At 38.4% G+C, this 72089-nt stretch overlaps 1 pseudogene; it reads left to right on the top strand.

Annotated features, from left to right (window-relative positions):
- The first annotated feature begins 49961 nt into the window (after nucleotides 1-49961).
- LOC119523903 lies at nucleotides 49962-50093 on the top strand (annotated as a pseudogene).
- Nucleotides 50094-72089: the final 21996 nt, after the last annotated feature.

Genomic DNA, 72089 nt, shown 5'->3' with positions numbered 1-72089 from the left:
TAGATATCCTTGCAATCTCCTTGGGCTTTCTGTCCCAGGTATAATATTCTGTTATGCTCTAAGGAAATAATAAATGTAATATAAATTGGTATTATGTTACATACAGAACAGTTAACTTACTTTACTTCAATTTTCAAATACTTTTCTATTTTCTCTATGCAATTTTATGATCATAAAAAATCTCTCATGGGCTAATTTCTAGGATGCATATCCATAAACCATCAGATCATTCAACACATAATAGAGAATGCTTTCAATTAGTGAAGGGCTAATTTTAACAAGTTCTGGATTAAACAGAAGCTTTTGAATTCCTCCCCTATACCCAGATATCAATGTGGGGCAATTTCTCACACACTTGTACCACCAGTCCTCTTTCAATTAAGAGTGGAATGGGGGGAAGAAGAGAAAACTCAATTCAGACTAAGTTTGATGTGATAATATTCCAGATAGGTTTTCTTCCAAAGAAGGATATTTATATAGTTAGGTAAATGTTCCAAAATGGAATTTGGAGACTACATGAAATTCATTATTGAAACTGTGCTCCCCATAAACATAAGGAAAGGTTGACTATAAAGTGTTTAAAAATAAGCTAAGAGGTGGGGCAAGATGGTGGAGTGGTGAGGTGTGGGTTTTAGTTACTCCTCTAGGGCAGTCTGTAGATAGCCGGGAACTGTGTGGAACAGGCACCTCAGAGAAATCTGAATTTGGACACGCAACATACAACAGTCTCCAGCACTTGGAGTAGCTGAGATCAGCGAAATCTGTAAGTTCTCATGGCCAGGGAGCCCATGCCCCTCCCTGCCAGGCACAGGGAACTGTTTTGCAGCTGGTTTCCTGAGGGAAGAGGGGCAATCAGGGCTTGGAACCATGAGGGAGGCTCAACCCAGCCCCATTTACAGAACTAATTAACAAACTCAGACTGCTGAAAAAAAATTCCAACCACAGATAAACTGAGACCAGACACTGGAGAATCTGGGAGCAGTCAGCCCAGCAACAGGAGATAGGGCTAGCAAAAGCAGCAAACAAACAAACAAACAAACAAACAAAAACCCAAAAACAGAAACTTTTAGAGTTGGGGGTGAACATAATACCGAGAAGGGCTGAGTTCAAACAGAAGCAGGCCCATATGCAAATCCAGGCAGCCAGTGCCCTTCTCTGGAAAGCTGATTTTTCTAGTTACTTGTTTGGACCTCAGTTGCTCCAACTCCTTGCCTTTTTGCATTTCAATAGCCCATCAGAGCTGCAGGGACAGAACTAAAGCTCTTTTCTTTCAATAGTCTATATTGGGCCCTTCTTTTACTTTTTTCTTTTTTTTCTTTATCTTTTTATCTTTTAAAAAAAAAACTAATCTAAGTAGCCCATTAAAGAAAGCCTCAAAGAATTGCAATTTGGGCTAAGGCAAGAGCAGAGCTAAGATAGCTCTGAGAGTCAAAGCAATAAGCCTACTGGGGTAGAAAATTCACTGAAGACCATAATTTCCCCAGGAGAAGGAGGGCATGGCCCAGCTCCAGTGGCAGCCCTCCTTCTGGGAACTCAGAGCCCAGGGGCTGGAATTCAGAAACCAACATCAGGCAACCATGCCCCGAACAGGATCAGGGTCACCAAGAGAACTAAAGCCTCCATACCTCCTTACACTGGTGGGGGAGCTGTGGGCTTGCAAGCACCACCTGCTGGACAGGATAGGAAAAGCACAGAATCTAAAGGCCTCAGAGTGGGTCTCATACTCAAGGAAACTCCATATTCTCCTCCTGAGATCTGGGCCTCTCTGGACTGGGAAAAACAGGGGTTGACCATATCTGAGGAGATACTCACACAAAAAGGCTACATAGAGGCAGGACAAGAAACAGAAAAACAAGAGGTGAAAAAAACTCCAATCAACTAAGTAGAACCTAAGTTATAGGCCTAGAATAAGCTGAAATGAATACCAAAGGTTAGAGAACAAAGCAAACCAACAAGAAAACCCTAGGTAAAAGAGTGAAAACAGGCTCCAGAATAAACTAATCAAGAAGGTCAGATGCCTAGATAGCTTAAGATAATGAGCCATACTAGGAAACAGGAAAATCTGGACCAGCCAAAGGAACAAAGTAATATTTCAACTGATATAAAGGAGTTGAGGCAACTAAGGCTAAATCAATTGAATGAACTGAGGGAAGAGATACCAAAAGAGATGAAGGATATAAGGAAGACAATGGATGACCCTAAAGAAGAATTCGTAAACTTGAAAAAAACAAATGACAGAATTTACAGGAATGAAGGGCATAATGGAGGAGATGAAAAAGACAATGGAGGGATAAAAAAGCAGATTTGAACAGGCAGAAGAAAGAATGACTGATTGGAAAACAAGACATTTGAATTCATACACACATATGAATAGATGGTGAAAAGAATGGAAAAATATAAGCAGGGTCTTAGGGAGATGAGTGACAACAGGAAGTTTATGAATATACATGTTATGGGTGTCCCAGAGGGAGAAGAGAGTGGAAAAGGGGCAGAAAGAATAATAGAAGAAATAGTCACTGAAAATTTCCCAACTCTTATGAAAGAGAAAATTAAAGATTCAAGAAGTAAAGCATACCCCAAACAGAATAGATCCCAATAGACCTACTCCAAGACACTTACTGATCAGATTGTCCAATGTCAAAGACAAAGAGAGAATTATGAAAGAAGCAAGAGAAAAACAATCCATTACATACAAGGGAAGCTCAATAAGACAATGTACAGATTTCTCCGCAGAAACCATGGAGGCAAGAAAACAGTGGTATGACATATTTTAGATACTGAAAGAAAAGAACTGCCAACCAAGAATTCTATATCTGGAAAAACTGTCCTTCAAAAATGAGGGAGAGAAGATGGCAGACTGGTGAGCTGTATGTTTTAGTTACTCCTCCAGGAAAGTAGGTAAAAAGCCAGGAACTGCGTGGACTGGACACCACAGAGCAATCTGTCTTTGGGCATACTTCATACAACACTCATGAAAACGTGGAACTGCTGAGATCAGCGAAATCTGTAAGTTTTTGCGGCCAGGGGACCCGCGCCCCTCCCTGCCAGGCTCAGTCCCGGGGGAGGAGGGGCTGTCAGCTCCAGGAAGGAGAAGGGAGAATTGCAGTGGCTGCTCTCATCGGAAACTCATTCTACTGATTCAAACTCCAACCATAGATAGACTGAGGCCAGACACCAGAGACTCTGAGAGCAGCCAGCCCAGCAGAGAGGAGACGGGCATAGAAGGAAAACAACACGAGAAGCTCCAAAGTAAAAGCAGAGGATTTTTGGAGTTCTGGTGAACACAGAAAGGGGAAGGGCGGAGATCAGGCCTTGAGGCGCATATGCAAATCCCGAAGCAAGGCTGATCTCTCTGCCCAGGGCACCTTTCCTTAATGGCCCTGGTTGCTTTGTCTATTAGCATTTCAATAACCCATTAGATCTCTGAGGAGGGCCGTTTTTTTTTTTTTTTTTTTTTTTTTTTTTTTTTTTTTTTTTAAATCCTTTTTGCTTTTTCTAAAACAATTACTCTAAGAAGCTCAATACAGAAAGCTTCAAAGAATTGAAATTTGGGCACGTCAAGTCAAGAGCAGAACTAAGAGAGCTCTGAGACAAAAGGCAATAATCCAGTGGCTGAGAAAATTCACTAAACAACACAACTTCCCAAGAAAAGGGGGGTGTCCGCTCACAGCCACCATCCTGGTGGACAGGAAACACTCCTGCCCATCGCCAGCCCCATAGCCCAGAGCTGCCCCAGACAACCCAGTGTGACGGAAGTGCTTCAAATAACAGGCACACACCACAAAACTGGGCGTGGACATTAGCCTTCCCTGCAACCTCAGCTGAATGTCCCAGAGCTGGGAAGGGGGAGCAGTGTGAATTAACAGAGCCCCATTCAGCCATCATTTGAGCAGACTGGGAGCCTCCCAACATAGCCCAGCAGCCCAGAACTGCCCTGGGGGGACGGCACTCACCTGTGACATAGCACAGTCATCCCTCAACAGAGGACCCGGGGTGCACAGCCTGGAAGAGGGGCCCACTTGCAAGTCTCAGGAGCCATACGCCAATACCAAAGACTTGTGGGTCAGTGGCAGAGACAAACTGTGGCAGGACTGAACTGAAGGATTAGACTATTGCAGTAGCTTTAAAACTCTAGGATCATCAGGGAGATTTGATTGTTAGGGCCACCCCCCCTCCCCGACTGCCCAGAAACACGCCCCACATACAGGGCAGGCAACACCAACTACACACGCAAGCTTGGGACACCAATTGGGCCCCACAAGACTCACTCCCCCACTCACCAAAAAGGCTAAGCAGGGGAGATCTGGCTTGTGGAGAACAGGTGGCTCGTGGACGCCACCTGCTGGTTAGTTAGAGAAAGTGTACTCCACGAAGCTGTAGATCTGATAAATTAGAGATAAGGACTTCAACTGGTCTACAAACCCTAAAAGAACCCTATCAAGGACAGCAAATGCCACGAGGCCAAAAACAACAGAAAATTATAAAGCATATGAAAAAACCAGACGATATGGATAACCCAAGCCCAAGCACCCAAATCAAAAGACCAGAAGAGACACACCTAGAGCAGCTACTCAAAGATCTAAAGATGAACAATGAGACCCTAGTACGGGATATGAAGGAAATCAAGAAGACCCTAGAAGAGCATAAAGAAGACATTGCAAGACTAAATAAAAAAATGGATGATCTTATGGAAATTAAAGAAACTGTTGACCAAATTAAAAAGATTCTGGACACTCATAGTACAAGACTAGAGGAAGTTGAACAACGAATCAGTGACCTGGAAGATGACAGAATGGAAAATGAAAGCATAAAAGAAAGAATGGGGAAAAAAATTGAAAAACTCGAAATGGACCTCAGGGATATGATAGATAATATGAAGCGTCCGAATATAAGACTCATTGGTGTCCCAGAAGGGGAAGAAAAGGGTAAAGGTCTAGGAAGAGTATTCAAAGAAATTGTTGGGGAAAACTTCCCAAATCTTCTAAACAACATAAATACACAAATCATAAATGCTCAGCGAACTCCAAATAGAATAAATCGAAAAAAACCCACTCCGAGACATATACTGATCACACTGTCAAACATAGAAGAGAAGGAGCAAGTTCTGAAAGCAGCAAGAGAAAAGCAATTCACCACATACAAAGGAAACAGCATAAGACTAAGTAGTGACTACTCAGCAGCCACCATGGAGGCGAGAAGGCAATGGCACGATATATTTAAAATTCTGAGAGAGAGGAATTTCCAGCCAAGAATACTTTATCCAGCAAAGCTCTCCTTCAAATTTGAGGGAGAGCTTAAATTTTTCACAGACAAAGAAATGCTGAGAGAATTTGCTAACAAGAGACCTGCCCTACTGGAGATACTAAAGGGAGCCCTACAGACAGAGAAACAAAGACAGGACAGAGAGACTTGGAGAAAGGTTCAGTACTAAAGAGATTCGGTATGGGTACAATAAAGGATATTAATAGAGAGAGGGAAAAATATGGCAAACATAATCCAAAGGATAAGATGGCCGATTCAAGAAATGCCTTCACGGTTTTAACGTTGAATGTAAATGGATTAAACTCCCCAATTAAAAGATATAGATTCGCAGAATGGATCAAAAAAAATGAACCATCAATATGTTGCATACAAGAGACTCATCTTAGACACAGGGACACAAAGAAATTGAAAGTGAAAGGATGGAAAAAAATATTTCATGCAAGCTACAGCCAAAAGAAAGCAGGTGTAGCAATATTAATCTCAGATAAAATAGACTTCAAATGCAGGGATGTTTTGAGAGACAAAGAAGGCCACTACATACTAATAAAAGGGGCAATTCAGCAAGAAGAAATAACAATCGTAAATGTCTATGCACCCAATCAAGGTGCCACAAAATACATGAGAGAAACATTGGCAAAACTAAAGGAAGCAATTGATGTTTCCACAATAATTGTGGGAGACTTCAACACATCACTCTCTCCTATAGATAGATCAACCAGACAGAAGACCAATAAGGAAATTGAAAACCTAAACAATCTGATAAATGAATTAGATTTAACAGACATCTACAGGACATTACATCCCAAATCACCAGGATACACATACTTTTCTAGTGCTCACGGAACTTTCTCCAGAATAGATCATATGCTGGGACATAAAACAAGCCTCAATAAATTTAAAAAGATTGAAATTATTCAAAGCACATTCTCTGACCACAATGGAATACAATTAGAAGTCAATAACCATCAGAGACTTAGAAAATTCACAAATACCTGGAGGTTAAACAACACACTCCTAAACAATCAGTGGGTTAAAGAAGAAATAGCAAGAGAAATTGCTAAATATATAGAGACGAATGAAAATGAGAACACAACATACCAAAACCTATGGGATGCAGCAAAAGCAGTGCTAAGGGGGAAATTTATAGCACTAAACGCATATATTAAAAAGGAAGAAAGAGCCAAAATCAAAGAACTAATGGATCAACTGAAGAAGCTAGAAAATGAACAGCAAACCAATCCTAAACCAAGTAGAAGAAAAGAAATAACAAGGATTAAAGCAGAAATAAATGACATAGAGAACAAAAAAACAATAGAAAGGATAAATATCACCAAAAGTTGGTTCTTTGAGAAGATCAACAAGATTGACAAGCCCCTAGCTAGACTGACAAAATCAAAAAGAGAGAAGACCCATATAAACAAAATAATGAATGAAAAAGGTGACATAACTGCAGATCCTGAAGAAATTAAAAAATTATAAGAGGATATTATGAACAACTGTATGGCAACAAACTGGATAATGTAGAAGAAATGGACAATTTCCTGGAAACATATGAACAACCTAGACTGACCAGAGAAGAAATAGAAGACCTCAACCAACCCATCACAAGCAAAGAGATCCAATCAGTCATCAAAAATCTTCCCACAAATAAATGCCCAGGGCCAGATGGCTTCACAGGGGAATTCTACCAAACTTTCCAGAAAGAACTGACACCAATCTTACTCAAACTCTTTCAAAACATTGAAAAAAATGGAACACTACCTAACTCATTTTATGAAGCTAACATCAATCTAATACCAAAACCAGGCAAAGATGCTACAAAAAAGGAAAACTACCGGCCAATCTCCCTAATGAATATAGATGCAAAAATCCTCAACAAAATACTTGCAAATCGAATCCAAAGACACATTAAAAAAATCATACACCATGACCAAGTGGGGTTCATTCCAGGCATGCAAGGATGGTTCAACATCAGAAAAACAATCAATGTATTACAACACATTAAAAACTCGAAAGGGAAAAATCAATTGATCATCTCAATAGATGCTGAAAAAGCATTTGACAAAATCCAACATCCCTTTGTGATAAAAACACTTCAAAAGGTAGGAATTGAAGGAAACTTCCTCAACATGATAAAGAGCATATATGAAAAACCCACAGCCAGCATAGTACTCAATGGTGAGAGACTGAAAGCCTTCCCTCTAAGATCAGGAACAAGACAAGGATGCCCGCTGTCACCACTGTTATTCAACATTGTGCTGGAAGTGCTAGCCAGGGCAATCCGGCAAGACAAAGAAATAAAAGGCATCCAAATTGGAAAAGAAGAAGTAAAACTGTCATTGTTTGCAGATGATATGATCTTATATCTAGAAAACCCTGAGAAATCAACGATACACCTACTAGAGCTAATAAACAAATTTAGCAAAGTAGCGGGATACAAGATTAATGCACATAAGTCAGTAATGTTTCTATATGCTAGAAATGAACAAACTGAAGAGACACTCAAGAAAAAGATACCATTTTCAATAGCAACTAAAAAAATCAAGTACCTAGGAATCAACTTAACCAAAGATGTAAAAGACCTATACAAAGAAAACTACATAACTCTACTAAAAGAAATAGAAGGGGACCTTAAAAGATGGAAAAATATTCCATGTTCATGGATAGGAAGGCTAAATGTCATTAAGATGTCAATTCTACCCAAACTCATCTACAGATTCAATGCAATCCCAATCAAAATTCCAACAACCTACTTTGCAGACTTGGAAAAGCTAGTTATCAAATTTATTTGGAAAGGGAAGATGCCTCGAATTGCTAAAGACACTCTAAAAAAGAAAAACGAAGTGGGAGGACTTACACTCCCTGACTTTGAAGCTTATTATAAAGCCACAGTTGCCAAGACAGCATGGTACTGGCACAAAGATAGACATATAGATCAATGGAATCGAATTGAGAATTCAGAGATAGACCCTCAGATCTATGGCCGACTGATCTTTGATAAGGCCCCCAAAGTCACCGAACTGAGCCATAATGGTCTTTTCAACAAATGGGGCTGGGAGAGTTGGATATCCATATCCAAAAGAATGAAAGAGGACCCCTACCTCACCCCCTACACAAAAATTAACTCAAAATGGACCAAAGATCTCAATATAAAAGAAAGTACCATAAAACTCCTAGAAGATAATGTAGGAAAACATCTTCAAGACCTTGTATTAGGAGGCCACTTCCTAGACTTTACACCCAAAGCACAAGCAACAAAAGAGAAAATAGATAAATGGGAACTCCTCAAGCTTAGAAGTTTCTGCACCTCAAAGGAATTTCTCAAAAAGGTAAAGAGGCAGCCAACTCAATGGGAAAAAATTTTTGGAAACCATGTATCTGACAAAAGACTGATATCTTGCATATACAAAGAAATCCTACAACTCAATGACAATAGTACAGACAGCCCAATTATAAAATGGGCAAAAGATATGAAAAGACAGTTCTCTGAAGAGGAAATACAAATGGCCAAGAAACACATGAAAAAATGTTCAGCTTCACTAGCTATTAGAGAGATGCAAATTAAGACCACAATGAGATACCATCTAACACCGGTTAGAATGGCTGCCATGAAACAAACAGGAAACTACAAATGCTGGAGGGGATGTGGAGAAATTGGAACTCTTATTCATTGTTGGTGGGACTGTATAATGGTTCAGCCACTCTGGAAGTCAGTCTGGCAGTTCCTTAGAAAACTAGATATAGAGCTACCATTCGATCCAGCGATTGCACTCCTCGGTATATACCCGGAAGATCGGAAAGCAGTGACACGAACAGATATCTGCACGCCAATGTTCATAGCAGCATTATTCACAATTGCCAAGAGATGGAAACAACCCAAATGTCCTTCAACAGATGAGTGGATAAATAAAATGTGGTATATACACACGATGGAATACTACGCGGCAGTAAGAAGGAACGATCTGGTGAAACATATGACAACATGGATGAACCTTGAGGACATAATGCTGAGCGAAATAAGCCAGGCACAAAAAGAGAAATATTATATGCTACCACTAATGTGAACTTTGAAAAATGTAAAACAAATGGTTTATAATGTAGAATGTAGGGGAACTAGCAGTAGAGAGCAATTAAGGAAGGGGGAACAATAATCCAGGAAGAACAGATAAGCTATTTAACGTTCTGGGGATGCCCAGAAATGACTATGGTCTGTTAATTTCTGATGGTTGTAGTAGGAACAAGTTCACTGAAATGTTGCTATATTATGTAACTTTCTTGGGGTAAAGTAGGAACATGTTGGAAGTTAAGCAGTTATCTTAGGTTAGTTGTCTTTTTCTTACTCCCTTGCTATGGTCTCTTTGAAATGCTCTTTTATTGTATGTTTGTTTTCTTTTTAACTTTTTTTTTCATACAGGTGATTTGAAAAAAGAAGGGAAAGTTAAAAAAAAAAAAAAAGAAAAGAAAAAAGACAAACAAGGGAAAAAAAAAAAAAAAAAAAAGATGTAGTGCCCCCTTGAGGAGCCTGTGGAGAATGCAGGGGTATTCGCCTACCCCACCTCCATGGTTGCTAACATGACCACAGACATAGGGGACTGGTGGTTTGATGGGTTGAGCCCTCTACCATAAGTTTTACCCTTGGGAAGACGGTTGCTGCAAAGGAGAGGCTAGGCCTCCCTGTATTTGTGCCTAAGAGTCTCCTCCTGAATGCCTCTTTGTTGCTCAGATGTGGCCCTCTCTCTCTGGCTAAGCCAACTTGAAAGGTGAAATCACTGCCCTCCCCCCTACGTGGGATCAGACACCCAGGGAAGTGAATCTCCCTGGCAACGTGGAATATGACTCCCAGGGAGGAATGTAGACCTGGCACCGTGGGACGGAGAACATCTTCTTGACCAAAAGGGGGATGTGAAAGGAAATGAAATAAGCTTCAGTGGCAGAGAGATTCCAAAAGGAGCCGAGAGGTCACTCTGGTGGGCACTCTTATGCACACTTTAGACAACCCTTTTTAGGTTCTAAAGAATTGGGGTAGCTGGTGGTGGATACCTGAAACTATCAAACTACAACCCAGAACCCATGAATCTCGAAGACAGTTGTATAAAAATGTAGCTTATGAGGGGTGACAATGGGATTGGGAAAGCCATAAGGACCAAACACCACTTTGTCTAGTTTATGGATGGATGTGTAGAAAAGTAGGGGAAGGAAACAAACAGACAAAGGTACCCAGTGTTCTTTTTTACTTCAATTGCTCTTTTTCACTCTAATTATTATTCTTGTTATTTTTGTGTGTGTGCTAATGAAGGTGTCAGGGATTGATTTAGGTGATGAATGTACAACTATGTAATGGTACTGTAAACAATCGAAAGTACAATTTGTTTTGTATGACTGCGTGGTATGTGAATATATCTCAATAAAATGATGATAAAAAAAAAAAAAAAAAAAAAAAAAAAAAAAAACATACAGTATAATCACGGGTCAGTCATCCCATCCCCAGCCTCTGCTGTCTGGGAAACCGACACCCAGAGAGGTGAAGGAGAAAACCCCTATTGTTCAGCAACTCTGACAACTTATGCAGCACATCTGCCTGCATGAGTCTAGAATTCACAGTTCTTATTAAGAACAGAAGAATTAAGGAGACCTTTATTCTCCCATCATAATAAAACAAAATGTTATCAATTCCTCCAAGGCAAATTCAAATTATGAGTCATTTACCTTTTCTTAATTGAAAGTAAACAGATCTTCACCCTTTGTGGGTTAGGTAAAGGTGGTGTGTTCACACTTGGGCCTTATTTGATAAATCACCTGCAAATCTTATCTTCAAGGCCTTCTGAGTGGAGTAAGAACCTTAACTTGTTTGAGTTTTTCATTCTTGATACCTTAATATTATTTTGGGTAAACTGAAGGAGTGAATTGGCCTTAAATACAGTCTTTCAAAACCCCATAAAGGACTGATTTGGGGACACTCATGAAACACAGCTGAGACAGCAGCAGCAGGAGCACATGCTAACAGACCAGAGCCTCTCTCCCGGCAGGTTATAAAAGATGGCAGAGGATTTCCTACCTTTTTTTTTTTACAAGCCCACAAGGTCAATAGCTGCTGTATTAACTGTTTTTTTTTTTTAATAATTTAAGTATAGGGAAATGTCCTTAATATGGGCAAATAACAAAGACAACCTGCCTGTATTAGGAACAGAATTGATTTAAAGGAAAAGTTGAAATAAAATGAGTTTAAAAAACAAAACCCCAAATATGTGGAGTGTCTTCGTTTGCCTGGCTGCCCTGACAAATAGCATATAATGGGTTGGCTTAAACAATGGGAATTTATTGGCTCATGGTTTCAGAGGCCACAAGTCCAAATCAAGGCACTGGCTAGAAGGCTTGCTCCCTCCTGGTGTTGGTAACACTCCGGCTGGCAGGCAATCCTTAGGGTTCTTTGGCTTTCCTGTCAGCGGTGATGCCCCCCCTCCTTTCTCTTTTGGAGTCTCTTGATGTCTGGCTTCTAGCTCCTCACCATGGGTCTCTCTCACTATGTCTGAATTTCTTCTGCTTTTAAAGGACTCCAGTAATCCAGATTAAGGCCCAACCTCATTCAGTTGGCCTACACCTTAACTAACAACTCAACATCTTTAAGAAATCCTATTTACAATGGGTTCACACATGTCTAAATTGGGGTACATAATTCAACCTACCCCATGCATATATTAAAATAAGGCAGGTGGCAATATCTTGTAATTAATATGCCCAGCTCCCTCATGCACAAGAGTTAATACTCAAAAAAGGTTCATTAACGATATCTGATATCAACTGTTTGAACTGTTGTTCTTCAAAATGTTTAAAAGCCATTGTGCCCTCAAATCATTATAAAAAACTTCTTTATTCTTATATATTAAAAAAACACAAACTAAAAAAAAAAAAAAAAAAAAAAAAAAAAAAAAAAAAAAAAAAAAAAAAAAAAAATGAGGGAGAGATTAAAATATTTTTGGACAAACAAACACTGAGAGAGTTTGTGAATAAGAGACCAGCACAACAAGAAATACTAAAAGGAGTGCTACAGGCTGATAAGAAAAGACAGGAGAAAAAGGTTTGAAGAAGAGTGTAGAAATGAAGAATACCAGGAAGGGTAAAAGGAGAGAGAGGGAGAAAATGAGACATGACATATAAAATCCAAAAGACAAAATGGTAGAAGAAAGTACTGACCTTACAGTAATAACACTAAATGTTAATGGATTAAACTCCCCAATAAAAAGACGCAGACTGGCAGAATGGATTAAAAAACAGGACCCATCTATATGCTGTCTACAAGAAACTCACTTTAGACACAAGGACAAAAATAGGCTGAAAGTGAAAGGTTGGAAAAATATATTTCATGCAAACAGCAACCAGAAAAAAGCAGGAGTAGCTACACTAATATCAGACAAATTAGACTTCAAAAGTAAAACAATTAAGAGAGACAAAGAAGGACACTATATATGAGTAAAAGGGTCAATTCATCCAAAAACATAACAATCATAAATATTTATGCACCAAGCCAGAGTGCCCCAAAATTTATGAGGCAAACACTGAAAACACTGAAAGGAGAAGTAGATACCTTTACAATAATCATTGGAGACTTCAATATACCATGCTCATCAATGGATAGAACATCTAGACAGAGGATCAATAAGGAAATGATGTTGAATTGTGTGATAAATGTACTAGACTTGACAGATATTTATAGAACACTATACCTCACAATGGCAGGATACACATTTGTCTCAAGTGCTCATGGAACATTCTCTAGGATAGACCACATGTTGGGCCACAAAGCAAGTCTCAACAAATTTAATAATAATGATATTATAAAAAACACTTTCTCAGATCAAAATGGAATGAAGTTAGAAATAAATAACAGGCAGAAGATTGTAATATTCACAAATATATGGAGGCTAAACAACACACACTTAGAAAACCAGTGGGTAAAGGAATAAGTTACAAGAGAAATTAGTAAATACCTCAAGGAAAATGACAATGAAAACACAACATATCAAAACTTATGAGATGCAGCAAAGGCAATGCTGAGAGAGAAATTTATTGCCCTAAATGCCTATATTAAAAAAGAAGAGAGAGCAAAAATTGAGGAATAAACTGTTCACCTGAAGGAACTAGAGAAAGAACAGCAACTAACCCCAAAGCAAACAGAAAGAAAGAAATAACAAAGACAAGAGTGGAAATAAATGAAATTGAGAACAGGAAAACAAGAGAGAGAATCAACAAAATCAAAAGTTGGTTCTTTGGGAAAATCAACAAAATGGATAGACCCAGAGCTAGGCTAACAAAAAAAAAAAAAAAAAAAAGAGAGAGAGAGAGAGAGAGAGCAGATGCGAATAAAGGCAATTATAAATGGGAAAGTAATCATAACTACTGACCCTGCAGAAATGAAGGAGGTAATGAGAAGACACTATAAGCAACTATATGCCAATAAATTGGTCAACTTACATGAAATGGACAACTTCCTAGAAAAGCATAAACAACCAACACTGACCTGAGAAGAAATAGAGGACCTCAACAAACCAATCACAAGCAAAGAGATTGAGTCACTCATCAAAAAGCTCTCAAAAAAAGAAAAGCCCAGGATGAGATGGCTTCACATATGAATTCTACCAAACTTTCAAGAAAGAATTAATACCAATCCTGCTCAAACTCCTCAAAAAAATTGAAGATGAGGGAAAGATACCTATTTCATTCTATGAAGCCAACATCACCCTAATACCAAAATCAGAGAAAGATACCACAAAAAAAAGAAAATTATACATGAATATCTTTAATGAACATAAATGCAAAAATCCTCAATGAAATACTTGGAAATAGAATCGAGCAGCACATTAAAAGAATTATACACCATGACCAAGTGGGGTTTATTACAGATATGCAAGGCTGGTTCAACATAAGAAAATCAATTAATGTAATACACCACATCAATAAATCAAAGCCAAAGAACGACATGATGATCTCGATTGATGCAAAAAAGGCATCTGACAAAATTACACATCCTTTCTTATGAAAACACTTCAAAGGATAGGAATAGAAGGGAATTTTCTCAATACGATAAAGGCAATATATGAAAAACCCACAGCTAACATAGGACTCAATGGGTAGAGACTGAAAGCTTTCCCTCTAAGATCTGGAACAAGACAGGGATGCCCACTGTTACCCTTGTTATTCAACACTGTGCTGGAAGTTCTAGCTAGGGCAATCAGGCAAGAAAAAGAAATAAAAGGCATCCAAATTGGAGAGAAAGAAGTAAAACTTTCACTGTTTGCAGATGACATGATTCTATATGTAGAAAATCCAGAAAAATCTACAACAAAGCTATTAGAACTAATCAATTAATATACCAAAGTGGCAGGCTACAAGATCAACAAGCAAAAATCTGTAGTGTTCTTATACACAAGTAATGTGCAACAAGAGGAAGAAATAGAAAAAAAATCCATTTACAATAGCAACCAAAAGAATCAAGTTTTTAGGAATAAACTTAACAAAGGCCACAAAAGACCTATACAAAGAAAATTACAAGGAACTGCTAAATGAAATTGGACAGGACTTAAAAAAAAAGGAAGAACATAGTGTGTTCATGGATTGGAAGACTAAATATAATTAAGATGTCAACTCTACTAAACTGATTTATAGATTCAATGCAATACCAATTAAAATCCCAACAACTTACTTTGCAGAAATAGAAAAAACAATAACAAAATTTATTTGGAAGGTTAAGGTGCTCCAAATAGCCAAAAATATCTTGAGAAAGAGGAACGAAGTGGGGGGTCTCACATTACCTGACCTTGAAGCATATTACAAAGCTACAGTGCTCAAAACAGCATGGTACTGGCATAAGGACAGAGATACCGACCAATGGAATCAAGTTGAGTGTTCAGAAATAGACTCTCATGTCTACAGACAATTAATATTTTATAAGGCAGTCAAGCCAAATCAACTGGGACAGAGCAGCCTCTTCAATAAATGGTATTTGGAGAACTGGATATCCATTTCCAAAAGAATGAAAGAGGACTCCTACCTCACACCTTATACAAAATTAACTCTAATTGGATCAAAGACCTAAACATAAGTGCTAGAACACTTAAAAGACAATGTAGGGCACTATGTTAAAGATCTTGTGATAGGAGATGGTTTCCTAGACCTTACACCCAAAGCACGAGCAACCAAAGAACAAATAGACAAATGGGATCTCCTCAAAATCAAACACTTTTGTACATCAAAGACTTTTGTTACAAAAGTAAAAAGGCAGCCTACACAATGGGAGACAATATTTGGAAACCACATATCAGATAAGGGTTTAATATCCCAAATATATAAAGCAATCCTACAACTCAACAACAGAAAGACAAACAACCCAATTAAAAAATGGGCAAAAGACATGGACAGATGCTTTTCCGAAGAGGAAATACAAATGGCTCAAAAACATATGAAAAAATGCTCAACTTCACTGGCTATTAGAGAAATGCAAATCAAAACCACAATGAGATACCATCTCACGCCTAACAAGATAGCCATTATCCAAAAAACAGAAAATGAAAAGTGCTGGAGAGGATGTGGAGAAAGATGCACACTTATTCATTCCTGGTGGGAATGTAGAATGGTGCAACCACTCTGGAAGACAGTGTGGAGGTTCCTCAGGAAGCTAAGTATAGATTTGCCATATGACCCAGCTGTTCCATTGCTAGGTATATACTCAAAGGAACTGAAAGCTAAGACACAAACAGACATTTGTAAACCAATGTTTATTGCAGCATTATTCATGATTGCCAAGAGATGGAAGCAGCCCAAATGTCCATCCACAGACGAGTGGATAAACAAACTGTGGTATATACACATGATGGAATATTATGCAGCTGTAAGACAGAACAAAGCCATGGAGCATATAATAACGTGGATGAAACTTGAGGACACTATGTTGAGTGAAGTTAACCAGAAACAAAAGGCCAAATACTGTATGGTCTCATTAACATGAAATAACACTAATGAGAAAACTCAGAGAGTTAAAAGCTGATAGCACAGGCTACCAGGAGATAGAAAGGGGATAGAGATCAGGCATTTGTTGCTGAAGGACTACAGAAATGTTCAGCAGGATTTATTGTAGAGATCCAGAAATAGATAGCATAATACTGTGTGATGGTAGCACAATATTGTAAGTACATGGAACAAAGATGTCTGTGAGTAAAGCTGAAAGAGGTGGGATAGGGTAATGTATGACACCAGAGGTAAAGATAGATGATGAAGACTGGGACTGTATAACTTGGCAAAAACTGGAGTGGACAATGACTGTTGCTAAATGTACAAATATAAAAATATTCTCACATGTGGGAGAACAAATGAATATCAACCATGCAGAGTGTTGAAAAAGGGATGGTATTTGGGAAAAAACATAATCAAAGCATACCAGAGTCTATGGTCAACAGTAACATTCCAATACGCTTTCATTAAATGTAACAAAGGCAATATACCAAAGTTAAATGTGTATGAGAGGGGGATAAAAGGGAGGGATATGGGATTCTTGGTAGTGATATTGCTTTTTGTCCTTACTATTATACTGTATTGTATGACATTTTTATTTTTCTTTTTATATCTTTTTTAGTATTCACCAAAAAAAAAACACTTTTTCACAATAATCAATATGTTCAAGTGCTGACAGTGGTGATAAATGTACAACTATGTGATGATGCCATGAACAACTGATTGTACACTGTGGATGGCTGTATGTTATGTGAATTTATCTCTATAAGATTGTGGGAAAAATATAAACAGAGGTAAAAGTGCTGGAGAAAACATGGAGACAGGGATGTACCTATTTACTGTTGATGAGGAGGCAAAATGGTGTAACCTTTCTGGAGGTCACTGTGGTGGCTCCAACATAAGCTAAATCTGTGGAGCCATAAGGTCCTACAACCTCATTATGGGTATGTATTTGGAAGATCTGAGAGCAGAGACATGAATGGACACTTGCACACTGGTGTTTATGGAGGCAGTATTCATGATTTGCAATGGGTGGAGGTGGCCTAAGGGTACACTGACTGAGAAACAGAATGGTGAACTGTAGTGTATGCATACAATGGAATATTGAGCAACTATGAGAAGGAGTGAAGTTGTGAGACATGCAAGGAGGTGAATGGATACTGTAGACAGCATTTTGACTGAAGTACGCCAGAAACAAAGGCAAACACTATAATGCCTCACCAATATGGACTAACTACAATGTGTAAACTCAGAACTGAATCTTAGAGCACAGCCTAACAGGGAAATGATTATTGTAATGTTCCCTAGACTGTGAGCTCTTACAGCAGTCAAATCTATTCCTGAATTGTAATGGCTATCTCCAAACTTTGAGATGTTGATCCCTTAATGTAGAACCTGATTGGTCTAAGGAACATTGGGTATCTGTGTTACATTGAAACTCAGAGCTAGAGCTCGGCAGATATGAATATCAGTATTAATGCATATAGCAACTGCTAAAAAAAAAAAAGCTGAAATAGAGCCCAGACTTCAATTAGAGATATGAATTAAGCAGATCTGGTTAAGACTAGAGCAAATCGGTCCAAAGAATAAAGGTTGAAACTGACTGTGTTCAAACTTCAACTTCCATGTGAGACCAAGTGAAGAGATGTTTATTTGGTGTAGGATTTATATTTTCTAAACAATATAACTTCTACAGTCAGTTTGTTCAAACACTACAATTACATGGAACTTTGAATAGGAAGTGAGCTATGGTACATCTGTATAGATTAGAATGAAGTAGCAACACATCCCAAAGTAATTTGGGTGGAGAACAAAAATATATATTCGGGGCCCCTGAAGAGCTGGGGGAGAATGCAGAGGTGTTGGACTTCCTCACCTGGATTGTTGCTGACATTCTCACAAACATTGGGGACTGATGGCTTGATGTGCTGAGCCCTCTGTCTTGGGGCTGGCCCCTATGAGGCTTGTTGCTGCAAAGGGAGGCTAAACCTGCTTATAATTGTGCCTAAGAGTCTCCCCCTGAGTGCCTCTTTGTTGCTCAGATGTGGCCCTCTCTCTCTAGCTAAGCCACCTTGGCAGGTGAACCCACTGCCCCCCCCCCCCCACATGGGACCTGACTCCCAGGGGTATAAATCTCCCTGGCAACGCAGGATATGACTCCCGGGGATGAATCTGGACCCAGCATCATGGGATTGAGGACATTTTCTTGACCAAAAGGGGGATGCGAAATGAAACGTAATAAAATTTCAGTGGCTGAGAGATTTCAAATGGAGTCAAGAGGTCACTCTGGTGGACATTCTTATGCAGTATATAGATAACACTTTTTTAGGTCTTAATATGTTGGAGTAGCTAGAAGTAAATACCTGAAACTACCAAACTCCAACCCAGTAGCCTTGACTCTTGAAGGCGAGTGTATAATAATGTAGCTTACAAGGGGCGACAGTGTGATTGTGAAAACCTTGTGAATGGCACTCCCTTTATCCAGTGTATGGATGAATGAGTAGAAAAATGGGGACAAAAACTAAATGAAAAATAGGGTGCGATGGGGGGATGATTTGGGTGTTCTTTTTTATTTTTATTTTTTATTCTTATTCTGATTCTTTCTGGTGTAAGGAAAATGTCCAAAAATAGATTGGGTGATGAATGCACAACTATAGGATGGTACTGTGAATAGTTGATTGTAGACCATGGATGACTGTATGGTATGTGAATATATCTCAATAAAACTGAATTTAAAAAAAAAAGAATGAAGTGGGAGGACTTACCTTTCCTGACTTTAAAGCTTACTATAAAGCCACATTTGTCAAAACAGCATGGTATTGGCACAAAGTTCGACATATTGATCGATGGAATTGAATTGAAAGTTCAAAAATAGACCCCCAGATATATGGTCAATTGATTCGGCAAGGCTCCCAAATCCACTGAACTGGGACAGAATATTCTTTCCAACAGATGGGGCTGGGAGAACCCTGTGGCTCGCACTCCCTTTATCCATTGTATGGATGTATGAGTAGAAAAATGGGGACATATCCCATATGAAATATAGGGTGGGATGGGAGGGTAATTTGGGTTTTCTTTTTTTATTTTTATTTCAAAAAGAATGACAGAGAACCCCTACCTTATACTGTACACAAAAATTAACTCAAAGTTTATCAAATACCTAAATATAAGAGCCAATACCATAACACTATTATTAGAAAATACAGGAAAACATCTTCAAGACCTAGTAATAGTAGGTAACTTGTAAGACCTTATGTGCCGGTTTGAATGTATTGTGTCCCCCAAATGCCATTATCTTTGTAGTCTTGTGGGGCAGACGTTTTTGGTGCTGGTTAGATTTGCTTGGAATGTGCCCCACCCAGCTGTGGGTGATGATTTTGATGAGATGTTCCCATGGAGGCATGGCCCCACCCATTCAGGGTGGGCCTTGATCAGTGGAGCTATATAAATGAGCTGACTCAGAGAGAGGGAACTAAGTGCAGCTGGGAGTGATGTTTTGAAGAGGAGCAAGCTTGCTAGAGAGGAACGTCCTGGGAGAAAGCCGTTTTGAGGCCAGAGCTTTGGAGCAGACGCCAGCTGCCTTCCTAGCTAACAGAGGTTTTCTGGACGCCATTGGCCATCCTCCAGTGAAGGTACCCGATTGCTGAGGTGTTACCTTGGACGCTTTGTGGCCTTAAGACTGTAACTGTGTAGTGAAATAAACCCCCATTTTATAAAAGCCTATCCATCTCTGGTGTTTTGCATTTTGCAGCATTAGCAAACTAGAACAGATTTTGGTACCGAGAGAAGTGGGGTGCTTTTGCTGTTGAGTTTGCAAATACCAAACATGTTAGAATGGCTTTTTAAATGGATAATGGGGAGTTTCTGGAAGAATTGTGAGGAGCTTGATAGAAAAGGCCAAAATTGCTTTAAAGAGACTGTTTGTGGAAATATGGACTCTAAAGATACTTCTGATGAGGCCTTGAACAGAAATGATGAATGTGTTGTTGCAAACTGGAAGAAAGGTGATCCTTGTTTTAAAGTGGCAGGGAATTTGGCAAAATTGAATCCTCGTGTCAGATGGAAGGAAGAATTTTAAAGTGACAACCTGGAATACTTAGCTGAGGAGATCTCCAGACTACATGTGGAGGAGATACCTTGGCTTCTTCTTGCAGCTTATAGTAAAATGCAAGCAGAGAGAGATAAACTTAGAACTGAACTCTTGGGTTCAAAGAAACCAGAAGTTGATGGCTTGGAAAATTACAGGCTTCCAGGGGGTAGAATCCCAGAAGCTACAGCTCAACGTGAGGATGTAACCAAACATGGAACCCAGCCACCATTTCAGTACAAGTCAAGATTGAAGATGGAATTATCCAGAAAGGATTTGTGGAAAGTCCTATTATCTAATGGCTTTGACCCCTGTGTGCTTCATGCAAAGCCAACAGAATTTTTGCGAGATCTTTATAGACGGAGCCATTGCCAGTCTGGACTGGAGGAGACAGACAAGGAAAAAATTAAAGGAAAAATCTCTTCAAAGACAGAGCCATGGAGGTTGAGGTCTGGAGTCAAGAGGTTTGGGGCTGGGAGAGCAGAGCAGCCCACACGCATGGAAAGGGTGAGTTTGCCCTGGAGGTCAAGGGCGGGCTTTCCACCTTGATGCTCTGGAAGAGTTTTGCCACCTCAGGTCCCAAAGAGGGTGGAGCACATTTCCAGGGAATTGGGGAGAGCTTGGCTGCCACCCCACTGTTCTGAAGGGGTTGAGCGTGTGCCCTGGAGATGGAAAGGAATCCGGGAGCTGCCCCAATGTTTGAGGAGGGTGGGGCCAAGAAGGTGGTCTCCCCAATGTGTGGATATGTTGGAGCACTCACCCAAGCATTTGGAGAGAAAACAGCTGCCAAAAAGGCCCTTGGGAAAGGTTAGGCTCCCACTCTCTCAAGCCCCAAGGATGCAACGTTGTTCTGTTAATGACTCTCAGACTTCGAAATCTAATGGAGTTTGTCCTGCGGGTTTTAGGAACTGTTTTGCTCCTGTTAACCCTGTTTTCCTTACTGTTTTTCCTTATGGCAATGGAAATGTTTATCCTATGAATGTCTCTCCTTTGTATATTGGGAGCACATAACTTGTTCTAAGTTCACAGATCCACAGCTAAAGAAAAATTATGCCTTAGGACTGGCCATGCCTATAATTGATTTTGATGGGATCTTGTACTTAACTTTTGTTACTGAAATGATTTAAGTTTTTGTGATATTGTGATGAAATGAATGTATTTTGTATTTGGAAAGATAATGTCATTTTGGGGTCCAGGGGGTGGAATGTGCCGGTTTGAATGTATTGTGTCCCCCAAATGCCATTATCTTTGTAGTCTTGTGGGGCAGACGATTTTGGTGCTGGTTAGATTTGCTTGGAATGTGCCCCACCCAGCTGTGGGTGATGATTTTGATGAGATGTTCCCATGGAGGCATGGCCCCGCCCATTCAGGGTGGGCCTTGATCAGTGGAGCTATATAAATGAGCTGACTCAGAGAGAGGGAACTGAGTGCAGCTGGGAGTGATGTTTTGAAGAGGAGCAAGCTTGCTAGAGAGGAACGTCCTGGGAGAAAGCCGTTTTGAGGCCGGAGCTTTGGACTAGATGCCAGCTGCCTTCCTAGCTAACAGAGGTTTTCCGGACACCATTGGCCATCCTCCGGTGAAGGTACCCGATTGCTGAGGTGTTACCTTGGATGCTTTGTGGCCTTAAGACTGTAACTGTGTAGTGAAATAAACCCCCGTTTTATAAAAGCCTACCCATCTCTGGTGTTTTGCATTCTGCAGCATTAGCAAACTAGAACACCTTACATCCAAAGCACAAGCAACAAAAGAAAAGTAGATAAATGGGAACTCTTTGAACACTTCTGCACCTCAAAGGACTTTGTCAAAAAGATAAAGAGGCAGCCAATTCAATGGGAGAAAATATGTGGAAATCATGTATCTGATAAGGGTTTTATATCCAATTTATATAAAGAAATCCTACAACTCAACAACAAAAGGACAAACAACCTAATTATAAAATTCGCAAAAGAACAGACATTTTCCAAAATGGAAATATAAATGGCTAGAAAACACATGAAAATATGTTCATTTTCATTAGCTATTAGGGAAATGCAAATCAAAACCACAATGAGATAGCATCTCATACCAATAAGAATGGCTGCTATTAAACAAACAGGAACCTACAAATGTTGGAGAAGATACGAAGAAATTGGAACATTTATCCACTGCTGATGGGAATGAATAAGGGTGCAGCTGCTGTGGAAGACAGTTTGGCAGTTCCTCAGAAAACCAAACATTGAGTTGCCTTACAACCCATCAATTTCACTACTCAGGATATACTCAGAAGATCTAAAAGCAGGGATAAGAACAGGCATTCGCACACCAATGTTCACAGTGGCATTATTCACAATTGCCAAAAGATGGAAACAATCCAAGTGTCTATCAACAGATGAGTGGATAAACAAATGGTGGTATATCCATACAATGGAATACTATGCAGCAGTAATAAGGAATGAAGTCCTGAAGCATGTGACAACATGGACGAAACTTGAGGACAAAATGCTGAATGAAATAAGCCAGACAAAAAAGGACAGATATTGTATGATTTCACTAATATGAAACCCCTAGAAAAGGTAAACTAAGAGTCTTAAAATGTAGAATATAGGGGACCTAGAGACAGAATCTTGAGAAGGGGGAGTGGTTACCTAATAGGTACAGATTTGTTAATGAGGTTGAATTAAATCTATGGGAATTGATAGTGGGGATGGTAGTTCATTATTGGGAATATAAGTAATAGTGCCATACTGAAGATGAATATGATTGAAATGTGTTGTTTAAAGTCATGTATCCCACCGATTAGCAATACAAATATAAATAAATTCTTGTATGAACTACTTCAAAAATATGACACCTGTACAAAGAGATAATAATAGAATGGTATAGGGGAAAAACTACCTATTGCATGCTATGGACTATATTTAACAGGAATACCTTACTAGTACTGCACCAATACTAAGAGTAAATAAATGGGTGAGAGAATAAGAGTTATAGGGTATTTTGGTTTTTTTCTTTGTATGGCTGTGTCTATTTATTACTTTTCTCTTTGGAGCAGTGAAAATGGTCTAAAATCGAGAGTGATGATGATTATACAACTAAATGTGGATACTGTGAGACATTGTTTATTTTAGATAGAATATATGCCATATGAATATATCTCAACAAAAGCTGCAGATACAAAATAAATAAACAAATAAACAGAAAGATTTAAGGGCTAGAGAAAATGTGGAGAGAGAGATGTAACTATTCAATGTTGGTAGGTAAGAGAATGAGGCAGCCCCTCCAGAGGGTAATGTAGCAGATCCACAAGAGGCTATATGGTCTTCATACAATTAGGCAATCCCGTTACTAGGGATATACTCAGAAGAACTGAAAGCAGGGACTCGAATAGACTTATATGGATGTTTCTTTTTAGTCTCTGGTGCATTAGAACAGCTAGAAGGAAACAACTGAAATTGTGGAACTGTAACCCATACCATATTTTGAAACTTGCTCTATAACTACCTCTTAAACCATACTTTGGAAGTTATCACTTTCCTGCATATATATTATATATAAACACCTGGAGCCTAGAATAGCGAATGAGACCCTGTAATTCTGTATAGCTTAATGTAATATCCTGATACATTCCAGAGTATATTGTGCAGATAATAAAAAGTATTTGCAAAGTTCTTTAGGGACTGGAGAAAAAATATGGAACTTTTAAACTTCTCCACCTGCGAAAGTCCTGATACTCTCTCAAGCATTAGGGACCCCCAATTTAATAAGCCAAGCCCTTGATCATGAGACTTGCTCTTATGGAACTTATTTATCTAATGGGGAAGCTAAGCCTACCTATAATTATGCCTGAGTCACTTCCAGAGAACCTCTTTTGTTGCTTAGTTATGGTGTCTCTCACTCTAAGCCCAACTCTGCAAATAAACTCATTATCCTTCTCCTTACATGGGATATGACTTCCAGAGATGTAAGTCTCCCTGGCAACATGGGAAATGACTCCCAGGGATGAGCCTGGCCCTGGCATCATGAGATCAACAATACCCTCCTGACCAGAAGGGGGAAAAGAAATGTCACAAAATAAGGTTTCAGTGGCTAGGAGATTTCAAATAGAGTTGAGAGGCTGTTCTGGAGGTTACTCTTATGCAAGCTTCAGCTAGATATTGAGGTTGCCACAGGATGCCAAGTCCCAACCAACAGTATTACTGAAAACTCTAAAGAATACCCAGGGCTATATCTGAGACTCTATAAAACCTTCACTCACTAAGTTGATTATTCAGAAACTCAAAACTTTCAGATTGTTCCTATGCCAGATAAGCCCTGAAACCCAGAGGTACCAGTCTCTCCAAGAACATCAACCAGTTACATTCCCCTACCCTGTATTGTCAACATCCCTTTTCAACATGAAGAAGTTAGACTGGCCACTGCCCAAATATCTCTGAAGATTGAGAGAATGATAAAATGAGAGGGAGGAAATCTAACAGAAAAGATAGGATTTTGCAAATTATTGTGACTGCTGAAACATTATATGGATGTTTCTTTTTTGTCTCTGGTACATTAGAACAGCTAGAAGGAAACAACTGAAATTGTGGAACTGTAACCCATACCATACTTTGAAACTTGCTCTATAATTACTTCTTAAACCATACTTTGGAAGTTATCACTTTCCTGCATATATGTTATATTTCACAATAAAATATGTTAAAAAAAGCCAATCATTGAATTTATATGGAAGGGTAAGGGGTACCAAATAGCTAAAGCCATCTTGTAAAAGAAGAATGAAGCTGGAGAACTCACACTTCACGATCTTAAATCTTATTACAAAACCGCAGTAAGGAAAGCAGCATGGTACTGGCATGAGGGCAGACATATAGACCAATAGAATAGAATTGAGAGCTCAGAAATCAACCCTCACATTTATGGCCAACTGATTTTTGACCGGGCAGTAATGACTGCTTAATATCCAAAGAAGATATATGAATGGCCAGAAAGCATAAGAATAGATGCTCAACTTCATTAGCCCTCAGGGAAATGCAAATCAAAACCTCAGTGAGATACCATTTCACACCCATTAGAATGGCTGCTTTTTTAAAAAAAAATGGAAAATAACAAGTGTTGGAGAGGATGTGGAGAAATAGGGACACTCATTCATGGCTGGTGGGAATGTAAAATGGTGTATCTACAGTGGAAGACAGTTTGGCAGTTCCTCAGAAAGCTAATATAGAACTGCCATATGACCAGGCAATCCCACTACTAGCTATATACACAAAAGAATTGAAAGCAGGTGCTTGAACATATATTTGCATACCAATGTTCATAAAGTCATTATTCACAATTGTCAAAAGATGGAAACAACCCGAGTGTCTACCAACCAATGAATCGATAAACAAAATGTGGTATATACATACAATGAAGTATTATTCAGCTGTAAAAAGGAATGGAGTCCTGATACATGAGACCACATGGATGAACCATAAGGACATTGTGTTGAGTGAAATAAACCTGACACAAAAGGACAATTATTGTTTGATCTCACTGATTTGAAACAATTAGAATAAGTAAACTCATAGAGTCAGAATCTATAATATAGTTTACCAGGGGAAAGGGTGGGGTTGGGGATTGGGAAGTTAAGACTTCAAATGTACAGTGATCCTATTTGGAATGATAGAAATGCTTTGGGAATGTGTTAGTGGTAGCACAACATTGTGAATGCAAATAACAGCAGTGAAATATGTATCTGAATATGATTAAAATGTGAAGTGTTAGATTGTATATATGGTAACAGCATAAAAATTTTAAAAGGAAAATCCATGGAACTACACTACACAAACTATGAACCCTAAGTAAAATCATGGAGCTTAATTAACAATAAATTATAAAATATGCTATCATCAATTGTAACAATGTTCCACACCAATGCAATGTGTTGGTGGCAGGGTGGCAAACAGAAATCCTGTATTTTGTGCATGATTGTTCTGTTAACCCACAACTTCTCTAATAAATGGAAAAAAAAATCAAGTGGAAAGAGACTTTAATGGTCTGAAGACAAAATATTTGTTGACACACTCCATTCCTTATTCATTCAATTAAAACACCAAGTTAGAGGCATGGATCAGAAAAGAATATTTTAGACCTGGATGGAACCCAAGAAATCTAATCCAGTAGTTTCAAAGAGCTCTCTCAGAGTCTGTGGAGAGAGTTGGAGGTGCAATTCAAGGAGAATAACCTGGGCCCTCCATCCCTGCTTTAATCTGAGCACTTATGGTTTGATATGTCTTAATTAATGGGCTCATTCATGAAGTCTCATTTGAATACATTGTTCCACAATTGAAACAGCTTGAAAATTACTGTTCTGGCACAACTCACTCATTGTTCAGATAAGGAATATAAGCCCAGTTTAGGGAAGAGACTTGCTCAAGCCTGCACAGCTACTATAGGGTTGAGCTGGGATTTAAAAAATAAATCCTCCACCATCTCTTTTTTTCTACATCTAAATCTCTTCTCACAATAGTTAGAACATACTTAAAGGCTACTAATAAATAGTAATCATTTTTATATATTGTGACTATAATTTCCATGGTGCTTTACAGTTTTAAGCATTGTGTGTCTGTGAGTGTATGTGCATGCATTACTTGTTCCTTGTAGTTTTTCTATGAGCTGGGCAGTGTTAATAATAGCATCCTTATTTACAGACAAAGAAATCGAGGTTGAGTTAGTGCTACGACCCATTTCTCCTAATTCCTAATCTATTTCATTTTCTCCTATCCCCCACAGTATCTCTAAATATCTGTATTGCCTAGATAAGGGATAGGCATCAGGACTATTTCTTACCAAGAATATTTCGTATGATACTCTTTCTGAAATTGCATTCATTTCCATGAATTGTTCTTATAGAGAACAAGGTTGCTCATGACCTTGTTGGAAAGTCCAGGACCTACTGCCCCTGTAGTAAGGTAAATTACAGGTAATGCCCCTGCTTGTTTGAAGAGATTGGGGAAAAAAACAGTTTCAAACACTGGCAAATATCAAAGACCTATAATTACTGAACAATAGGAAAATCCCACTTTGGATAGTCTTCACATCTTTCAAAATAGAATTTTACTGAAAAAACTTCAAGCTCTTCCTTCATAACATCAGTAGTATACCCTGATTCATTCCATCAATTGCATGTTCAAATAGAAAGTGAAGCATTGCTACTGGCCTTCACTATTGATGAAATGTATGAAAGAAGAAATGCAATAGCTTTCTTTTCTTTAAACCATAATTCAGAGGTGCCTCACATATGGCTCTTCAACCACAAGTAGTAATTGAATTCTTGAAGGCATCACAGACCTTGAATCTCTTTTGGCTGGTTTGTAAACTGCTACTATTTTTCATCCAACACATACACATGGATGTGCACATGCACACACAAACACATACACACACACACACTTCATTTTGCCTCATCTACTACTCTAACCCTCCAAGTGATATTTGGATAGACTTTAATTTTGCTCTCCATTTACTTTTATGGAAAACAAATACTGCAATGTGAGTGAAAGAGATTTGTAAACTGTAATGCTCTATTTAAATGCAGTAAATCATTATTATTACATTTTAATAATATTGGCTGCTACAGGATAATTTGGGATAATAATCAGCTATACTTCTTCACTCAAAGTACTTGTCCATCCATCAGACCATTTCCTCATGTCTGGACTGGTGAATATTTCATTTCATGCCTTCATTACAACTCACACTAAACTTTGCAGCTATTGAATTCAACAATTTTCCACTGAAATTTCACTATTCTGGTGTTAATCTTTTCTTAAGGTTTACTTGAATCAAAAATAAGGAGTCTTCCCTGATTTCTTATTGTATTCCCTCCATTTTTCCTGGTCGTTTAAATTATATACCAGAAAGAGATTTAAAGAGCAGTTAATCCAAATCCTTTTCAGGCCTGATGGGAGAAAGTAATTTGCCAAAGACACCACATTAGCAAAACTGGCTTTAGAATCCTGGTTTTATGATTATCAACCCTTTTATATCAATCCTTTTATAACACCAAGTACAAATAACCTAAAGGTGTTACTTTCCCAAGAGAATGCCTCTTCAAATGAAAATAGAAAAAGCCTTAGCCTCATTTGTGTCTGCTTATTTTCTGAGGGTACGGACACCTATTGGGCAGAGAATGTTTTTCTATCAGTACCATACAACACCACACCATTAAACATATTCCATTATATCAGCAGATTTTGTATAATAAGAAACACAAACTCATGGCTCTTCTACCCTTCCATTCAATTATGAATACACTAAAAATAGCAGTACCAATATTATGGCATTTCCCCCAAGGGCTACTTCAGCTATTATTTTTTTATGACATATATAGGCTTAAAGTATTTCCCAATACATATTCAATAATAGAATTACAAAAAGTGAAGTTGGGAAAATAATTCTCACATGAAAACCTATTGAAATTATCAGGCAAAGTATTCATGAAAAGTGCAAATTCAATTTTATTCATTATGCTTCAAAAGACATAGTGTAGTTAATGGTTTTATTCTGCATAACATTTCACCATAAGGCATCCAGAGAAAGTTCTTAATGAATTCTGTTTCTCACCTGTTTTTAATAAAATGATGAAGAGTAGTCAATGAAAACTCATCTTTTCCCCCATCCCCCTGAGCAAAGGCCCCATTTCTTTTTCCACGCTTGGTAATAAAATGTAGCTGCAACTGTGCATTTTTCTAAAGGTCTTAAGAGAGAGAGGAAATCTGAAACAGCATTTACAATCTTATGTGGGATCTTCAGCATTCTCACTGGAAGTGTATCAGAAATGTGAAGGGAAACACCTTGCAGTGTTAGACTAGACAGCTTGAAATTGTGCTTTTCTAACAACTGTTCAGGTGATGCGGCTGCTGCTGGTCCGCGGACCACACTTTGAGTACCACGGATGCATACAATAATATTTCCCCAAGTCATATATTCAATAAGAAGAGAAGCAGAAAACGTTAACAATACCAAGTCTTCTCAAAACCAGGCTTCTAACTAGGATATTGCAGTACTCTCTTCCAAACTGCTGCTGTCTTACTAATAAAATGGCTTTACACGCAGCCCTGAATTTTACATGGGCTAGAAACTAATTCACTAAGTAACATATAGTTGAAATAAAAGTATTTTGAAATTCACCTACCTAGTATATAAAGTCACATTATATTAAGAAGAAATATGATGTATAAAGCTAAGTACAGAGTCATGACCCCAGTTCTTTACTGACGAAATCTATTTCGTGGTGTATAGGTTTGTGCAAACAAAAGTCATGCATGAAATCATAACAGCCAAAAGTCACAAAATTTATATCACTTCATTGGTGCCTGAATGGACATGTGGTAGATCAGTCAGAATATAATAGGCAATTTTCCAGTCATATCCCATTGCCCCTCCTAACCCAAACAATGTAATATCAGAAAGCACTATACATTAGAGAATTTAATAAAAGACATGCCATTCTGGGAAGCCATACTATGGTTATTATACAACTACAGTGTTCTCAACAGGAGAGTCTGGTGAGAGTAAGACAATATCATATCTTCAGGCAGCAATATTAAAAGAAACACCGAGCCATAGAATGGCAATAGATAGTTTGCAACGTCTATAACTGACATAGCTCTTGTATCCAGTATATGCAAAGAATGCCTGATATTAATCATAAAATGACAAACAATCCAATAGAAAAATGATCAGGAGTCTTGAGAAGGCTCATTACAAAAGAGGATATTCAAATGACCAAAAACATATTGAAAGGCATTCAACCTCTTTAGGAGTTATTACTACAAACCCACCTGAATGGCTCAAATTTAAAAACCTGACAATGCCAAGTGTTGTTAAGGGTGTGGAGTAAAATCAAACTTCGTGAACTGCTAGAGGGAATGTTACAACCACATGGCAATATCCGCTAAAGTTAAAAATATGACCCTGTAATTCCACCCCTAAGTAGATTCCCAATAAAAATGCATGAATGCTTGTTTCGAGACATATATAGGAATTTCTGTAGTAGCATTGTTCACAATGTCCCAAACTGGAAAAAAGTCAAATGTCCATCATCAGTAGAATGGAGACATATATTGTGGTTTAGTCATATAAGGGAATAATTTACAGCAATGAAAATTAGTGTACTGCTTCATTCAAAAATATGGTGATTCTCCAAATCATAATGTTGAGTGAAAAGAAGTTAAGAACCATATTGGATATATGTTTGATTCCATTTACCATAAAGCTAAAAGGCAGAAAAAAATAGAGTGGAAAATGTTTATCTTTGGGGAGGAGAGAGGGAGTAGTAATTAGGAGAGGATTCAAAGGGCTTCTGGGGTTCCGACAAAATTCTGTATCTTAACCTGGGTATGGTTAAACTCATTTGTTCATGCTGTGATAATTTATTGAGATGTGCAATTATGATTTGTGCATTTTCCCACCTGTATTTTATACTTTATAAGTAATTTTAAACAAAAAGCATCGGTTAAAAATAGCTATTGAGTACTTACCATGTGCTGGGCATTGGGTAGCCTAAAAGGAATTCATTCCTGACCTTGTGGTATTTTAAGTGTAAAGAAGTCATGCCCAAAATAAACATAACTAAATAAATATACAGTTCTAGCCAATAAAGTGTTATGATGGATGAGCACAGGGTACAATGAGAGAAATAGAAATATATATTTTTTTAAAAATGCCTTTAATAAAACCAGTGTAATATTCCAATGCTGTTGAATTATTACAAACAAGGCAGTGGTTGAGGTGCAAGTACAAAGTATGCTGGAAGTTACTTTATGAAGACCCATTATGCCCAGGCTCCTTGAGGAATCAAGAGATCAATTACCTGTTATGAAGGTATGATGAGAAGCTGTAAAATGTGTATGAAGTGCTCCATCTTATCACAACTGTGCAAGGCCTACCAAAATACTGTTTATACCTGCACTTCTCATAAATTAATGTTCATATGAATCACCTGGGGATCTTATTAAAATGCAGATTCTGGACTCAGTGGATATGTGGTGGGCCTGAGATTCTGCATTTCTGCCAGACTCCCCAGGGGTCCTCATGGTGCTGCTTTACAGACCACACTTTCAGAAGTGAGGCTCTATCTGGCAACAAGCCAATATATTTAGTCAAACTACTATTCATTTCACTAGGAAATACCAAAATCCCTAAAGAATTTGTTCAATTGATTGCTTATTTGAAGCTTTAACTTATCAGCCAAATAAATTTTTAAGTTTGAAATTCTTAATGCTTATATTTGTTTGCTTATTTAATGTCTACTTTATTTAAAAAAGATTTGAGGCAAATTCCAATCAGTTAAAATGACTCATGTAGACATCATAAAAACATTTAAATTATTCCTAAGAAAATGTAATATATTGTCAGATGGCTGCATGTTGGACTACACAAATATGACTTTTTCTCCATTTTTTATTGGGGTTTAATTGACATATAATATACTGAACATATGCAAAGTGTAAAATTTGATGAGATTTAACATACGTATCTATTCATGAAACCTTATTACAGATAATGAACATAAACTATCACCCCCAAAATTTCCTCATGCCTCTCTCCCACCACTCCCCACCCCCACCCCCAGGCAACCATTTATCTGCTTTATGTCATTATAGTTATTTTGTATTTTAAAAAGTTTATATAAGTGGAATCATACAGTAGCTACTCTTTTGTTTATGTCTGGCTTCTTTCCCTCAACACTAATATGTTATAACTTACGCTGCTGCGTGTATCAAGAGTTCATTTCTTTTCATTGCTAAATATATTCCATATTAGGGCTATACCCATATTTGTTTATTTGTTCACTTCTTAAAAGACATTTGGGTTGATTCTAGCTTTTGGCTACTGCAAATAAAGCTCCTATAAACATGTAAAAGTCTTTGCATGGACATATGTTTTATCTTTTTCATTGGCATATGCCTAGGAGAAAGAATGGCTGGGTCAAACTGTAAGTGTACATTTAACTTTTTGAGACAACCAAGTTGTCTTCAAAACTAGTCGTACTATTTTACATTTCCATTAGCTTTAGTTTCAGGTTCTCCGCATTCTTGCCAATATTTGCTATGGTAAGTCATTGTAATTTTAGACATGCTAATAGGTGGGTAGTAGAATCTTATTCTGGCTTTAATTTGCATTTCCCTAATGACTAATGGTGTTGAACACCTTTTAATGTGATTATTCACCATCAATAATTTTTGAAGTTTTAGCTCAAATAGTTTGCCCATATAAAAATGGCTTTTTGTTTTCTTATCAAGATTTTTAATGCAAATTTATGGAGGTATATTCACACACCATATAATCCATCCAAAGTATACAATCAGTGGCTCACAGAATTATCATATAGTTGTGAATCCATCGCCACAATTAATTTTAGAACATTTTCACTACTCCAAAATAAAGAAAAATTAAAAAGGACACCCAAAACATCCCATATCCCCAATCTCCCCCCTATTATTTATATATATTTTTGTCTTTATTATCATCTTCCCATACACTGGATAAAGGGAGTGTAAGTCACAAGGTTTTCAAAATCACATGGTCACATGATAAAAGCTATACAGTTATACAATCATCATCAAGAATCAATCTACTGCATTACAGTTCAACAGATTCAAGTATTACCGTCTAGCTATTCCTTTTTTTTAATTTTTATTTTGAAATAAATTCAAACTTACAGTAACAGTTGCAAAAATAATACAAACCCCATACACAGAACTCCAGCATACCCCAACCCCCCTCCCCTGACACCCTGATCTACCAACTTTAATATTTTGTCACTTTACCATTTCTTTCTTTCCCTCCCTCCCTCCCTCCGTCCCTCCCTGCCTATCATCCATCATCTATTGCTCTGTCTTCTGAACATATGAGAGCAAGTTGCACACATTCTTGAACAAATAATATAATTCACATATACATTTCCTATGAACAAGAATATTCATTTATGTAATCACATTAAGTGTAGTTAAGAAGTTCAAGAAATTTAACATTGATATAAAGCTTACATTCTATATTTCATTTTTTTCTTATGTCCCAATTGTGTCATTTTGAGCCTTTTCTCCTCTATTCTTAGATCTCATCCAGGATCATCTATGGCATTTAATTGTCATTATCTATTTAGACATTTTTTTCAATTGTGGAAAAATATATACAGCATAAATCTTCCCATTCCAACCCATCCCAAGTATTCCATTTAGTGGGATTAATCACATTTAGAATGTTGCAATACCATCACCTTCCCACCATCCATTACCAGAAATTTCCCTTCACCCCAAACAGAAACCCTACACTCATTTCTTAACTCCCCATTGCCCCTTCCCCCACTTCTTGTAACCCATACTCTACTTTTCATCTCTATGATCATATTCTCTGATACTTTCTTTGTGTTTACCATGGGGCTTAAATTTAACATCTTAAGTCTGTAACAATCTTCTCTTCTTTGATACCCACTTAACTTCAATAGGACACAAACTATGTTCCTATATTCTTCCATTCCCCCACCTTTATGTAGTTCTTGTCAAAAATTACATATTTTACATTGAGTCCAAAACCACTGATTTATCACTACACTTTATGTATTTTAGATCCTGTAGGAAGTAAATAGTGGAGTTACAAATCAAAAATACAGTAGTACTGGTATTTATGTTTACCATGTGATCTTTACTGGAAATCTTTATTTCTTCATGCGGTGTCAGTAAATTGTTTAGTGTCCCTTCCTTTTATCCTGCACAATTCCCTTTAGCATTTCTTATAGGACTGATCTACTGGTGATGAAGTCCCTCAGCTTTTGATTATCCAGGAATCTTTTCATCTCCCCCTCATTTTTAACCTCCAGTTGTTTGTGAATTTTCTGAGTCTCTGATGATTATTGACTTCTATTTGTTTTCCATTGTAGTCACAGAATGTGCTCTGAATAATTTCGATTTTTTTAAATTTATTGAGGCTTGTTTTATGTCCCAGCCTATGGTCTATTCTGGAGAAAGTTCCATGATCACTAGAGAAGAATGTGTATCCTGGTGATTTGGGATGTAATGTTCCATATATGTCTGTTAAATTTCTCTATATCTCTCTCTCCTTTCTTTGTTTCTCTGTCGGTAGGGATCCCTTTAGTATCTGAAGTAGGGCAGGTCTTTCATTAGCAAAATCTCTCAGCATTTGTTTGTCTGTGAAAAATTTAAGCTCTCCCTCAAATTTGAAGGAGAGCTTTGCTGGATAAAGTATTCTTGGTTGGAAATTTTTCTCTCTCAGAATTTTAAATATGTCATGCCACTGCCTTCTCACCTCCATGATGCCACTGAGTAGTCACAACTTAGTCTTATGTTGTTTCCTTTGTGTGTGGTGAATTGCTTTTCTCTTGCTGCTTTCAGAACTTGCTCCTTCTCTTCAGTATTTGACAGTCTGATCAGAATATGTCTTGGAGTGGGTTTAATTTGGATTTATTCTATTTGGAGTTCACTGGGCATTTATGCTTTGTGTATTTATATTGCGTAGAAGGTTTGGGAAGTTTTCCCCAACAATTTCTTTGAATACTCTTTCTAGACCTTTACCCTTCTCTTCCCCTTCTCGGATACCAATAATTCTTATATTTGGACGTTTCATTTTATCTATCATATCCCTGACATCCATTTTGATTTTTTCGATTTTTTTCCCCATTCTTTCTTTTGTTCTTTCATTTTCCATTCTGTGGTTGTTGAGGTTGCTGAGTCATTGTTCAGCTTCCTCTAGTCTTGTACTATGAGTATCCAGAATCTTTTTAGTTTGATCAACAGTTTCTTTTATTTCCATAAGATCATCTATTTTTTTATTTACTCTTGCAATTTCTTCTTTGTGCTCTTCTAGGGTCTTCTTCATGTCCTTTAGATCCTGTGCCATGCTCTCATTTTTTGTCTTTAGTTCTTTGATTAATTGCTCCAAGTACTGTGTCTCCTCTGATCTTTTGATCTGGGTGTTGGGGTTTGGGTTATCCATATCATCTGTTTTATCAATATGCTTTAAAATTTTCTGTTGTTTTTGGGTTCTTGGCATTTGCTTTACTTGATAGGGTTCTTTTATGATATGAAGGATTGTTCAGACACCAATCTCTAATTTTTCAGATCTACAGCTTGGTGGCGTACACTTTCTCTAACTAACCAGCAGATGGCATCCACGAGTCACCTATTCCCCTCAAGTCAGTTCTCCCCAACTTTGTCTTTGTGCTGTGTGGGGGTCTGATTCTTGTGGGGTCCAATTGGTGCACCAAGTTTGGGTGTGTTGTTGGTGCTGTCTTCCCTGAATGTGGGGTGTGTGTCTGAGTGGTTAGGGAGGCAGGGCTGCTTTAATAATCAAACCTCCCAGGTGTTCCTGGAGATTTAATGCTGTTGCAAGAGTCTAAACCTTCATTTCAGTCTTGCCACAGATTGTCTCTGCCACTGACCCACAAGTCCTTGGTATTGGCGTAGGGTCCCTGGGATTTCCAGGTGGGTTCCTCTTCCCAGCCATGCCATTCTAGGGCCTTTGCTGAGGGAAGGCTGTGCTACATCAGAAGTGTGTGCCATCCCTCAAGGGAAGCCCTGGCCGCCGGGCCATGCAGGGGCATTCCCAGCCTGCTGTAAAGATGGCTGAATGGGGTGTGTTAATTTCCCCCTTTTCGCACAGCTCCACCTTCCCAGCTCCGGAACAGTTAGCTGTGGGTGCACGAAAGGCTACTGTCCACGCCCGATATTGTGGCGTGTGTGTGGTGTTGCCAGAAACACTTCCCATCACACTGGGTCCCTTGACGCAGCTCTGGCTGTGGCTCCGGTGCTGGGCAGGAGCATTCCCAGCCCACCGGGAAGATGGCTGCAAGAGGCATGGTTTTTTTCCCCTTTTGGCTCACCTCTGCCCTCCTTGCTCTGAGACAACTAGCAGTGGGTGTGCGAAAGGCTATCTTCCATGCCAGATATTGAGGCGTTCGCATAGCCCTTTCCTGACGCACTTCACTGTATGGTTTTCACTGCTGTATCTGCAGCCGCTTTTGGGTTTTTTTAAAAAAGAACTAGTCCGCCTCCAAACACCAACCCACAGTTTCCCCACACCGCAGCATGGCTGCTGGACATTCAGCTGGCTCACTCACTCGTTTCAGAATGCAGACTCCCGGTGTTTCACCAAGTGCACGGTCCCTGTGGATTTAGCAGAACTTGTCCAGCTGGTGCATTGCTGGAACTGGTGTTCTGGGTCACTTTCTGGCTTTTATCTAGTATTTTTCATGGAGGTGTTTTTTTGCCCTGTCTCTCCTAGCCACCATCTTAGGTTCTCCTTCTAGCTATTCTAACACACTAGAAACTAAAAAGGAATATCTATATAATGCATAAGAATAGCCTCCATAATGACCTCTCAACTTTATTTGAAATCTCTTAGACATTAAAACTTTATTTTGTTTCATTTCTTTTCCCCCTTTTGGTCAAGAAAGCATTCTCAATCCACCATACCAGGGCCAGGCTTGTCCCTGGGAGTCATGTCCCACATTGCCAGGGAGACTTATGCTTCTGGGAATCATGACCCATGTAGAAGGGAGGGTAGTGAGTTTATTTGCAGTGTTGGCTTAGAGAGAGAGGCCACATCTGAGCAACAAAAGAGGTTCTCTGGGGGTAGCCCTTAGGCATAATTATAAGTAGGCTTACCTTCTCCTTTGCAGGAATAAGTTTCATAGGGGCAAGCCCCAAGATTGACAGCCTGACTTATTAAATTGGGAATCCCTAATGCTTGCAAAAATATCAGGAATTCCCCAGGTGGGGGAGTTTAATATTTTCACATTTTTCCCTGGTCCCTCAAGGGGACTTTGAAAAAACTTTTTTTTTATTTTCTGCACAAAATACTCTGGGATGTAGTGGGTATTTCATTAACCTGTACAGAATAACAAGATGTCATTCCCTATTCTAGGTTCATGCAATTATGTTGTTTAAAAATATTGACCATACAAGTTAAATTAGATAGTGTGTTATAGAGAATATAAATTTTGCACCAAATAAACATATCTGAAATAAAAGTTAAAACTCAGAAATAGATGTGACTGCTGTTAGAGCTTACAGTCTAGGAACCTTTAAAATAAGCCTTATTGAACATTCTGTACTCCTGCATCGTCAATTGCCCAATTTCTGCCCACATTCTATCCCCCGATAACCTATACTCTCAAATTCAATTTTCAGCATTTGCTCATTTTGGTTAGTTTATATTAGTGAGGCCTTACAATATTTGTCCTTTCATTTTGGGTTTATTTCACTCAACATAATGTCCTCAAGTTTCATTCACCTAGTTGCATGCCTCACAACTTCATTCCTTTTTGTAGCTACTCAATATTCCATTGTATGTATACACCACAGTTCGTCCTTCAGTTCACCCATCAACGTACCCTTAGGCCACCTCCATACATTGCAAATAGTGAATACTGCCCCATACACACCAGTGTGCAAATGCTTATTCATATACCTGTTTTCAGTTCTTCCAAGTATATACCAAATCACAGGGTTGTAGGATCATTTGGCAACCCTATACTTAGTTTCCTGTGGAACCACAACACTGCCCCCCAGAGGGGCTGCACCATTCTACTTCCCTAACAATGGCAAATATGTATACCTCTCTCTCTACATCTTCTCCAGCACTTGTATCACTCTGTGTATTTTTTAAACAGTTTTATTCACAAACCATACAATCCATCCTACATGAACAATCAATAGCTCCTGGTTTAATCACATAGTTATGCATTCACTACCGCAATCCATATGAGAACATCTCCATTTCTTCTACAAAGAAAGAAAAAGAGGAAAAAACCCAAAAGAATAAAGAATAAAAAAATTAAAAAGGAGAAATAACAACAAGAAGAATCCCATATCCCTCCCTTATATCTGCCTCTGTTGACATTTAGCTTTGTTATATTGCCTTTGTTACAATTAATGGAAAGATATTACAATGCTACTGTTAAGTACAAATGATAATTTGTGTAGACTATATTTTTTTCCCACATACCATCCCATTTTCAGCACCTGGCAATGCTGACATACACTTGTTTTCCCTCATGTAAAATTTTTTTTACCTTTCTACATTTAATCTTCATCAGTGTTCACTCTGGGTTTGCTTAGTTACACAGTTCCTGCTTTTATCCTCTATCTTTCCTTCCAGTGTCATACATGTCCCTAGCCTTCCTCTTTCAACAATACTCACACTCAGATTTGTTCATTATACTTACAATATTGTGCTACAATCACATAGTATTGTGCTACCAGCACATAGTATTGTGCTATCCATTTCTGGATCTTTACAATCAATCCTGTTGAACATTCTGTAGTCCTTCAGCATCAATGCCCAAACTCTACCCTCTTTCAAACTCCTGATAACCTGTGTTCTCAGCTTTAACTCTCAGAGTTTGCTCATTAATGTTAGTTCATATTAGTGAGACCATACAGTATTTGTCCTTTTGTTTCTGGCTAATTTTGCTCAGCATTAACCCTTCAAATTTCATCCACGTTGTTGTATGCGTCACTACTAAGGTTCATCCACACTGTTATATATTCCATGACTTTGTTCTGTCTTACAGCTGCATAATATTCCATCATATATATATACAACATTTGTTTATTGACCCATTGACATACATTTGGGCTGTTTCCATCTCTTGGCAATCATGAATGTTGCTGCTATAAGCATTGGTTTACAAGTGTCCATTCATATCTTAGCTTTCAGTTCCTCTGAGTATATGCCTAGTAATGGGATTGCTGGATCATATGGCAATTCTATACTTAGCTTCCTGAGGAACCACCACACTGCCTTCCAGAGTGGTTGCACCATTCTACATTCCCACCAACAGTGAATAAGTGTACCACTTTCCCTTCATCCTCTCCAACACTTTTAGTTTTCTGTTTTATTGATAATGACCATTCTAATAGGTGGGAGATGATGTCTCATTGTGGTTTTGATTTGCATGTCCCTAATAGCCAGCAAAGTTGAACATTTTTTCATATGTTTTTGAGTCATCTGTATTTCCTCTTCAGAAAAGTGTATGTCCACATCTTTTGCCCATTTTTTAATTGGGTCATTTGTCTTTTTGTTGTTGAGCTGTAGGATCTCTTTATATATTCTGGATATTAAACCTTTACCTGATATATGGTTTCCAAATATCATCTCCCATTGCATAGGCTGTCTTTTTACTTTTCTGATAAAGTCCTTTGATGTACAAAAGTGTTCAATTTTGAGGAGATCCCATTTATCTATTTCTTCTTTCATTGCTTGCACTTTGTGTGTAAGGTCTAGGAAACCACCTCCTATAACAAGATTGTTTAGATATTTCCCTACATTTTCTTCTAAAAGTTTTATGGTCTTAGCTCTAATGTTTAGGTCTTTGACCCAATTTGAGTTAATTTTCATATAAGGTGTGACATAGGGGTACTCTTTCATTCTTCTGGATACGGATATCCAGTTCTCAAAGCACCATTTGTTGAAGAGGCTGCTCTGTCCCAATTGAGTCAACTTGACTGCTTTATCATCAGTATACCTTTCTTTATGTCCGTACCATGCTGTTTTACCACTGTAGCTTTGTAATATTCCTTAATGTGAGGCAGTGTGAGACCTCCCACTTCATTTTTCTTTCTCAAGAAATTTTTAGCTATTCAGGGTACCCTGTCCTTCTAAATAAATTTGAGTATTGGTTTTCCTATTTCTGCAAAGTAAGTTGTTGTTGGGGTTTTAATTGGTATTGCATTGACTCTATAAATCAATTTGAGTAGAACTGACATCTTAACTATATTTAGTCTTCCAATCCATGAACACGGTATGTCCCTCCATTTATTTATGTCTTCTTGATCACTTTTAGCAATTTTTTATAGTTTTCTGGGTATAGGTCTTTTATATCCTTGGTTAAACTTATTCCTAAAAATTTGATTCTTTTGGTTGCTATTGTAAATGGAATTTTTTTCTTGATTTTCTCCTCAGATTGCTACTTACTATAGTTTAGAAAAACTACTGATTTTTGCTTGTTGATCTTGTATCCTGCTACTTTGCTGTATTCATTTATTAGCTCTACTAGCTTTACTCTAGATTTTTTGGGATTTTCTACATATACAATCATGTAATCTGCAAACAGTGAAAGTTTTACTTCTTCCTTTCCTATTTGGATGCCTTAATTTCTTTTTCTTGTCCAATTGCTCTAGCTAGAACTTTTAGCACAATGTAGAAAAACAATTGTGACAGTAGGTATCCTTGTTTTCTTCCTGATCTTACAGGGAAAGTTTTCCATCTTTCCCCCTTGAAGTATAATCTTAACTGTGGGTTTTTCATATATTCCCTTTATCATGTTGAGGAGGTTTCCTATTTCTATCCTTTGAATTGTTTTCATCAAGAAAGGATGTTGAGTTTTGTCAAATACCGTTTCAGTATCAATCAAGATGATCATGTGATTTTTCCCCTTTGATTTATTGATGTGTTGTATTACATTAATTCACTTTCTTGTGTTGAACCACCCTTGCACACCTGGAATAAAATCCACTTGGTCATGGTGTATAATTCTTTTAATGTGTTGCTGGATTCCATTTGTGAGTATTTTGTTGAGGACCTTTGCATTTATATTCATTAAAGAGATTAGTCTCTAATTATCTTTTCTTGTAGTATCTCTATCTGGCTTTGGTATTAGGGTTACATTGGCTTCATAGAATGAAAGTTTGAGGAGGGTTGGTACTGATTCTTGAATGCTTGGTAGGAGTCCCATGTGAAGCCATCTGGTCCTGGACTTTTTCTTTTCTTTTCTTTTTGGAGTTTTTTGATGACTGATTCAATCTCTTTACTTGTGAATGGTTTGTTGAGGTATTCTATTTCTTCTCGAGCCAATGTTTGTTGTTTATGCTTGCCTAGGAAGTTGTCCATTTTGTATAACTTATCTAGTTTGTTAGCCTATAGATGTTCATAGTATCCTCTCATTATCTCCTTTATTTATGCAGGGTCAGTAGTTATGTCTCCTCTCCCACTTTGATTTTATTTGTTTGCATCCTCTCCCTTTTTTTGTCAGCCTAGCTAAGGGTCCATCAATTTTATTGATTTTCTCAAAGAACCAACTTATGGTTTTGTTGATTCTACTGTTTTCATGTTCTCAATTCCATTTATTTCTGCTCTAATCTTTGTTATTTCTTTACTTCTGTTTGCTTTAGGGCTAGTTTGCTGTTCTTTATTTACTTCCTCCAGGTGAGCACTTACATACTCTATTTTTTCTCTTTCTTCTTTGTTAATATAGGCTTTTATGGTAATAAATTTCCCTCTCAGCACTGCCTTTGCTGCATCACATAAGTTTTGGTATGTTGTGTTCTCATTTTTATTTGCCTCAAGATATTTACTGATTTCTCTTTTAATTTCTTTCTTGACCCACTAGTTGTTTAAGAATGTGTTGTTCAGCCTCCATATATTTGTGAATTTTCCAGCCTTCTGCTTGTTATTGATTTCCAAACTTCATTCCATTGTGATCTGAGACAGTGTTTCATATAACATCAATATTTTTAAATATATTGAGGCTTGCTTTGTGACCCAACATGTGGTCTATCCTTGAGAATGATCCACGTGCACTTCAGAAAAATGTGTATCTGGACGTTTTGGGGTGCAATGTTCATTTATCACACTGATCAAAATCTCTGTTTACTTATTGATCCTCTGTCAAGTTGTTCTATCTTTCGATGAGAGAGGTGTACTGAAGTCCCCAACTATTACTGCAGATGTGTGTACTTCTCCCTTTATTGTTGTCAGTGTTTGCCTCATGTATTTTGGGGCACTCTGGCTCAGTGGATAAATATTTATGATTGTTACATCTTCTTGATTAATACATAGTGTCCTTCTTTGTCTCTTCCAATTGCTTTACATTTGAAGTCCAATTTCTCTAATATTAGTATAGTTACTCCCACTCTTTTCTCTTTGTTGTTTGCATGAAATATATTTTTCCAGTCTTTCACTTTCTTATTTTTGCCCCTTGGTTAGAAGTTTGTCTCTTCTAGATGGCATATAGATGGGACCTATTTTTTAATCCATTCTCTCAGTCTATGTCTTTTGATTGGGGAGTCTAATCCATTAATGTTTAATGTTATTACTGTAGAGGCTTTCTTCTATCATTTTGTCTTTTGGATTCCATATGTCATATTTTTTTTCCTTCTTTTTTCACCCTTACTTATAATTTTCATTTCTAGATGCTTCTCCAAACCTCTCTCCTGTTTTTTCCCTGTCTGCCTGTAGTGCTCCCTTTAGAATTTTTTGTAGAACTGGTCTCTTGTTCACAAGCTCTCTCAATGACTGTTTGTCTGAAAATATTTTAAACTCTTCCTCATTTTGAAGGACAGTTTTAATGGATATAGAATTCTTGGTTAGCAGTTTGACTTTTTCAGTTTCTTAAATATGCCATACCACTGCCTTCCTGCCTCCATGGATTCTGCTGAGAAATCTGCACATAATCTTATTGATCCTCCCTTGTATGTGATGGATCACTTTTCTCTTGCTGCTTTCAGAATTCTCTGTCTGAATTTGACAATCTGATTGGTAGGTGTCTTGGAGTAGGTCTATTCAGATCTATTATTTTTTGAGGTACACTGTGCTTCTTGGATCTGTAATTTTATGTCTTTCAAAAGATTTGGTAAATTTTCAGTGATTATTTCCTACATTATTCTTTCTTCCCCTTTTCCCTTATCTTCTCCTGCGACACCTATAACACGAATATTTGTGCACTTCATGTTGTCATTCAATTAACTGAAACCCTGTTCATATTTTTCCATTCTTTTCCCTATCTGTTCTCTTGTGTGTAGGGTTTTAGATGCCACATCCTCTAGTTCACTAATCCTTTCTGCTGCCTCTTCAAATCTTCTGTTGTAAGTCTCCATTGTGTTTTTCATCTTTTATTGTGCCTTTCATTCTGATAATTTCTGCCATTTGTTTTTTCAAGCTTTCGAGTTCTTCTGTATGGTCACTCAGTGTCTTCTTTATAGCCTTCATCTCTTTTGCCACATTTCTTTCAACTTGTTGATTTGATTTAGCATGTTTGTTTGAACATCTTTAATAGGTTGTTTCAACTCCTGTATCTCATTTGAAGTGTTTGTTTGTTCCTTTGACTGAGCCATATCTTCATGCTTTCTGGTATAACTTGTGATTTTTTTCCTGGAGTCTAGGTGTCTGATTTCCTTGATTTGTTTATTCTGGAAGTCATTTTCTCTCTTTTACCTAGGGTTTCTTTGTTGGCTGTTTTTTTTTTTTCTCTGTTCTTTGACATTCAGTTCAACTTATTCTAGACCTCTAGCATAGCTTCTGTTTAACTGATCAGAATTTCTCAGCTCTTGTTTTTCTGGTTCTTGCCCTGCCTATATGGACTTTTTTGAGGGGGTATCTCCAGATAGGATGTACCCCAATCAGATTTTTCCAAACAAGACAGTCCCAGGACTCAGGAACAGGGTGTAATCTGTATCAACTTTCTTTGGGGATGAGATCCAGCAGGATGCCAGTCTTTCCTGTGAAGCGTCATCATGCTATGCTTTTTCTATACTGCCCAGCACATGCTGCTTGTCAGCCTGCAGCTGCCCACAAGTGTAAAGTGGTACAGTGCCTTTAATTCTCAGCAGACCCTGTCCTTGCCACAGTTGCAGTTGAGACAGTGGCTGAGGCAGAGGGCAGGCTTAAACTATTTCTGTTTTCCAGCCCCTGGGGTCTGTATTCTCTGAAAGAGAGCCTTCACTTGTGCTGGGCTTGCCACCCCCCCTTTCTTGGGGAAGATACATCCTTCAGGGAATTTTCTCCACCTGACTACTCTGTCTCCCAGATATTCCTTAACTCCCCCTTTTCCTGGGGTGGTGCTGACCAAATAAAAAGCCAGCTGCTTTCTTTATGCCAAAAAGTAAAAAGAAAAAATCCTTTTCTGTGCTGGTCCCCTGCCCCCTGGTTTACCGATCAATAGCCTGAGTTGGTACCCAGTTCTACTTTCCCCTTTTCTTGGGGCACAGCACTTTTCTAGCATTCTGCACTCGGCCAATTCCAAACACCTATGTTTTTGTTTTGTTTTGTTTTCCATCAGTCCTACCTCCTCTCTGCCTCAGAGTGACCTCTAGGTTCCTTTCATGCTTTCTCCAGGTTTATCTGTGCTCAGAGCTTGTATTCAGCAGTCTGAATTTCTTCATTAAATCTGCAATTGGAGCTTGGTTGAACTACTTTCCCTTGCTCCCAATAGACACTGTTTCTTTTTCCCATGAGGAAGTGATTCCAGACCAGCCTTCCCTGATAGTGGAGGAGAGGTGCCACCTCCACAGATTGGGAGACTTTACCTACAGTTCTGCACTGTGATCTTGGCCCTTACACCTGATCCAGACTGGTATATGATGTGTATCCCATCATGGAAATCCCCCAAGCAGTTGTTCCAGATAGTTCCTGGCTATTTACTAGCTGCCCTAGAGGACAAATGAAATTACACACCTCTCTATGCTGTCATCTTGCCCCACCTCCTCTTATTGAGTTTTGAGAATTATTCATATATTCTAGATAAATTCCTTAATTAGATGCAGGCTTTGTAAATATTTTGTCCTAGTCTGTGGCTTTGACTTTTCATTTTCGTAACTTTATCGTTCAGAGGGCAGAAGTTTATAACATTGAAGAAATCCAAATCATCAATTTTTAAGTTTTTGGATTATGCTTTGGTATTGTACCTAAGAAAACTGCCTAACCCTAGATGACAACCTTTTTATGCTATGTATTTTTAAAGTTTTTGAGGTTTTAGGTTTCACATTTAGCTCTGTTCAATTTTGAGTTAATTTTTATATATAGTATAAGTTATGGAATGAAGTTCATTGTTAGGGATATGAATACCCAAATGTTGTCCTAGAACCGTTTCTTTAAAAGACTATACTTTCTTCACTTAACTACCTTTCATCTTTGTCAAAATCTATTGACCTTATATGTGTGGACCTTTCTGGAAACTATATTCAGTTCCACTCATAATTTGCCTATCTTTATGCCAATACTATTCTGTCTTAATTACTGTAGCACAGTAATCAAGTCTTGAAATCAAGTAGTGTTAGCCTTACAACTTTAGTCTTGTTTTTCAAAGTTGTTTTCATTTTTTAGTCCTTTGCATTTCCATCTGCATTTTTAACTCAGCTGCTTGTGTTTTTTGTACAGTGAAAGCCTACTAGGATTTTGATTGGGAATGCATTGAATCTATGTATTAATTTGAAGACAATTGACTTCTTAACAATATTGGATCTTCTGACCCATGAAAATGGTATATTTAGGTATTTAAGTATTCTTAGATTTCTCCAGGAATTATTTTGTAGTCTTCAATGTGCAGGTAGGGTTTACATATCATTTGTCTAATTTATCCCTAAATATTTCATATGTTTTATGCTATTATAAATATTATGTTTTTATTTCAAATTATGATTAACTGCTAGCAGAGATAACTAAAATTGAATTTTTTACATTGATCTTATATCTTGTAACTTTGATAAACTCACATATTAGCTTTAGTAGCTCTTTTGTAGATTCCATTGTATTTTCTACAGAAACAATTATGTCACCTGTGAATAAAAATACTTTTACTTATTCTTTTCCAATCTAGATGCCTTTCTTTTTCTTGCTTTATTGTGCTGTCTAGATCTTTCAGAACCAAGTTGAATAAAAGTGATGTGTGCATACATCTTTGCCTTGCCAGGTGCTAATTATAGGGGGGTTATATGGGAACTCTGTATTTTCTGCATGAATTTTCCATAAACCTACAAATTCTCTAATAAAAAATGAATCAATATAATTTACCATATTAACAAACTATAAAAATTGCCAATGATTATCTCAATACATGAAGAAAAGTCATTTGAAAAAATCTAACATTCATGTCTGATAAAAAATCTTCAGCAAACTAAGAATAGAAGAAAATGTTGTTAACCCAATAAAGGACATCTATAAAAATAAATTTAAAACTAATATCATACAAGTGGTGAAAGACTGAATGCCTCCCTCCTGTTATCAGGAGCAAGGCATTTCTTACTTATCACTCCTCATTGTTGCCTGATGTCCATTGTCTTGAGAACCATTTTCTCATAAATGTTGTGGAAAGCATTGTTTCTGGTAGAAGGGTTAATCTGGATCCTGTTACTCTATCTTGGTTGGAAGCAGAAGTCTCACATATGTTTTTATATGGGGGGTGGATTCTGTAAATAATACATCATACACTGGGTTTCCTACATAGAATTACCAGAGTGGCATAATCATTTTGGTAATTAGCATGTATTGTCTACCAACTGTATACAGAACATTATGATGGAGGCAAGTGATAGGAAAAGAAACACAGTAAATATCAAGACCTCTGAGCTAAAGATGATCATACCCTTCCTTCCCAGACCATATCTTTGACCTTGGGAGTGCCATAAGCCACATCAGCAGAACCCAAGGAGTCAATGTTTTCATATCAGAAGAAATGCACCACAATGGAGATTTCCCTTCTTGCTTATGAATTTTTTTCTTTATCTTGACGATTCCAATAAGGTAGATTATTTCTCAGTCCCAGGGTTCCTCCCTAAAGGCATCAAACTTATAAAAGAATAAACTTTTAGACTATTTTCTAGAATCCTATGGTAGTTCCTTAATGGTTAAGTCAAATGCAGCCAAGAATCTCTAAGATGATCCCCACATCACTCCATGGTTTGGAAGATGAGCTAGGTAGGAATTCCTGTAATTTCTGATAATAATAATAATCAGCTGGAGAGCTTGTTAACAACTACCTCCCCTGGAGAATCTGCTTCAGACTGTCTAGTGTGGGACTGAAGTTTTGTTTTCTTAGCAAGTGTCCCAAATGAATCATAAACTCAGGGAAGTTTTGTGAATAATGAGTTAGGGGACCCCTTGACCCATGGGTACCATTCAGAAATACGCACTATGGTTACAATCTGACCTCTACCTCATGCTTGGTCTACTGCTTCCCTGACCACTGAAATTAGCTGTGCATGGTTACTAGGTAGGTCTCCCTGATAACAGATAACAGTGAAATAATACTTCTATCACCAATGTCAACAGACTACATTTAGCCAAAGCATTTCTTTGGGGAAAAATAAACCTTCATAGTTCTCCCCACCCAGGCCTTTTATTTGAAATGAAAGTGCAGTTTTCAAAACTTTGAATCCTATGATTTGGCCACTTGAATGAGGCGTCCCAAGGAAATAAAGTGCTTTACTACATCCTAAAGCATTTGATGCCTTAAAGCAAGTCATTTACAGTGGCTTCATCATTCAATGTGAAAATGGCACATGTGGACGAGAAGCAACAGACAACTGAATTACACTTGATGAGACTCTCGCATCATGGTCTTTCATCTTCCTCACTAGAGGCACTGCCAAGAGATTGACTCTGTTTAGGCAACCTATCCAGTTTTTGATTTGCTAGTTTCAAAGAACATATCTTATGGCTATATTAAGGGCATGGAAGTCAGAAGTTTGTTTGGATAGAATGGCAGTCAGAGGAGGGTCTGGGGTTGGGAGATAATTGTAATGCCTGGAAGTGGGGTTCTAATTACTAGCTGATACTTTTCGAGCACTTAAATATCAAACACTGTGCCAGATACCAGGTGTTTTAAGAATGTCATCTCATGTAATTATTAAAACAACCCTAATGGAGAATGAGGCTTTGATTCTAGGTTACCAAGGGTCATCCTTCTATAGTGCAACTTCTGGAAAACTTGATATCTCTCCATGGGAAGGTTTTCCTGAGGAATTCACAGGGAGTGTTAAATGCTAACATGAGCCTGGCCCTGTGAGAACTAAATGCCCATCAATCAGCACACAATGTCCTGAAGAAAAGCCCCTGGTGAGCCCAGGAAAGCAGCTGGGGGAACTTACATTCAGACTCTGCCCATCTTAAGTTTTATTCCTTTTTCAAGGCTGTTGACAATAAGCCTCTCCCCACACTATTATTTATCACAAAGGGGCAGGGGGAGTGTTGAGCACTATTATTTACAAATATTTACTACTGTTCAACATGTAGCAGTCACTGGGGTAGGTAGGTATCTAATATTCTAACGATCTCATTTAACACAACCTCAGAAGTGTGTGTAGATGTGAGTGTATACATGTGCACACACCTGCGCACAATAACATCTTCCAGGGGTTTCAAAAATCTATTTCCTCTAGCAGGAACTATGGAAATATGTATGGAACTAGGATATACTTCATTTCTCCCTGTTGGTATTTCTTTTCTAATGTATGGATCACTTTGCGGAGCTGCTTAAGATATAATGGGCAATTATTTCAGCAGACCTTACTGTAAATTAAGATACATACCACTCCATTGGCTGCAGAGGACATTCATGTGTTCTCACTTCAGCCATATTGTAATGCTGCAAGACATTAATACAATGTGACATGTACTATTACACTTGAGAAAGCCCAGTCCTCCCAGGCATTGCTCCTTGCTAGGTCAATATTTAAGAACCGTTGCAGGAAAACAGTTGTCAAGTCCCCAAATCAAAAGACCATAAGACTTAAATTTGGAGACTGCAGAAAAGCTGATCATATATTATTATAGATCAGTTTTCTCAACCATAATATAAAGTTATGCTGTAGATATCAAAATATTTCAAAATACTCTTTATCATTTTTCTTTTGATGTGTTATCAATACTTCAAATTAAGTAGCATAAAAACATTAAAGTATATTTTGCCAAACCATACAGGGTTAGAGTAGCAGATGTTAGAATACCTTTCCTAATCCACTGTCCCACTTCCCCTTAGTCATTGGAATCCCCCATTGCTCTATAGTTATCACATGGACTAGACCTGTCTAACTATAGCTTAGGTATGGGAGAATTTCCCATGAAATCTTAAAATAAAGAAAGCAAAATAGAGGAGGAGTCTATACCAGCATGGCCCAATAGAACTTCTGTTAAAAAGGGAATGTTCTATAGCTACACTGTCCAATATGGTAGCCACTGGCCAAATGTGGCTATTGATTACATGAAATATGATTAGCATTACTAGGGATCTGAGTTTTTTATTTTATTTCATTTTAATTAAATTTAAATTTAAATAGCCTCATATGGCTAGCAACTATCATACTGAACAGTGCAGGCCTATATGAAAGACGTTTAAGACCACCATCTGATGCTTAAAACCCCCATCTATCTTTAAAACTGGTCAACATTTCATTCATCATGGTGAATGGCGAGCACCAAGAAAAAATTATAAAAGATTTTATGTCTACGTAGTTAAGTCCTCTCTTTCCAGCAAAACAAGGCTTGGCATGCAAAACTGAGAAGAAATATCCCCCTAAGTGCTCTGGGATGTGGGAGACATGCATTTCCCATATTTGGCAATATGGAAAAAGTTAACTCAACTTTGAACAATGACTTTGGAAATGAAACTATATGCCATTCTCCTCCTCCCCAATGCCTCCTTAAGTTGCCTATTCATCAGCACATCACACCACTGCCACTGAAACCAAGGACTGCTAGTAAATCAAATAAGAGACTAAGACATAGGTGAAGTGCTGAAACTGGCAGCACCATGCATTCCAAAAGTTAGCCTGAATCTAAATAATGAATGGGAGTCAGAAGCGTGCAGCATCAATAGCTTTTGAACTAGTGGTGAACACAATGCTTTAAAAGTACATGCTGATACTTACCTGGCAGGGGAGACACCATGATCACAAAGGTGGATTTCCCAGGGCGAGGCTTATCCATTGCACTCCGGATGTACTCGACTGCACAATTTGTGGTAGTGGGGGACTCCATTCACGCTCTCCCCTGAAAAAAAAAAACAAAAAGTACATGCTGGAACTCAGAGCACCAGCGTAAGTCAAGGAAAAGACCTCTTTCCTTGCAGAAAACTTTCTCTTTAACCTGGCTCATCACAATAGCTGTACAATTGTTATCATTTTATTTACTTCTTTCTTCCTGCAATATGCTTTTACCTAACATGACTGACAGAGTCTATTACATTCTAAGTCCATAATCCAATATCTCTTAGTGGAATGACTTCTAAAGGAATGGTGGTGTATTTGAAGCTTCAAAAAACAGCCCAGCAAGTTGGGTGTGATGGTCTTCTGTGACCTTGAAAAAAAATCAATAGCAGCAGCTCAAGGCAACTAATACAACAAAGACATTTTTGGTGATTAGGCTGAGAAGTGTAGGAAATTGAGAATCACTCTTAGAAGATAAACAATTTCTGATGCAGCTAGTGATACTCAAATGATTCCAAATGCATGCTTCCTTATCAGGCTTCTGAGGACAATCAATATGTTTTATTTTCTTCCTCAATTTGTCATGAGCTGGGTTGAAATGCTGCATTTATATTTACTTTCCCTTGTTTTATCATAACTACAGGTTCTTTTCATGACCATGTGGATTTTTTTTTTCTCAAAGGAAAAAAGAGGACACAAACCTTTCATTATACTGGTTGGAAGCAGATAGTAATATGAAAGCACTTCTCTTTCACCCAAGCAGTGAGTGTCATCCTGGTAACACTGATAAGGAGAGTCAAGAAAGATGAAGGAGGGGGGTGGGAGGGAGGCAGCTGCAAAGAGATGGCTACAGGAGTGGCATATTCAGAGTCTGAAAAAAAACATAGGGAAAGAGGAAGGACAAATTAACATACAGTGAGAAAGGGCTTGAGGAAAGCTGAGTGTATGGACATGTAAGGGGGTAATTTCCAAAACACAAAAGCAGAAGAGTTTGAGAAAACCAGAAAAAAATATGTTGTTAGTATCTGTCTATCTGCCTCTCCTACCAGACCACGAACACCTTAAAAATCTGGGTTTTGTGCTCTTTGTTTTTATAACATACCACTGTCCCTCTTCCAACCCTTCGACCCAGTAGCTTGTACAATGCCTGACACAGGTATTGTTGAAAAAATGTGGAACAAGGAAATGAATGAATGAATGAATGAATGGGAGGGAGGGATGGATGGAGGAAGGAAGGAAGGAAGGAAGGGCCAATGCAGAGAGGTAGTAGAAATCGTAAGAGACCACTTAGCTAGGTAAACATCTGAGGTTTTGATTCTAACTGAAATGGAAGGGCAGCAACTTGCATACTGTAAACCATTCCCTTGAAGTGCCAATTAGCATGCCTCACACATACAGGTTGCTCAGAGAGGCGAGGTGAACCCAATTGCATGTCACGGCTCACTCAATCAATGCATGAATTCTGCTTACCTTGCAATGGAGAATTCAGATACAAATGAGAAGAAAGAAAAGATTTCAACACAATTTACTGTTTTTTATAACATCATGCTTAATGTCATTTTGAAAGTTATATCCAAACTCCCATTTAAGCTCATCTCTACCCCCACCCCCCAAAAAAAATCCTGGTGTTCTGTTTGATCACCCCTAGTTACGGGAGCTCTCTACCTTTTAAGGCAACCCATTCTATTTTAAGACAGCTCTAGTGGTAGAAATGTTGAAACAAAGAGTTTCTCCTTACAACTTCCATCCTTTAATGTTTGCACCTTCCTCTAGTACCTCACAGTTCAGCCCATCTTCCACATGAAGACACACGTTCATCAGTGTTCTGGCAGGAAACTGATGGTACATTCAAAGGTATAATTAAAGAGATTAATGAAGTGACTATTATATAAGGAGATGAACCAAAAGGGACTTGAAGAACCCCAGGGCTAGCAAGTTGCCATCCCCAAGACCAAGGGGGCAAGAGGATGGAGCAGTTTCCAGAAAAACATAGAGTTATAAGAGAAGGTAGCCCAATGGGAGCCATGCCTTTCAGTAGAGGAGCACAGCAACTGCCAAGCCAAAGCTCAGCAAGAAGGAAGACAGGGAAATTAAAACCCGACTTTCCTCTCCTCCCACCTAGCAATTGTTTGCTGATGCCTCCCATTGAAGGAATACAATCAGAAGCCAGAGAGCAAGGCAGTAGAGGAGAATGGAAAAGGGATCTGGAAGACAAACAGCACTTAACATATTTAAAGGCGGAACTTACATTCTCCCCAAGTCTTCTCTTTTCCAACCAACCAAACTCAGTTCCTTCATCTACTCTTCTGAAGGTATATATACATCCATTCACCACCCCAGATGCCTATTCTGGACCCAATGCTCCGGATATGGTTATACGAAGGGGCTGGGATATCGGCTCTCTCAGGCCAGGTAACATCACTTCAGTGATGTATCTGAAGAAGGATATGATGAACTATTTCAGTGGCTACAAAACAGCCAGAACTCTTATTATTTTATAGTACTAAAACCTCTCTGTACACCAATCCCCCATTAGTCAATGCTTGGCTATATCTCCCACATTCTGTAGGTTTGTAGGTGTGATGGTTAAGTTCATGTGTCATCTTGGCTAGGTTATGGTGTTCAGTTGTCTGGCCAACCAAACTCTAGCCTAATTGTTACTGTAAGTGTATTTCATAGATGGATTTGCATCCACGGTCAGTTTATTGCATCTATTGCTGACTGCATCTATAATCAATGAAGGAGATTGCTCTCAGCAATGAGAGGATTCTTCTCATCCAATCAGTTGGAGGTCTTAGAGTGGGAACTGAAGACTTCAGAAGTCAGAGAGAAGAATTTCTGTTTCTACTCCAGCCAGCCAAGTTCTCCTGGGGAATTCAAGTCACCTTCACTGGTAGTTTCAAGAAACTTCACTGGAGTTTCCAACTTGCAGCCTGTCCTACAGAATTCAGACTTGCTAATCCCTATGATCACATGAGCCAATTCCTATAATAAAACTCTTAATATGTACATATATATGTGTGTGCATATATATGTGTATATACTGTGGCTTATGTTTCTCTGGAGAACTCTAATACAGTAGATATGCAATTTGTTTTGTGTACTGAAATGCAGGAGTGAACATTTTTCCTTTTCATATCTCATTTCAAAGGTCAGTTTTGCTATAACCTGCTGCCTTATTTATTTAGATTACATAAAACCAATTTTATTTTATTAAAAGAAATTTAGACATCATCTAGTCCAATGCTGCCATTTTGTGTAAGGGCAAACTGGGACCCAAAGAATGGGAGGTTTTGGCAAGTAAGTAGCAGAGCAGGGACTGAGCTTACTGGCTTCCAACTCAGATCCCATGGAGCTTTGATCTGGTGTCACTGGGCATTTTAGCCTTTTTGTACATTTACATTTCTCAGGCATAGGAAAAGATAAATTCTTATTTATTCTGCAGTATTGCCTTTTGAAGGCATGCTTGTCTGCTGTCCTAGTTTGCTAATGCTGCAGAATGCAAAACACCAGAGATGGATTGGCTTTTATAAAACGGGGATTTATTTCGCTACACAGTTACAGTCTTAAGGCCACAAAGCATCCAAGGTAACACCTCAGCAATCGGGTACCTTCACCGGAGGACGGCCAGTGGTCATCTGCTCCAAAGCTCTGGCCTCAAAACGGCTTTCTCCCAGGACGGTCCTTTCTGGCAAGCTTGCTTCTCTTCAAAACATCACTCCCAGCTGCACTCTCTTTTCTCTCTTTGAGTCAGCTCATTTATATAGCTCCACCGATCAAGGCCCACCCGAATGGGTGGGGCCAAGCCTCCATGGGAACATCTCATCAAAATTATCTCCCACAGGTGGGTGGGGCACACTCCAAGCAAATCTAACCAGCACCAAAACTTCTGCCCCACACAAGACCACAAAGATAATGGGATTTGGGGGACACAATACACTCAAACCGGCACATCTGCTGTCAGTTTGATGACACCATTTTCTTAAGCTATAAGTTTGCAGGCAATTTCTTGTCTTCAAAAATCTTGATTCATTTCACTCTATAAGTGGAGGTCTAAAATATTAGGTGAAGAAGCCTGAATATGGTCTCTCAGCCTCCAAAAGCAAGAATGCTGAATTAAGTCCAATGAGTAAGACTTTTAAGAGTCAGAAGTAGATTATTGGATGTTTCTAAGAAAAGTATTACCCTACTTTTACCAAAGCCCAAGAAAACATAATGGAAGTCAAGCAAAATCCATAAGGTTTGCATCATCCAGGCCTCAAACTATCACTTTTGTCTGGCCTACCCACATACTTCAAAATGTGTTATTTCTATCCAAAGCAGACTGTTAAAAAAAAAAAAAAACTTTTAAAAAAAGCAAAACAAACAAAAAAAACAGAACAGCAAACAAACAAAAAGCTGAGGGTTAATACCCTCAAAGACAAACTCATCAGTTCGTCACTGAGCACCTTTCCTGATGACTAATCTTAACATTATGCCCTTGAAGCATAAATGGTTTTTGAGGATGCTTTCAATATTGTCCAACGTCTCATGTACATAGAGCCATATGATAAATTATTTTTAGAATGTGATATCCACCTCAATCAACCACCTCTTTCCTAGTCAGCAACCACAGGAAGACTTTAGTAAACAGGATGTAGTTTTTCTCCCAGAAAGAAAGTGTATGATTTCTTTGTATCAGGTAATAGGAACTGTGTAAAACATTGTGTTTTCTTTTATAGCCCAGCTACCAGGAAACTCACAGTCAACCTGAAGATGCAGACATTACAATTATATTAGTGAGGTACTTCATGGAACTGCTTCCTTCTCAATCTCCACGGAGTTTTTTTAACAGTCTTATCATAAAACATAATTATTGTAATTAGAGAAGGTGTGGGTTTACAGAAAAATCATGTAAAAATACAGCATGCCCATATAACGCCCTGTTGTTGACACTTTGCATTAGTGTGATCGATGTTACAACTGATGAACGAATATTAAAACTGTACTATTAACTATAGTCCACACTTTACATTAGGTGTATTTCCCCCATATACTACCCTATTATTAACACCTTGCATCAGTGAGGTACATATGTTTTAATTCATGAAAGAACATTTTTATACTCATACTATTAACTATATTCCATAGTTTAAAATAGGGATCACTGGGTTGTACAGTCCTATATTTTATCTTTTAATTTTATTCTAGTAATATATAGATGACCTAAAATTTCCCCCTTTTAACCACATTCACATAGATAATTCAGTGCTGTTACAATATTTTGCTACAATCACCACCATCCATTTCCAAAACTTTACAATCACCTAAATAGAAATCCTGTACAAATTAAGCATTAATTTCCCATTCTCTATCGCAAACCCAGACCCTGGTAATCTATATTCATGATTCTAACACTAGGAATTTGTTTATTCTAATTGGTTCATATCAGTGAGATCATACAATACTTGTCTCTTTGTGTCTGTCTTATTTCACTCAACATGATATCCTCAAGGTTCAGCCATGTTGTCACATGTATCAGAACTTCATTCCTTTTTAGGCTAAATAGTTTTCCATTGTGGGTATATATACCACATTTTGTTTATCCATTTATCACTTGGTGGGGACTTGGGTTTCTTCCATCTTTTGGTAATTGTGAATAAGGCCACTATGATCATTGGTGTGCAAATATCTGTTCAGGTCTCTGCTTTCAATTCTTCTGGGTATATACCTAGAAGGGGGATTGCCAGGTCATATGGTAATTCTATATTTAGCTTCCTGAGGAACTGCCAAACTGTTTACCACAGTTGCTGCACCATTTTACATCCCGACCAGCAATGAATGAGTGTTCCTATTTCTCCACATCCTCTCCAACACTTGTAATTTTTTGTTTTTATTTAAAATAGTATCCAAGCTAGTAGATGTGAAATTGTATCTCATTGTGGTTTTGATTTTCATTTCCCTAATAGGTAGTGATACTGAGCATCTTTTCACATGCTTTTTAGCCATGTGTATATGCTCTTTGGAGAAATGTCTATTCAAGACTTTTGTCCATTTTTAAATTGGATTGTTTGTCTTTTTATTGCTTAGTTGTAGGATTTCTTTATAGATTTTGGATATTAAACCCTTATTGGATATGTGGTTTCCAAATATATTCTCCCATTGGAGTAGTTTGCCTTTTCACTTTCATGATAAAGTCCTTTGATGTGCAAAAGTTTTAATTTTGAGGAGGTCCCATTCATCTGTTTCTCTCTTGTTACTTATGCTTTGGGTGTAAAGTCTAAGAGAATATTGCCTAATACAAGATCCTGAAGAAGCTTCACCACATTTTCTTCTAGGAGTTTATAGGCCTGATTCTTATATTTAGGTCTTTGATCCATTTTGAGTTAGTTTTTGTGTATAGTTTGAGACGGGGGCCCTCCTTCATTCTTTTGCAAATGGATATCCAGTTCTTCCAGCACCAATTGAGTGGACTTGCCCACCTTGTCAAAAATCAATTGGCTATAGATGTGAGGGTCTACTTTTGAACTCTCAATTTAATTCCATCGTTCTATATATCTATCTTTGTGCCAGTACCAGACTGTTTTGACCATTGTCGCTTTGTAATAAACTTTAAAGTTTGGAAGTTTGACTCCTTCAACTTTGTTCTTCCTTTTCAAGATGTTTTTGGCTGTTCAGGGCCTCTTACCCTTCCAAATAAATTTGATGATTGGCTTTTCCATTTCTGTAAAGTAGGCTGTCTTCTTAATATCCTAAAGCTCTATATCCATATTTTTCTTCATCTCCTTGAATTGATTTAGGATTTTTTTTAACTACTTTGATTAGTTGTTCCAGAATCTTTGTCTCCTCTGAAGTTTTAATTTGTTCACTTGAATGAGCCATATCTTCCTTTTTCTTAGTATGGTTTGAATTTCTTTGCTGATGCCTAGGCATCTGATTGTCTTGATGAGTTAATTCTGAAGGCCATTTTCTCCCTCTTGTATAGGGTTTCATAGTTATATTGGGTTTGTGTTAGGGCTCTTCTCTGATGCTTGGTCCAACTTATTCAGGACCTTTAGAGTAGCCCATGTTTAACTGTCCAGATTTTCTCAGCTCTTATTTATCTGACTCTTGCCATGGATATATGGTACAATTTTTAAGATTGCATTTTTTGTGCAGTTGTTTTGCCTCAAGGAGAAAGCTTCCTTTCCTCTGTTCCTTCTCCAGGAATCTTGTTCTGTTCTGTTTGTTTTTGTGCAGAATTTTCTCCCCAGATCCTATGATTAAATACTCTTTCTCACTCAGTGCCCCATTTTCCTTATACTTCTCAGTTCCAGGATCCATCCTATCTTATAGCTGTTCAGTTCCCCCACCCTTTTTGTTTTCTGTGAGCCTTTTCCGCCTCAGGTTTCTTTCCTGCTAAGGTATTGTATCACTTTGGATGTATTATGTCCCCCAAATACCATGTTCTTTAATGCAATCTTGTAGGAGCAGATGTTATTTGTGTTGATTAGGTTGGAATCTTTGGATTAGGTTGTTCCCATGGAGATGTGACCCACCCAACTGTGGGTAATAACTTGATTAGATTATTTCCATGGAGGTGTGGCCTCGCCCATTCAGGGTGGGTCTCGATTGATTTACTGGAGTACTTTAAAAGATCCACGCAGGCCCAGACACTTGCTGCAGCCAAGAGAGACATTTTGGAGATGGCTGTTGAAAGCTGATGCTGACATTTTAAAGAATGCACAGGAGCTCAGAGGGGAGCTGGAACACAACCCAAGATCAGCAGATACCACCCATGAGCCTTCCCAGCTAACAGAGGGTTTCCTGATGCCATTGGCCTTCCCTTGGTGAAGGTATACTCATGTTGATGCCTTATTTTTGACATTTTCATGGCCTTCAGACTATAAATTTGTAACCAAATACATCCCCTTTATAAAAGCCAATCCATTTCTGGTGTTTTGCATAATGGCAGCCTTAGCAAACTGGAACAGGTATCCTGCCCTGGGGACCCAGATGGGATCAATCCAGAAAGCTGGGTCAATCCAGAAAATCCATTTTGCATTTAAGTGGTCCAGCCAACAGTGACTGGATTGAGTGTGTACACCTCTTGCCAACAGTTGTGCCATGGTCTCATTCTCTTCCCCCCGCTCCCTCCAGGGCATTTTTATATGCAGCACTCCTCAGAGGCTTGTGTTCTGCCCTGGGTCTCTAAGGATTCCGGTCCCTCTGTCTGGATATGCACGGGGCTCTAACTCACTGCTGTGAATGGCTCTATAATCTGCATCCACAGCAGGTGGGAACCAGACCTTGCTACATCTGTGCACCTCCAAACTGCATGAGACCAACTGAGCAAGAGGGAAACAGGCCAGCAGGTCCATGATGGAAATTTCCTACCTGATCTTGGACATTATTTTTCTTTTTCTTTGATTCAGCATTTGCAGAGTCCTTTTCCAGTCTCTATCATCCTCCAGACTTCTAAGCAAGTGAGATTTGTCCTTTTATTAGCTGATTCTTGGGGGAGACTTTTCCAGGGGATCTTACATTGCCATGTTGATGAGGTCACTCCATCACAAACATATTTTTATTGCATGCTACCTCCCATCATTTTTTTGCAAGCAGTGTAAGTAGAGCAAAATATACAATCACCATCATTAATGCAGATAAAAGAGCATCTTTGAAGAGGCTGTCCTAAAGTCCCCACTGCATTAAGTCAAGAGTGGATCTTCTAAACATCAAGTTCATTTTCATAGGCAGTCTGTTCTGAAAACTGATCTGGAAAATACAGAGAAAAGCCATGAAAGTGGCCCTTGCTTATTATGTAACTTGGTGCAACATTCCCCTGGGGGCTTTGGATAGCAGAAATAACCAAGCTTCAATTAATGTCTAGTTGCAGCAATTCAGAAGAATAATTGTTAACAGCAGCTGGCAGGGGGTACCAACTATAGTCGTCAAAGAGGTGATGATAGCTGATTGGAAGTTTAAGGAAGGAGCAGGAACCTATGAAGCTGTAGTGCATGTTTAAGTCTAAGTGGTCTAAACATGTGAAACCCAGAGGACATGCTGTTGATAACTCCCAGAGTCTATAATCAATGTTACTTAATGTACCTGAGGGGAAAAGTCAAATGATGATAATTTATCATCAGAAATAGAAACAAGGACTCCCACAGATTCAGGTATGTGGGTGAAAAGGTGTATGGACACAATAGCTAGGAAGACAAAGACTTCATCTTATTTACTCATTACTTAATTTCATGTTTTGTGACTGAACCAGAGAGGCAGAAAACCAGAGTCTTGTTGGGATCTGCAGAAAAAAATCATCCACAAAATCAAGTCTCTACTGTGGCAAAATTACTCTGATTTAGCCCCTCAGTCCCATCTCTCCCAACTGGGTCACAAATCATCCCATGTTAGAGACCTAAACAAACAGACAAATCTCCAGCATTACCAAAGCCCCCTCCATTTACACATGTGGCAAATCTCATCCCTGCACAAATAAAAGGCTGTCAATCAGCAAAGAGGAAGCCTATATCTTATGTGGGTATAGAAATTCTAGGGATGACAAGCAAGCATTTTTATAAATGCCTGGCCATTCAAAGCTACTCTGCCTTGAAGAGGTTATTCCAGATTCTGAGAGGGAAATAGGAGAATGGTGCAGAGGATGGGAGTCCAAAATTTCTATCCATTTAAGTTCACTCTAATAGTTTGAACAGTACATCTCTCTGTGAGTAATGTTAGACCCTTGTAGCATCAGGTTTCTGCTTGTTTAACATGCTAATATGCCACAATAGCCTTCACTTTAGCAGTTGTAGGAGCCAGAGAAGTTATATCACTTCCCTGCAACAGTTCCCCTGGGACATCCTTAGCAGGTACAAACTCATTGACAGATGGCTCTAGAGGAGCTGCTGCAACCAGGTTAAGGAGGCCTTGGATACTGAACAGCTTGTTGACAAGAGCCAAGCCCAATTGCACACTAGGTCTTCTTTGAAACATCCTCTGACCTCATTTAGAATGACTACAACCCACCTCGTAAAGCTCCATTCTTTGGATAAATATCAAGCCTGCTAGCTCATGTGAATACAGTATGTTGAGAAGCACGATGGGCCCTATTCTCTCTTTTGGCGTCTAAGTCTTTATCTTTGATTTTGTGTAGAATCATCAGATTCATTGAGGGTTACTGTGGTAGGCTGAATAATGGCACCCCAAAATAGCAGGTCATAATCCCTGAAATCTGTAAATGTTACTTTACATGTCGAAAGGGTCTTGGCAGATGTAATCAAGGATTTTGAGATGGGAAGATTAGCCTGTATTATCCAAGTGGGAACTAAATGCAATCATATGTATCCTTATAAGAGATAGGCAGCGGGAGAGTTCACACATGCGCACACACACACACATGCACATTCATACACAAGAAGGCCAGGTGAAGAAGGAGAGATTTGAAGATGCTGGCCCTTAAGATTGGAGCGATGCAGCCATAAGCCAAGGAATGCTTTCCACCATCAGAAGCTGGAAGAAACAAGAAAGAGATTCTTGCCCACAGCCTCCAAAAGGATCACAACCCTGCCAAAGCCTTATTTCAGTCCAAAGATACTGATTGCAGATTTCTGGTCTCCTGAACTGTAAGAGAATATATTTTTATTGTTTTAAGCCATCAAGTTTATGGAAATTTGTTACAGTAGACCCAGGAAATTACATTAGAAATGACTTTAATATGTCACCTTATTCAACTCTCTCATTTAATATAGGGGAAACTAAGGGAAGTTTTTAATGTGTTGAACAAGGAAAGACATTTGAGTACCATGTAAAGTAACTCTTACAATTTCTTCAACTCCTTTGTCTCTATTGACTTGTATCTCCAAGATTGCATCACATCACAGAAATGGTTTGTGAGATTAAAAACAGTTTGGAAACTTCATTTTGTCTTCTTGGTTTTTCTTGGCTGTAGTAGCACTCCCTGGTACACTGACAATGTGGCTTCGAACCTTCTCCCCATTCCATGGGGATATACAGCCTTGACCATACCTGTCAGCACAGAGAACAGTGGCACACAGCAGAAGAGTCTGTCTTGGCTGCTCGCTGACATGAAGGAATCAGGTGTCCTTTACTCAGCTTCCTTCATCTTCATCCATCATTCATTTAGTCAACCCACATTTATTGTGCCAAGCCCTGTTTTGTGAGCATAATCCCTACCCTTATGGACCTTATTGTCTAGATCAGAGTTTCTCAATCTCGGCACTATTGACATTTGGGGCTGGATACTTCCTTCTTGTGGTGGTGGTAGTGGTGGTGGGGGTCGGGGCTGTCCTGTGCATTGTAGGATACTTAGCAGCATTCCTGCCCCCCGTGCACACAATAGATGCCAGTAGCAAACACCCCAATTCCACCAGTTATGACAAACAAGAATGTCTACAGACGTTGTCAAATATTCCCTAGGGATCAAATTGCCCCTGGTTGACATCCGCTGGTCTAGACTTTCCACTAAACATGGAACTAGGCAGACCTTGAACAAATAATCATTAGTAATCACAGACCTTGAACATATAATCACAAGTAATCTACAGAGGAGTGAAGCAGAGAGATGTGAAACTCTGAACAGTGAAAAGGAGAACTAGCTTTTGATATGGTAGTCAGAAAAGACCTTGGGGTCTTCGTCGCTCAACTTTCAGTGCTCTTTGCTCTTCTACTGGAAGGGAATAGTAAGAAGGCAGCCATACAGAGATCTGAAGGATGAGCACTGAATACAGAGGGGATAGCACATACAAAAGCCCTGAAGTGCAAACAACTGAGGCAGGCATGAGCTGGGTGTGTTCACAAAGGGAAAAGAAGCCAGTGTGGCTGGATCACAGTGACAGGATTGCTGTATACGAAAACTTCTGCTCATGCTCTGCCATGTGCTCTGTGTCCTCTCTCTCTCTTCTTAACTCCAAACTCCTTTTCAAATCATTTCTCAGCAGGGTTAGATTAATCAGGAACAGGGATTAATCTAAATGCCATACATTTGGGGGTTCGGGGACTTTCAGCAACAGAGAACGTTGTGTTTGGAATGTTCTATTTCATTTATGTTAAAGATAAAATTAAAATCTCTGAACACATAAAACCTTGGAATTTGAAAGAAATACATATGCATGAATGTATATCACCTGCTCTTGTTCACATTTCGGAAGCAAAGCGGAAGCTTCTTCACCAGAAAAGATGCTGTATTGAGCCATCTTCCACTACACCCCATCTTTAGGCACTGTTTAGCATGAAACAGGAGAAAGGACCAAGAATACTACCCCTCACCAAAGAATGGAATTCCTCTCCAAGGTAGGCTGGGCAAATTCCAACTTTAAATCCAGCACCACACACTGAAAACTTCAAAAAAAGCCTGGTCTGAATTGATCATTAGGTATTGTGGACAAAAAGATGAATATGCCCTGCTCTGTACTTTGAAGGACTTGGAGCTCAGCAGCAGTGCCCTTGTTGTTAGGCTGCAAGTGTCAAGCTCTACCCCCAGCCAACAAAGCTCCAAATGAGTTTCACAACTGTCATCGGTAGTTAGGACCATGAGCTCTAAAGCCAGGCCTGTTCTGAAATCTGGCTCTGCTATTTCCTAGCTGAATAACTTGGGCAAGAGGCTTTACACTGAATCTCAGTTTCCACATCTGTAAAATGGGAACAATAATAGTACAATTTTCATATGGTTTTGAGAGGATTTATTAAAGCAATTCACATAGGGTGCTATGATGCTTGGTATACACTTAGTCTCGGTAAATCTTATTAGTCATCACCATCAATGTCATCATTCCTTATGAAGTGCGCTTTGCCAGAAGCAAGCTGAGCCCTTGAGAGAATCAGAGAAGCCATTTAGGCCAGCACCTAAGATATGAAGAAGCTTCAGATCCTTCAAATACCTATTTACCCTTTATGAGCTGGTCCTGCAGATGATTTAAGAGTAGACTCTGTAGCAGGCAAAGACACATCAGACAAACAGCAGGAGATCACACATTGGATAGGAGACTCAGTTTATCTTAAAACTCTCTTCCCATTAAATGACCTCTATTAATGACATGTTGTAATAATTAGCTCCTGTTTTAGTTTCCTCATTGCTAAAGCAAATACCATGCAATGGGCTTAAACCATGGGAATTTATTGGCTTGTGATTTTGAGGCTAGGAGAAGTCCAAAATCGAGGCATCATCAAAGTGATGTTTTCTCCCTGAAAACTGATGTTCTGGGGCTGGCTGCCAGTGATCCTTAGTCCTTGGCTTTTCTGTCACATGGCAATGCATATGGTAGTCTCCCCTGGCTTCTCCCTTCTCTTCTAGTTCTGTTGATTTCCAGCTTTCTCCCCCTCTGAATTTCATTCTGCCTTAAAGGACTCCAGTAATAGGATTAAGATCCATTCTGAGTCAGCTGGGTAACACCTTAACCGAAGTAATCTCATCAAAAAGTCCTACTTACAAGGGTTCACACCCACAGGAATGGATTAAATTTAACATGTTTTTTCTGGGGTACACTGCTCCAAGCCACCACAGCTCCAAATAACGGAGAAAGTAATATAATCTATAACATCATAATGAGAGTCGGGAAACCTGGGTTCTTGATTCAGCTCTACCTCAAAGGAAGCCACATGCCTTCATGGAGAATCTGTTTACTTATTTAAAAAGAAAAGGTGATTGGACTGCTAGATGGTGCCATAGCATCCTGAGGGTTGTTGAAGTGGGGGACTGATGACTCATAAAGTAAGGCCTAAGTGGAGCCATATCTAGACCTGATGGACTAGATATGGCTTCACTTAGGAGCCAAGGTGAATTCACTGACAAAAATGGGCCCTTGGCTACTCTATCTACCTGTGTGAGGGATAATTAATGTGCTTCTTGTGTATAAAGAAGAGTGAAAAGGAAATCTGGTAATCAGGAGGGGGGACCATAACAAAGCTCACTAATATCCACTTTCTTCTCCTCTTGCTCGATACACCATAGATCACACTTCTTGACCGACTTCCAATTAGGTGGGCCCACGTGGCTGAATTTTGGCCAATGGAATGTGTGCTGAAGTGGATAAGGTTTCTAGAATCTCTCAAGCCATAGCACACTTTCCTTCCCTCACCTGCCAGTTGGAAACCAAAAAATCCAGTGGCGAGCTCTAAGGCCCTAGAAGATGGTGGGAGCACTGAATGGAAGGACCCTCAGTCCCTCAAAATGTGCATGAAGTATAACCATCCTACTGAACCACAATAGACTAATGAGAAATTAACCTTTGTTTTGTTAAACCATGAGATTCTGGGGCCATTTGTTACAGCAGCCAGCCTAGACTAATTAATGCATCATTCTATATAACCATTGCCTCATCTATGATTTGAGGGTAACATTTACCCCACAGGGATTTTGGAAGGAGTAAATGTGTCTTGGTTGTTTCACATTGTTACAAATGCATGCAAATAGTTTTGTGGTTTATTTTTAAATAATGTGAAGCTGTGGCCATTGTGGGCTCTAAACAACCTACCAATTTCTCAATTTCTGCTGATCTCAGAAACCACAGATCCTATTCTTGTGTTGGGGAAGAAAAATCTGCCATTCTATCTGGTGGCTGCAGGGAAAACCCTTTCCTTCTCTACGTTGATTCTCAATCTGAATTGTGTCTGTTTTGAAACAAAACAGGATGAAACCTAACACTATTTACATTTACCACCGAGGGACTGAGTCACAGACTGTATGCTGGAACCAAATAGGGTTTGGTTATCTGCAGCCATGAAATGACTGAGGCATGCTTTGGAGTCCTGTGTTCTATTTGCAATAGCTCCACTTTCTTCTTAATAGTCCCAGCAAAGACCCACTCTGATAAAAATGGCTGCAGTTCCCATAAAATCCATTAAAGTTAAAGTCACACTCAGGTAACCCATTTATTATTTTGGAAAAGCATTGTTAGCATTGACAAAATAATTACGTAGAGTCAGATTTTTAAAAATTCCATTGATTTTTTTACATATTCAGATAAACTACACATCAGAATATGGATTGATACAAAGAGTTCTGCACTATCAATCAATTATTTATTGGATGCCTGATATGTGCAAAGTATCTATTAGATGCTCTGTGTCATACAGTTCAACAAAAGCATTGGAATGGAGGTAATGTTATTCAAGATCCAGTTCTCTGCAGATCTCTTTCCTGCTCAAAAATTTCCATAAGCTCTCTACTGCTTATCAAATTGGCTAGAAATGTGTTATTCTGACATTCTTGTCCCTCTTAGTTAACCAACCTTTGTGAACAAACTGAATTCATTGCTGGTGCACAAAACTGAACCATGTTTTCTTACATCTACATGCCTACTGAAATCCAATCCTTTCTTTAAAGCTCACCTCCAGGGCTACTGATTTCATGAAGGCATATCTGATTTGTCGTCAAGACACTTGAAAGAGATGTCATGTCTTCTTCTCTCCTGTGTTAGTGCCTCTTTGGGCACTTATCATCATCTATTCATCCGTTGTAGATCTGTCTTAGGTGCCTTACTGCTACTTCTCAGGGGCCTGACTACCTTACTTTTTATTCCTCACAGTGTCTAACACAGTGTCCTATGTATATAGTTCATGCTCCTTAAATATTTTTAATCAAAAACTTAAACATCGCTGGTAGATCTAAGATTTAGAATCATGGAAATGACTAGTGATACATAGTAGAAATAAAATGTAAGGCGCATTGGGGTCCAACGGAGGTGAATTCAAATTATAGGTATCCTTGGGTCAGTTACTAACCTCTCAGACTCTCCATTTCCTTGTCTGGAAAAGGAGGTTAATAATACTACCTGCTTCTTTGAGTTGTCTTAAGGGACTACAGGAAATAATCCATGAAAAGCACTTAGTCTGACACGTTAAGTACAGTAAAATTATTATTAATCTTATAACCACTAACACTAATTGAGTACCTCTTATGTATTCAATGCTGAATACTAAGCTCAGAAGCTCGTGATTTATCCTGTTGGCAAGGCAGAGGATGTTTCTGAGCCAGGGATAGCCTTGGTGAGAAGCAAGTTTTAAGTGGTCAACTCTGGGGACAGTGTAGAAGGGAAGTAGAAAACTTGGTTGAAAACAATTGGCTGAAATGGCAAATAAGCTGAAATAATGAACTGGCGGAAGATGAATGTTTCTAGATATTAGTTGGGGTGGTATTTAGCAGGACTTGTCTACATTTTCTTTATGCACTGTGATTGGCCAATCAAAGGGAGTAGAATTATCTAATCAGGTATGGTGAAAGATACAAAGTATCTACTGTTATTGTAAGGTTAAACAAATGAAAAATGATCCATAGTACTGACCTCTTATCTCTTTATTTTACATTCCAATGTGAATGCTAAATCAACATTTAAAAACATAATCCCTATTTCAAAACTACCCAAATGCCAAAAACGGGCATCCCCTCATTCCCACTAGAATATTTTTATCTTTTCTATTAAGAAGACTTTATTATACTTGTTTAACTACAAAAAAGAAATATAAAAATACAAAACATTTTTTTTTAAACATAGACTTCTTGGCTAAAAAGTGAACTAAAATGAAAAAAAGCAAAATAATCTAGAAAATGGAAAAAGTCTTTTGAGAATATTAAACATGGTGTAAAATCATCTTAAGGTGAAACAAAGTCATTAGTACATGAACTATGACTGGTAATATTCACTTTTGACCACTCTACTTCTTGACAATTCATTTAGAGACAAGAGGCAAAATTTGAAAATTCAAGCAGCATCAACAAACAGGCAGAGATGTTATAATTGGATGAAAATGAATTAAACATTTTTTCAAATTAAAAAATTATGAATGAAAAATATTACATTAAAAGCACTTAACAACTGCAAAGCTTTCCCATTATTCACAGAAACGTCCAAAAATATTTGATAAGAATGATAAAGGGCCAGAAATGCCAGAAAGCACACAGAAACATGGCAAAATTTTCTCAAGGTACACAAAATTTAATGGGTGTGTGTGCACATGTGCAGTTACAGGAGATACTCCATTATGACATATATGTTCTTTCATAAGACTTGATTTTGAGCAGTTTCTTTACTTTGTCAGTATCTTTTTCACAAATTCACCTGCAGTTCTGCCAAAAATGGGTTGTAGTTGGTAGAGCCAGGAAGAAAAGTTAGTAGGCTGCTATAATATTCCAAGTTCAAGGTAAGGTGGGCTTGGACCAGTGTTCTGTGAGGGGCCTTTCTCATCACTAACCTGAATATCTGCTTATTTGTGCTTTTCCCTGTAGACTACAAACTTATTACTGACTACATACACACACACACATACATATATTTTCGTTAATGTATCCCCTGTGTCTGGCAGACAGTATGGAGCATAGCAGGCTCTCAATAATGTCTGTTCAATAGATAGACTCTTTATTAAGATTCTTATGCCTTATTAATGGATACTTTCTCCTCCCATATCCTGCAGCATCTTCCATGGAAGATTCTTCAATAGAGGTAAATTATGGAACACTGTAGAATAGGATTCAAATGAGTGTTCTAAGTGAGTTCAGTGCTCTGAGTGTCAGTTTGCATGCACGAAGCAAATAGACTGATTTAATGGAAGAAATGCAAGTGAATCTGAATCTCTTATGAGGGTAGAAAAATGGAAAAGAAGTTGGAAAACTGTATCAAGCAAGCATGGCTACTTCAGTGGTCTACTGAGAAGATATATGTGGGGGCTACATGTGGAACTCAATTACTGTTACAAAATAGTAGAGGCCAAAGTTGGAAATAAAGTCAAGGAAAAATGAGAACAATTCCTTAGTAAGATGTATAATAACAGCTAACATCTATTGAGTACCTCCTCCATGCCAGGCATGTTCTAACTCCTTCAACAAACATTTATGTGATAGGTTTCACTATAAATCCTATTTTGCAAATGAGGAAGCAGAGACACAGAGAAGGTTGGTAACTTTCCTGAGGACATACAGCAAGAAAAAGGAAGAGCTGAGATGTGAACTCAGGCACTCTGTTTCCAGAGTCTGTGAATTTAACCATTGTGCTGTATGAATTAGAAAATTCCATGATGCTCCCAGTACCTTGAGTATGAATTTAAGAAAGATAACTATCCCCAAACCTCCATTGGTGGCAAATCATGCCCCAGCCTGAGGGCATTGTCCCTCTATCTCTGGAGGGGAGGGGTGACTCTCAGGCTCTTAGAAGAGTCTATTCTCATCTGGTTACTGAAAAGAAGTCTGAGCAAAAAGCCCATGACCAAATCTGATTCATTCAAAGTGTGTACTAGTTAAGGTTCTTCATAGAAACAGAACCAACAGGTTATATGTATGTATGTGTGTGTGTATGTGTGTGCGCAAACATTAAGAGATTTATTATAGGAATTGGCTCATGCAACTGCAGGGATTGACCAGTCTGACTTCCGTAGGGCAAGGTGGAAACTCTGAGGAAGGTGATGTTGAATTCTCCAGGAGAACCTGGCTGGGTAAAGTAGAGACAGAAATTCTTCTCTCTGACTTTTTTTTTTTTTTTTTTTTAATCTTCATTTTATTGAGATATATTCACATACCACGCAGTCATACAAAACAAATCGTACTTTCGATTGTTTACAGTACCATTACATAGTGGTACATTCATCACCCAAATCAATCCCTGGCACCTTCATTAGCACACACACAAAAATAACAAGAATAATAATTAGAGTGAAAAAGAGCAACTGAAGTAAAAAAGAACACTGGGTACCTTTGTCTGTTTGTTTCCTTCCCCTATTTTTCTACTCATCCATCCATAAACTAGACAAAGTGGAGTGTGGTCCTTATGGCTTTCCCAATCCCATTGTCACCCCTCATAAGCTACATTTTTATACAACTGTCTTCGAGATTCATGGGTTCTGGGTTGTAGTTTGATAGTTTCAGGTATCCACCACCAGCTACCCCAATTCTTTAGAACCTAAAAAGGGTTGTCTAAAGTGTGCATAAGAGTGCCCACCAGAGTGACCTCTCGGCTCCTTTTGGAATCTCTCTGCCACTGAAGCTTATTTCATTTCCTTTCACATCCCCCTTTTGGTCAAGAAGATGTTCTCCGTCCCACGATGCCAGGTCTACATTCCTCCCCGGGAGTCGTATTCCACGTTGCCAGGGAGATTCACTTCCCTGGGTGTCTGATCCCACGTAGGGGGGAGGGCAGTGATTTCACCTTTCAAGTTGGCTTAGCTAGAGAGACAGGGCCACATCTGAGCAACAAAGAGGCATTCGGGAGGAGGCTCTTAGGCACAACCATAGGGAGGCCGAGCTTCTCCTTTGCAGCAACCGTCTTCCCAAGGGTAAAACCTGTGGTAGACAGCTCAACCCATCAAACCACCAGTCCCCTATGTCTGTGGTCATGTTAGCAACCATGGAGGTGGGGTAGGCGAATACCCCTGCATTCTCCACAGGCTCCTCAAGGGGGCACTACATCTTATTTTTTTCCTTGTTTTTCTTGTTTTTTTTTTTTTTTTAACTTTCCCTTCTTTTTTAAATCAACTGTATGAAAAAAAAAAGTTAAAAAGAAAACAAACATACAATAAAAGAACATTTCAAAGAGACCATAACAAGGGAGTAAGAAAAAGACAACTAACCTAAGATAACTGCTTAACTTCCAACATGTTCCTACTTTACCCCAAGAAAGTTACCTAATATAGCAACATTTCTGTGAACTTGCTCCTACTATATCCATCAGAAATTAACAGACCTTAGTCATTCCTGGGCATCCCCAGAACATTAAATAGCTTATCTGTTCTTCTTGGATTATTGTTCCCCCTTCCTTAATTGCTCTCTACTGCTAGTTCCCCTACATTCTACATTATAAACCATTTGTTTTACATTTTTCAAAGTTCACATTAGTGGTAGCATATAATATTTCTCTTTTTGTGCCTGGCTTATTTCGCTCAGCATTATGTCTTCAAGGTTCATCCATGTTGTCATATGTTTCACGAGATCGTTCCTTCTTACTGCCGCGTAGTATTCCATCGTGTGCATATACCACATTTTATTTATCCACTCATCTGTTGAAGGACATTTGGATTGTTTCCATCTCTTGGCAATTGTGAATAATGCTGCTATGAACATTGGCGTGCAGATATCTGTTCGTGTCACTGCTTTCCGATCTTCCGGGTATATACCGAGAAGTGCAATCGCTGGATCGAATGGTAACTCTATATCTAGTTTTCTAAGGAACTGCCAGACTGACTTCCAGAGTGGCTGAACCATTATACAGTCCCACCAACAGTGAATAAGAGTTCCAATTTCTCCACATCCCCTCCAGCATTTGTAGTTTCCTGTTTGTTTAATGGCAGCCATTCTAACCGGTGTTAGATGGTATCTCATTGTGGTCTTAATTTGCATTTCTCTAATAGCTAGTGAAGCTGAACATTTTTTCATGTGTTTCTTGGCCATTTGTATTTCCTCTTCAGAGAACTGTCTTTTCATATCTTTTGCCCATTTTATAATTGGGCCGACTGTACTATTGTCATTGAGTTGTAGGATTTCTTTATATATGCAAGATATCAGTCTTTTGTCAGATACATGGTTTCCAAAAATTTTTTCCCATTGAGTTGGCTGCCTCTTTACCTTTTTGAGAAATTCCTTTGAGGTGCAGAAACTTCTAAGCTTGAGGAGTTCCCATTTATCTATTTTCTCTTTTGTTGCTTGTGCTTTGGGTATAAAGTCTAGGAAGTGGCCACCTAATACAAGGTCTTGAAGATGTTTTCCTACATTATCTTCTAGGAGTTTTATGGTACTTTCTTTTATATTGAGATCTTTGGTCCATTTTGAGTTAATTTTTGTGTAGGGGGTGAGGTAGGGGTCCTCTTTCATTCTTTTGGATATGGATATCCAACTCTCCCAGCCCCATTTGTTGAAAAGACCATTATGACTCAGTTCAGTGACTTTGGGGGCCTTATCAAAGATCAGTCGGCCATAGATCTGAGGGTCTATCTCCGAATTCTCAATTCGATTCCATTGATCTATATGTCTATCTTTGTGCCAGTACCATGCTGTTTTGGCAACTGTGGCTTTATAATAAGCTTCAAAGTCAGGGAGTGTAAGTCCTCCCACTTCGTTTTTCTTTTTTAGAGTGTCTTTAGCAATTCGAGGCATCTTCCCTTTCCAGATAAATTTGATAACTAGCTTTTCCAAGTCTGCAAAGTAGGCTGTTGGAATTTTGATTGGGATTGCATTGAATCTGTAGATGAGTTTGGGTAGAATTGACATCTTAATGACATTTAGCCTTCCTATCCATGAACATGGAATATTTTTCCATCTTTTAAGGTCCCCTTCTATTTCTTTTAGTAGAGTTATGTAGTTTTCTTTGTATAGGTCTTTTACATCTTTGGTTAAGTTTATTCCTAGGTACTTGATTTTTTTAGTTGCTATTGAAAATGGTATCTTTTTCTTGAGTGTCTCTTCAGTTTGTTCATTTCTAGCATATAGAAACATTACTGACTTATGTGCATTAACCTTGTATCCCGCTACTTTGCTAAATTTGTTTATTAGCTCTAGTAGCTGTATCGTCGATTTCTCAGGGTTTTCTAGATATAAGATCATATCATCTGCAAACAATGACAGTTTTACTTCTTCTTTTCCAATTTGGATGCCTTTTATTTCTTTGTCTTGCCGGATTGCCCTGGCTAGCACTTCCAGCACAATGTTGAATAACAGTGGTGACAGCAGGCATCCTTGTCTTGTTCCTGATCTTAGAGGGAAGGCTTTCAGTCTCTCACCATTGAGTACTATGCTGGCTGTGGGTTTTTCATATATGCTCTTTATCATGTTGAGGAAGTTTCCTTCAATTCCTACCTTTTGAAGTGTTTTTATCAAAAACGGATGTTGGATTTTGTCAAATGCTTTTTCAGCATCTATTGAGATGATCAATTGATTTTTCCCTTTTGACTTGTTAATGTGTTGTAATACATTGATTGATTTTCTTATGTTGAACCATCCTTGCATGCCTGGAATAAACCCCACTTGGTCATGGTGTATGATTTTTTTAATGTGTCTTTGGATTCGATTTGCAAGTATTTTGTTGAGGATTTTTGCATCTATATTCATTAGGGAGATTGGCCGGTAGTTTTCCTTTTTTGTAGCATCTTTGCCTGGTTTTGGTATTAGATTGAT

This window comes from Choloepus didactylus, chromosome X (genome assembly GCF_015220235.1).
Source record: "Choloepus didactylus isolate mChoDid1 chromosome X, mChoDid1.pri, whole genome shotgun sequence".
NCBI classification, from domain to species: Eukaryota; Metazoa; Chordata; class Mammalia; order Pilosa; family Megalonychidae; genus Choloepus; species Choloepus didactylus.
The sequence above is the reverse complement of the archived record's forward strand: the minus strand, read 5'-3'. Positions and strand labels throughout refer to the sequence as shown.